This window comes from Euprymna scolopes, chromosome 45, assembly GCF_053919585.1.
Source record: "Euprymna scolopes isolate OS-2025 chromosome 45, ASM5391958v1, whole genome shotgun sequence".
In the NCBI taxonomy this organism is placed as follows: domain Eukaryota; kingdom Metazoa; phylum Mollusca; class Cephalopoda; order Sepiida; family Sepiolidae; genus Euprymna; species Euprymna scolopes.
In genome coordinates, this window is record NC_136526.1 from 38,802,732 (window position 1) to 38,874,820 (window position 72,089).

Genomic DNA, 72,089 nt, shown 5'->3' on the forward strand with positions numbered 1-72,089 from the left:
TTTCGCTTTTATATATATAGATTATCTTATGACGTTAAAATCAACCTCTGAATACCAAGCAATTGCCAATAAACCAAACATTGAGTCGGAAAATTTTCAACTCGAATAACAATTTCAAAATAAGTAAAAAAAAAAATAAGGATCATTTCGAAACAGCAAATGTTAAAAGAAAAATTAACTATAATTCGAAAACAAAGTATAATTTGAACTAATGTCCTAAAAAGGAAACGAAAAATATTGGTAAAACTATTTTACACGTAACGAATTTAAATACAGTTCAGTATTTTAAAAAATAATTTTATATAAAAGTTATCGTATTTTCTATTTATACTTTTATTAAAAACAACCTCTTAATACGAAGCAATTGCCAATAAGCCAAACATTGGGTCAGTAATGTCTGGGATTTTGCAACTCAAATAACAATTCTAGACCATAATTTATCTTGTGAAAGAGTGCTTGGTATCGTGGCGCATTCTAATTGGACAATCACGTTTAAATTAGTAAAGCCACACCTTCTGATCGATATGTTTTTTTTTATATTATTAATTTTATGAGGGAAAAATAATTCCACGCCCCTTTTTTAATGTTCTTATTTTTTGTACGTGAGCATGGCCAACTAGATGTGGAACAGTGAGAGAAATCTTGAACACGGAACATATTTGTTAAATTATATTTTTAAGTCTTTCACAAAAAACGAACTCATTGATTTTCTTTTCAAACTTATACACAGTTTTTAAACTATTTAAACCAGAAAAAAATTTAAAGAAGAAAAAACAATTTCATACGAGTAACCAACAGTAAAAATTAACTATCATTATTGTCTAAGTTATTATATAATTAAAAAAAAAACGATGACTATGAAAAAAAGTGAATCGGCCCGTGTTTTAGCGTTAGTTCTAATTTTTATCGGCTCAGTTTGTGATAAATCAAATGTAGAGGTGAGTAGATATTTTATTTCTTCTATATTTTTCTTAGTAATATTGTTAACTAGCAGGGAGATCAGGCGTTGCCCGGGATTGAATGAGGATCAACAAACTTCCCACACTTCCAATATTTTATTTTAATCGAAATTGGTGAAATCGTCCATTTTTCAATCAAATCGACTTATTGCCTGCTCTAGCTGGGGACACACCGCGGTGCACCTAGAGAAAGCTTCGCATGTCTTATATATTTCAGTCTACATTGCACTGTAGAGAACCTACCGTTACTTTTATAAAAATGTTTTACATATAATGACTTCAATTTTTCAAATGCAAAAGTCAAGTATCATATTTCAGTTGTGCTCACAACAGAAGCGTTCATTATGAACGCGTCTCTGTCATATCAAAGAACCTATTGTTGATTTCATATGCCCGGCCTTTCTGTTTGGGCGATATTAATGGTTTGAATTTAAGTTTAAATGGAAAAATATCTATGACTGTGCTTTAACTGCGCTTTAAACAGAAACATTCATTTCAAACGCATTCCTGTCATATCAAAGAACCTACTGTTGATTTTGTATGCCAGGCCTTTCGGCTTGTGCGGTCATAAACTTTACAAATGGGCATGTTATGTTAGGCTGTAGAAGGTGTTCTTTGGTCAAAATCGCTTCTTCTTTATTTTGATTATCGATTATCGATACGCAACTATTCTAAGAACTACGCCAGATCCATGAAGTACATGTGTGTAAAATTTCAAGGAAATAGACTCAGCCATTTTGGAGTCCATATGAAACAAACTCACAGACACACATAGACAAATTTTCTTCCAAATAATAATTGATAGATAGATCGATAATTTGTTGTTTTGTCTTTACTGTGTTGTTTTAATATTATTTCATGACATATCGATATTTTTCGGATCACATAACGCGGAAATAATGTACACTTTAATTATAAAAGTCTTCTGATATAAAGTAATACAAAATAAATGGCAAATTTGAAATCCTTAATCATAGTCGCGATAATTTTTACAATCTAAAAATATTTTATACAAATATTCGGTTCTGACTGTCTTGTCCACCAAGTTGCAATCATGAATATCCAATAGTCTTTGTCGTATGAATGTTTAATTGATATGGGATGAGGTAACAGTTTGGATTTTCAAAGAATTACTTTGTTTTACTGACCTTCACGCCAAACAAGCCACATCGCCATTTTTATATAATGGGAATACTCATTAGGACTATGCTTAAGAAAGATTAACGAGATGTCGGTTTACGTTACATTTGAACTTCTGCATATCAGTACAGCTAGGGAAGCAGCTAGCAGAAAAGGGAATTTCAAAGTCTATCTGTTCGAGACAAGAAACTACTTTCTGGCATTTAGAGACTTTTGTTGAACAAAATGCTTTTTAAGTGTTTAAAATACCATGAAAAAAAATCGGCTTGTGTATAGTTTCAGAAATAACCACCAAATTATTAAAAAAAAAAAAAGGTTCGGACATCATTCTTGCAATGCATCAAAATCGTTAAATAAAATGTTTTTGTCTTTTATGGAAAGGGACCCTGCACTCATCCCCGGTGGGCTTTCCTGAGGCCACAGTCCTAATTGGAGAAAGGTCAGCTGATGGTCTACTTGTGATGCATGTCTGAAGTTCCGCATAACCTCTTGTTTAGCTCCCCCTTACCGACACTCTTAAAAATAAATATGACGACAGTACAATCTAAAAATAAGCTTGAACCAGGATTAGGGACAAACAAATTCAACTTGCCTCCTCCCTTGAGGCTCTCATTCACAAATATCCGTGGGCTTAGAACTAACTTAGCTGATGTTGAAGCATTTCTCTTAACAAATACCCCGGATATCTTAGCACTAAGTGAGACTAACCTACACTCCTCCATTCCCTCTAACCACTTTAACATGCCTGGATATCTCCCACTCTGCCGTAAGGACTCTGACAGACATATGCACGGACTTGGAGTTTACATTCGTAATACCCTTCCCTTGACTAGAGAAACAAACCTAGAAACAGATGATCAAGCCTTTATGTGCTTTAGACTAAACATGCAACACAATATTAGCTACTATTATTTTCTCTACCGCTCTCCCTCGACTCAGGACTGCTCTATAATAAACAAAGTATCTGACAGCATAGACACGGCACTGACCCTCGACACTAGCGCACAAATACATGTGTTTGGTGACTTTAATGTCCACCACAAAAACTGGCTTGGATTCTCTACTCACACAGATGCAGCGGGCAGCACAACCCATAGCTTCGCTATATCTCACTCCCTATCACAAATTGTTACGTTTCCAATCCGTTTCCCTGACCAGGAAGAACAACACGCATCACTTCTAGATCTGTTTTTGACCACAGTTCCCGATGACTGCATAACGAAGGCCCACAGCCCACTCGGGAACGCTGATCATGCAGTGATAATGGTTGAAATCGCCCTAAACTCTAGACCCAAAACTGAAGAGCCAGTGCTCAAAACAACGAGATATTATAATAAGGCTGACTGGGAAGCCATCAGGGAACTAATTAGAGATGCTCCATGGAAACATATTTTCTCTCTCTCTGCTGAACAATGTGCAAACGAGACCACTGACTGGTTCAAAACTGCAATCGAAGCGCATGTTCCCATGCGGAAATTTTATAGTAAGCCCCACTCTCCCCAATGGTTTACGTCGACTTGTGCAACTGCCATTGCTCAAAAGCAGCATGCATACCGTAGGTTTAACCGACATAAGTCCAGTTCAAACAGACTGAAGTATATAGAAGCTAGAAATAACGTTAAGAAAGAAATAGCGACAGCTAAGAGAGAATTTACGGAAACCACTAAAAAGCGCATCGAAGCACAAAAACTAGGAACTCGAGACTTCTGGAAAATCTACAACAGTGTAGTAAATAATGGGCAATCAACAATTCCCCCACTAACCAACAATTACGAGGTTGTCTCCTCAGCAACCGACAAGGCTAACATGCTTGCCAGTCGGTTTGCCTCAAACTCCACACTGGACCCTTCCAACCATCCCCTACCTGACTTTCCTATGCGGACAGACGCCACACTAGACGATCTGAAAACCACCCCTGCTCAGGTGCATGCTATCATAAAAAACCTTGACACTTCAAAAGCATGTGGACCCGATCTTATCCCAGCTGTGCTATCAAAAAAGTGCTCAGCCGAAGTAGCTTCAGTTCTCTCCAAACTCTACAACAAATGCCTTAATGAAGCTTGCTTTCCGGGCTGTTGGAAAACTGCTTCTGTTGTACCAGTATTCAAGAATTCTGGCGAAAGGACAGACCCATCAAATTATCGCCCCATTAGCATCCTCCCACTTTTTGCCAAAATATTTGAGACCATAATTAACCATGCTCTAGTCCATCATCTTACAGATGCTAAACTACTGACTGACAAACAATATGGATTTAGACAAGCCCGTTCCACAGCAGACATCCTAACTGTGATCTCTGAACGTATATACCATTCACTGGACAACGCGGGGGAGGGCAGAGCGGAAGCTCTAGATATATCTAAGGCTTTTGACAGGGTATGGCATGAGGGTCTCCTCAGTAAAATCAGATCATACGGTATCACTGGTAGAATACTTAACATAATTAAATCCTTCTTAGATAAGAGAAAAATCCAGGTTGTCCTCGACGGTCGTACATCTAAACAATATGATATAAATGCGGGGGTGCCCCAGGGTTCTATCCTTGGACCTCTATTGTTCCTGATATTCATAAATGACCTCCCCGACAACATTGCCTCTGAGATGGGTATATATGCTGATGACACTACACTCTATGGCAGGCACGACAGGAAGACGAATGAACACATTTCTAAAGAAATGGCAGAAACACTAGAGGAAGACCTCCAATCTGTAGTGGAATGGGGACAAAAGTGGTTGGTCGCGTTCAATGCTGCCAAGACTAAACTAGTTTCATTCAATAAGTACAAGAAACCCTCTCTACCACCCATAGCAATGGCCAACGACTCTTTATCTGAGAGTCCATCTTTCAAACTCCTTGGCCTAACGTTCACAGGAAACATGAGTTGGAACAATTACATTGAAGGCATTGCCAGGGCCGCTGCAAGAAAGGTGGGCTCTCTCTACCGTGCTAGAAAACTACTAACACCCGAAAGTATCCTGTACCTCTATAAGGCCACCATTCGCCCATATATGGAGTATTGCTGCCACATCTGGGCTGGTGCATCTGCTACTAGTCTCTCGCTCCTTGACAAGGTTCAAAAGAGAGTCGCAAACCTGATAGGCCCTGAACTGGCATCTAAGCTTCAGCCTCTGTCCCATCGACGAAATGTTGCATCCCTCTGCCTGTTCTACAAGTATTTTAGTGGTGAATGCTCTGACGAACTGCAATCACTTGTGCCCCCACGACGTGTGCACCCTCGACAAACCCGACAGGCTGCTAAATCCCACCCCCACACTGTAGAGATCCCTAGATGTAAAAGATCTTTTTACTCCAATAGTTTCTTCCCCAGAACCGCTAGACTCTGGAATTCCATTCCAGGTCCCTGCTTCCCCAACAGTACTGATGTGCAGAAGTTCAAGTGTAACTTGAACCGACACCTTGCTGCCCAAATCCCTACATAGTACCCCAGTAGTTGTTGCCCCTGATAGTAGCCCCCTACACCAAAGTGGCAATTTGCCTTGTTTGGGGTGAAAATGTAAAAAAAAAAAAAAAAAAAAAAAAAAAAATTGATTTAATTTGAAATTTATCCATTTTCAAAGTGTAATTTTATAAGAAATTTTATAGAAAACTACTACCACGCGAAAGTATCCTGTATCTCTATAAGGCCACCATTCGCCCATGTATGGAATATTGCTGTCACATTTTCATTTGGGCTGGTGAATCTGCTACTAGTCTCTCGCTCCTAGACAAGGTTCAAAACAGAGTCGCCAATCTGATAGGCCCTGAACTGGCATCTATGCTTCAGCCTCTCTCCCATCGACGAAATGTTGCATCCCTCTGCCTGTTCTACAAGTATTTTAATGGTGAATGCTCTGGCGAACTGCAGACACTTGTGCCCCATGACGTAAACACCCTCGACAAACAAGACAGGCAGCTAAATCCCACTCCCACACAGTAGAGATCCCTAGATGTAAAAGATCTTTCTACTCTAGTAGTTTCTTCCCCAGGACCGCTAAACTCTGGAATTCCATTCCAGACCACTGCTTCCCCAATTGTACTGACATGCAGAAGTTCAAGTGTGACGTGAACCGACATCTTGCTGCCCAAATCCCAACATAGTACCCCAGTAGTTGTTTCCCCTGATAGTAACCCCCTACACCAAAGTGGCAATGTGCCTGGTTTGGGGTGAAAATGTAAAAAAAGTTCCAAATCTCAGTGACTATTGATCAGAATTTAACAAAAGAACGCTCCTTGGAAAGGTAATGATCTGCATTATGTAGAGGGCTATGTGACATTTGCCCTTAAGCTTGCACATTAAATAGATAATCTATCATCCAGATTCTATTTTTGGCACTTTTATTATAGCCACATAATGATTCAATCGTAGTAATTTGTTTTCATAGTTTTGCATATGAATTACAAAATATCTGATATTTCATCAAAACCTCTGGTCTTGATAGAGGGGGACTAAAACTTACTGATATGGTTTAAAATGATCTGAAATAACAGCAAGGGGAGACTTGATTCCAAATATTTCTCATATTACATCTTCCCTTTTTGGTTTTCATACGTAAATTAAATTTCACAGTGTATAAATGTTATTTGATACTGGAGATCTTAATAAGCGTTCCCTATTTCCAAGGAGAAATAGTGTAGTATATATATATATATATATATATATATATATATATATATATATATATATATATATATAACACGGATATACCACCAGACTGACTTTCCCAGGTGACTACTGTGCAAATATAAATATATTGCGTATATGAAATATATGAATATGTACACATGTATTTATAAGTTGTATTAATAAAAATTCTCACCTGCTTCAGCTTGTGTCTTTCCGTTACTTCTGCATTGTACCGCCTTCTACAATTCTATTTATATATATATATATATATCCTACACTATTTCTATATACATATCCACTATTATATATATATATATTAATATGTATATATATGTGCGTGTGTGTGTAGTTAAATTAGATATAAGAATGCTAATATCTGTGGTTTTCTGAAAAGAAACTACATAGAAATTTGCAAGCTTTTTAAAGATTATAATAATATTCTATTGTTAGTAAAAAAAACTATTTCAGCCCAATAAAATGTGCTCAAATTTGCCTGCATTTGTTTATATAATTTTCTGTATATTAGCTTCAGTCTTGCTCCTTCTGTTGTCTCCTCTTTGACCTTAAAGGGTGCCTATATATATATATATATATATATATATATATATATATATATATATATATATATATATATATATATATGGGATAGAATAGCTTTTTTCCAAATTACATCTGGAGTGATTGTATGTACATAATTATGTATGTGTGAAATAAAACAATCTTTATTAAATAACTTGTTTTCTTGAATATTTCGACTTTCGTTTGTTATCGGTGCCGAACGTTTTGTTTAAGATAACCAATACAGATATCTTATTGCTTAACAGGGATATCCTATGGAAGTAGAAAATGCAACTAACATGTCAAGTGCAGAAATACCTGAAAATACAATTTTGTAAGTACATTTTCTTTAGTAAATTGTTTATTATGTATGTATGTATGTATGTATGTATGTATGTATGTATGTATGTATGTATGTATGTATGTATGTATGTATTAGTTGTAAATAATGCGTGAAGTTCATCACCATTGTCTGCCTTCGGGACGTGAGTTTTTGTGTACAAACATTTTATTTAAAAAAAAGTCCAGCCGTTTGAAATGCTGTTTTGTTTATTTTCGATTTTTCGTCTGATTCTATGTATATTTTGTTGTAAATAATGTGTGAAGTTCGCCATCATTGTCTGCCTTCGGGACATGAGTTTTTGTGTACAAACATTTTATTAAAAAAAAAAAACAAGAGGAAGGGCGGGAGGAAACATCCCCTCCAGCTGTTTCAAACGCTGTTCTGTTCATTTGGATTTTTCGTCTGATTCTATGTATATTTAGTTGTAAATAATGCGTGAAGTTCGTCATCATTGTCTGCCTTCGGGACGTGAGTTTTTGTGTACAAACATTTTCTTTAAAAAAAAAAGTCCAGCCGTTTGAAACGCTGTTTTGTTTATTTTCGAGTTTTCGTCTGATTCTATGTATATTTTGTTGTAAATAATGTGTGAAGTTCGCCATCATTGTCTGCCTTCGGGACATGAGTTTTTGTGTACAAACATTTTATTAAAAAAAAAACAAGAGGAAGGGCGGGAGGAAACATTCCCTCCGGCTGTTTCAAACGCTGATCTGTTCATTTGGATTTTTAGTCTGATTCTATGTATATATTAATTTGTTTTGGATTTTTTGTCAAACTCATTGAATTGTACCCATCACCTCATCCTGATCATTGACGATATATCACTTTTGGAACGCTCCTTTATGCGTAGTTACATGTATGTGTATGTGTACGCCTGTGTGTATGCATGTATGTGTGCATGAATGCGTTTATTTCCATGTGTATGTGGGGTGGAGAGGGCTCCCGTAAGCTGTGGTGAGGAGAAACCCTCTAGGAGAAGCAAATCTTTTATTTAAAAAACCATAAAGCGGGGGACCAGTACCCGCATTAAGCTGGTCTGCAGTTTAACTTGTTGCTGGCTATCTTGCTCTTGCCTGTTGCTGAATCTCAACATTTTGAACCGAGAGAGAGATTTAGCTGTTGTACAAAGCTAAATCTCTGTAACATCATCTGTGTATGGATACTCCCTCAGGCATTTGTCTGTCAAAAATAGTCCTATAGCAATGGAAAAGTTGTGACGCGTGTAGGCTTGAAATGCTGGAAGCATGTAATAATTGATCTGCCATCATTATATGTATCCGTGTGTGTATGTACGTATATGTGTACGTATGTTTATATATGTACATGTGTATGTATATATATATATATATCTATGTGTATATATATGTATGTGTATATATATTTGTGTGTTTGTATGCATATATGTATATATGTGTGTGTATGTAAATGTATGTGTATATATGCATATGTGTATGGTTGTGTATAAATGATATATATGATATATATGTATATGTAGTTAAACGTATGTGTATGTATATGTGCATATATGTGTACGTATTTGTATGTGTATATGTATGCATATGTGTGTTTGTATTTGTATACGTGTGTATTTATGCGTATGCATTTGTGCATGTATGCATGTGGGCATGTATATGTATTATGTATTGTGTAAGTATGTATATATGTGTGTATGTTTATGGGTATATGTTTATGTGTGTATGCGTGTACGTATATATATGTATGCATAGCAATGACCGTCTTCAGTGTCATGTCTGTTTGAGTGTGTGAATTCGCCGGTAACTACTAAAAAGAAGGGAAAAGGGGAATAAAAGGAGAAAAAAGTCATGTTAGGGCTCATGGACTTTAAGTGTCTGAGGGAGTGGCACTCGCCTGACAAGATGTTGCAATCATCATGGATGTATGTATTATGTATGTAGGTAAGTAGGTAGGTAGTTGTTTGTCAGGTCATGTCATATGCTACTGATACCATGTAACCCAGTACTACCTGCCTCATGGTCGGGTCACCGGCGACTAAACTGGTTCCCCCACTAGACTTGTTTGGTGAGAAGGGCGGTTAGTCTCCCTGAAGGAATAAAAACATGACCTTCCAAAGGGCGAATGAACTCTTTTTCTGGGTCAACGGCCAACTAGCACCGTGTATATTTGTGTGTGTGTGTGTGTGTGTATGTGTATTGGGGTAGAGAGGGCTCCCGCAAGCCGTGGTGAAGGCAACCTCTCTAGGAGAAGTAAATCTCTGATTAAAAAAAACCATAAAGCGGAAGACCATTACCCGCATTAAGCTGGTCTGCAGTTTAATTTGTTGCTGGCTATCTTGCTCTTGCCTGTTGCTGGATCTCAACATTTTGAACCAAGAGAGAGACTTAGCTGTCGTACAAAGCTAAGACTCTGTAACGTCATCTTTGTATAGATACTCCCTCAGGTATTTGGACTCATGGATTTTAAATGTCTGAGGGAGTGGCACTTGTCTGACAAGACGTTGCAATCATCAGTTAGGTAGGTACAAAGAAAAGATTTAGACAAAAGAAAATATATAGTGATGTATATAAATTTATTTTTCAGTTCAATAATGAAAACGCATCAATAGAAATGCCCAAAATTTAAGGATTTTTATCAGAAGGAAGAAAGCAAGGTTAAAGATATAGGAAAATTTTGAGATCTATCTAAATATACAATAGCAAGAAAAATGTTAAAGTGTATTTGATGGTGAGATAATGGGAGTGTTCGGAGGGTTTCCCATATGATATGGTTTTGAAAATGTAAACATTATTTAATATTCTATCTTTGATTATGATAATAATAATAATAATAATAATAATAATAATAATAATAATAATAATAATAATAAAATTAACAACAACAATAATAATACAAACAACAAAAGAGCAAACCTAAGCTTGAAACGCGTTATAAAAATATTTTTAAATAAAAATATGATAAAAAGCTAAAAAAAAAAAAACACAATTGGTGATGCCTACACTCTTTTAAATATACATTTTTTCTCTCGTTGGGACTACACAACCATCACTTTATATATATATATATATATATATATATATATATATATACATACATATATATATACATATATATATATATATATATATATATATATATATATATATATATAAGCCTGAAGAGTCCTAGAGTGGATGAAATTCGGAATATTATAGCTTAATCGCCATATATATATTTTATAACTTACTAACTTGCTCTACCTACGTATTGAGCACTTTTGAAGTAAATACTTAAAGTTTACGCATGAATTTATACTTTCGTATATTAATGTTATGTGAGTAAATTAAGTAGTTATATATATATATATATATATATAACAAAAATTATTATTAAATTATCAAAAAAACGAGTAATAAGAAATGATATCTTTTACTTATTACAGAAAAAGTTATATAAAAGTTGTATGAATTTAATTGTTAAAGGAAAGGAGTAATGAAAATTTATTTAAGAAAACGAGTAAGAAATGACTTTAGTTGGCGTGTACAAATAAAAGAAAAAAGTAAAATTATTAAAGAAAACGAGTAAGAAAATAATGTTAAGTATTAAATAATTAATGAAAACGGGTAATAAAACTTGGAAGGCATTTAATTATTAAAAGAAAAGGAGTAAGAAAAATGGTAAGCATTAAATTATTAAAAAAAACAAGTAATCAAGAATTGGTAGGCATTAAATTATTTAAGAATACAAGTAATAAAAAAATGGCAGACTTTAAATTATTTAATAAATTGATTAAGTTATTAAAGAGAACGGGTAATAAAATTTGGCAGGCATTAAATTACAAATTGAAAACGAGCAATACAAAATTGGTAGGAATTTAATTATTAAAGAAAACAAGTAATAGAAAAATATAGGTAGGCTTTAACTTGTAGAAGAAAACGAGTAATAAAAATAATAGGCATTTAATTAATAAAGAATACGAGTACCAAAACAATTTGTATGAATTGAATTCTTACAGAAAACGAGTAATAAAAATGTTAGGCATTTCGTTATTTAAGAAAACGAGTAATGGAAAATTGGAAGGCATTATATTTTTTAAGAAAACGAGTAATAATAAATTGGTAAGGCATAAATTGTTCAGGAAAACGAATAATAAAAATGGTAAGCATTTAATTATTTAAGAAAACGAGTAGTAAAAAAAATTGGTCGGCTTTAAATTATTAAAGAAAACGTGTAATAAAAAATTGGTAGGCATTTAATTATTAAAGAAAAAAGAGTAATAAAACAACCTTTATGCATTTGATTATTAAAGTAAACAAGTAATAAAAAATGGTAGGCATTTAATTAATTATTAAGGGAATTAGAAAACAAGCCAATTTGTAAGCAATAAAAAATGGAAGGAATTTAATTATTTAAGGAAAAGAGTAATAAAAATTTGAAGGCTTTAATGAAGTAAATTAGTAATAAAAAATTGGTAGACATGTAATTATTAAAGAAAACGAGTAAGAAAAAAATTGGTAGGTATAAAATTATTTAAGAAAACGTGTAAGAAAAAATTGGTAGGTATAAAATTATTTAAGAAAACGTGTAAGAAAAAATTGGTAGGTATAACATTATTAAAGAAAACGTGTAAGAAAAAATTGGTAGGTATAAAATTATTTAAGAAAACGTGTAAGAAAAAATTGGTAGGTATAACATTATTAAAGGAAACGTGTAAGAACAAATTGGTAGGTATAACATTATTAAAGAAAACGTGTAAGAAAAAATTGGTAGGTATAACATTATTAATGAAAACGTGTAAGAAAAAATTGGTAGGTATAACATTATTAATGAAAACGTGTAAGAAAAAATTGGTAGGTATAACATTATTAAAGAAAACGTGTAAGAAAAAATGGGTAGGCTTTAAATTATTTTAAAGAACAAGTAATAAGTAATTGTTCGGTTTCCAATTATTAATGAAAATGAGGAATAAAGAAATTGGTAGGCATTAAATTATAAAAGAAAACGAGTAATAAAAAATAGTGGGCATTAAAGGAGAAATTCAAGAAAACGCGCTAAAAGAAAATTGGCATGCATTTAATAAATAAAGGAAACGAGGAATAAAAACATAGGTATTAAGTATTTAATTATTAAAGAAAGCGAGTAATAAAAATGGTAGACACTTAATTGCTAAATGAAAACGAGCAATAAAAATTATTGAAGAAAACGAGTAATAAAAAAAAATGGTAGATATAAAATTACTAAAGAAAACGACTAATAAAAATGGTAGGCATTAAATTATTAAATAAAACGATTTAAAAAAAATTTGTAAGCATTTAATTATTAAAGAAAACGAGTAATAAATTAATTGGTAGGCACTTAATTATTAAAGAAAACGAGTAATAAATTAATTGGTAGGCACTTAATTATTAAAGAAAACGAGTAATAATAATAGATAAGCATTTAATTATTATATAACTTTTTAAATTATTTCAGAAAATGTGTAACTATAAGTATTGTAAGGCATAAAATTATAGAAGGTATGGTTAGGCATAAATTATTTAAGAACACGAGTATCAATGAAAATTTAATTTAAAATAACGAGTAACAATAAAATGGCGTTATGTTATTTAAGAAAACAGGGTCCAAATTCAAATGGTAAAACATTAAATTCTTAATTTTTTTATTTAATTTTCACCCCCAACAAGGCACAGTGCCACTTTGAAGCAGGAGGCTACTATCAGGGATTTAATTTGCAGGGTCATTATGAAGGGAGATGGGTAGAAAGATGTTTGTTCACATTAAACTTGAACTTCTGCATATCAGTACAGTTGGGAAAGCAGAATCCCGGAAGGGAGTTCCAAAGACCTGCAGTTCTGGGGAACAAACTATTGGAGTAAAAGGCTTTCTTGCACCTAGGGATCTCTACTGTAAAGGGATGAGACTTAGTAGCTTGTCGGGTTTGTCGGGGGTAGTTACGTCGATGAGGTACAAGTGTTTGCAGTTCGTCAGAGCATTCACCATTCAAGTATTTGTAGAACAGGCAGAGGGATGCAACATCTCGTCGATGGGACAGAGGCTGAAGCCTAGATGATAGTTCAGGACCTAGCAGGTTGGCGACTCTCTTTTGGACCCTGTCCAGGAGCGAGAGACAAGCAGCAGATGCACCAGCCGAGATGTGACAACAGTACTCCATACATGGGCGAATGGTGGCCTTATAGAGGTACAGGATACGTTCAGGCGTAAGTAGTTTTCTAGCACGGTAGAGGGAGCTAACCTTCTTTCCAGCATCCTTGGCAATGCTCTCAATGTATATATTCCAGTCCATGTTCATATTCCCTGTAAACGTTAGGCCGAAGAGTTTAAAAGTAGTACTTTCAGACAATGTGTTCTTGGCCATTGCTATTGGTGGTAGAGAAGGTTTCTTGTAGTTATTGAAGGAAACAAGCTTAGTCTTAGCAGCATTGAATGTGACCATCCATTTTTCCCCCATTCCACTACAGATTGGAGGTCATCCTCTAGTGTTTCTGCCATTTCCTTGGATATGTGTTCATTTGTTTTCCCCTCATATCTATTATACAGAGTGGTGTCATCGGCAAATATACCCATCTCCGAAACAATGAAAACAAGTAACAATAAATATGTTAGGCATTAAATTATTAAAGAACACGAGTACTAATAAAATGGGTAGGCATAAAATTTGATAACATTGGATTAGAAAACGACTACGCTGTAGGTATCTGTTAGGTTTTATTAAGAAAAGTATTTGGGAAGAAAACTTAAAACAAAATGTAAGTTATTTTTAAGATTACCACACACAAATAAAGAGATGAATTTTTTTTTTACAGTGGTTGTAGGAAGACAAATGTTTTATGTACATATTTTACAGATGAAATTAAAGATCGAAGTTTAATCGAGCTGCTACATTTTTTTAAACTTCTTTTTCATTTTATCTTGTTCACAGCGGGCCCCTAGGTATCCAGGGACTTCTGCTACATGGAATAGTACATGATCTAATGCCGAATATGATGCATGAAACAACGGAAAAGAGTAAGTAAAAGAAAAGAAAAGACACTCGAGGATAGGGATTTATAAGTTTGTCGTTTGGACGAAAGAACAATACTCTGACATAGACTTGAAAACGTTAGGTAAATCTGTTAGCATTAGTTTATCAAAAGAACAGCTCAATAGAAATGTGATTACATTGGATGGTAAAACGACCATGTTGTAGTCAGAGAGGAAGCACCACCATGGCATACAGTTTCATTATGGGAAAACTTTTGGAAGAAACAAACTTTGTTCGTATAAGTTATTTTTAGATCTAGGCACACAAATAAAAGAAGCAGAGATTTGTTTTACATTGGCTGTAGAAAGATGAGCTTTTTGCTGTAGATACTTTACAGAGGGAATCCGGGATAGGAATTGTCGAACATCTTTCATTAAAATTTTTTTTCACTTTGCTTTAATCATAGAAGACACCTAGGTTGTAATGGACGTCTGCTGCACGGAATGATAAATCAAATCCTACCGAATAAAATGCATCACGCAGCTAAGTATAAAAATAGCTTCATTGGAATTGATTCGATGGTATGTTAGGTCCTGATTTGCTTTCATCAGCGTGAATGTCGGCACAGTGGGATATTAAATCTGAAAAACCAGAACTAGTTCCCATAGTGGCAAATCTGTTCAAGCGTTGTCTTAATAAGAATTACTTCTTAATAACATGATAACCTCAACAGTATATCCCATATTCCAAACATCAGGTGATCCGTTATTTCTCTCTCTCTCTCTCTCTCTCTCTCTCTCTCTCTCTCTCTATATATATATATATATATATATATATATATATATATATATATATATATATATATATCTCAGTACAGACCAAGCCATCTCCTGTTCGTCATGAGTAAGTAACTGGGATCTGTGTTAAATAAATAAGTTAACCACCTCAGCGAAAATAACCTCCCTGGAGGCATGCAATATGTATTTTTTTCTTACTTTTTAAATTATATTTTCCCCCCAAACAAAGGCACATTGCCACTTTGATGTAGATACTATTAAGGACATAAGATACAGGGGTACTATGTGGGACGTTGAGCAGCAAGATGTCGGTTCACGTTACACTTGAACTTCTGCATGTCAGTACAGTTGGGAAAGCAGGAACTCGGAAGGGAATTCCAAAGTCTAGCGGTTCTGGGGAAGAAACTATTGGAGTAGAAGGCTCTCTTACATCCAATTATATCTACTGTGAAGGAGTGGGACTTTGCTGCTTGTCGGGTTTGTTTAGAGTATTTACGTAGAGAGGGTACAAGTGCTTGCATTTGTCGGAGCATTCACCATTAAAGTACTTGTAGAACAGGTAGAGGGATGCTACATTTCGTCGATGGGACAGAGGCTGAAGCCTAGTTGACAGTTCAGGACCTATCAGGTTGGCGACACTCTTTTTAACATTGTCTAGTAGTGAGAGACTAGTAGCAGATGCACCAGCCCAAGTATGACAACAATACTCCATACATGGACGAATGGTGGCCTTATAGAGGTACAGGATACTTTCGGGCGTTAGTAGCTTTCTAGCACAGTAAAGAGAACCTACCATTTTCGCAGCGGTCCTGGTAATGCCCTCAATGTAATTGTTCCAACTCATATTTCCTGTGAACGTTAGGCCGAGGATTTTAAAAGATGTACTTTCAGATAAAGAGTCTTTGGCCATTGCAATTGGTGATAGAAGTTTCTTGTAGTTATTGAAGGAAACAAGTTTAGTCTTGGCAGCATTGAATATGACCATCCATTTTTGTCTCCATTCATTGGAGGTCATCCTCTAGTGTTTTTGCCATTTCTTTAGATATGTGTTCATTTGTTTTCCTGTCGTGTATGTTATAGAGCGTGGTGTCATCAGACAATTCCGCCAGGGAGGTCATTTATGAATCTTAGGAATAATAGAGGTTCAAGGATAGACCCCAGAGGCACTCCTGCATTTATATCATATTGTTTAGATGTTCGACCATCGAGGACAACCTATATTTTTCTCTTACTTAAGAAGGATTAAATTATGTTAAGTATTCTTCCAGTGATACCGTATGATCTGACTTTCCTGAGAAGACCTTCATACCATACCCTGTCAAAAGCCTAGCTACCGCTCTACTCTCCCCTGCTTTGTCATACGCTCAGAGAGTAAAGTAAGGATGTCTGCTGTGGAACGAACTTGTCTAAATACATATTGTTGGTCGGTCAGAGGCTTAGTATCTTTAAGGTGATGGACTAGAGATTTGTTAGCTCAAATATTTTGGCGAAAAGTGGAGGAGGCTAATGGGACGGGAATTTACTGGGTCAGTTTTCTCGCCCGAATTCTTGAAAACTGGTACCACAGAAGCAGTTTTCCAGCAGGCAGGAAATCAAGATTCATTAAGGGAGTTCTTGTAAAGTTTGGAGAGAACTGGAGCTACTTCGGCGGAGAACTTTTTTTAATAGCACAGCCGGGATGAAATCAGGTCCACATGCTTTTAAAGTGTCAGGATTTTTTGTGATAGCATGTACCGTAGAAGGGGTGATTTTTATATCGTCTAGTGTGGCGTCTGTCCGCAAAGGAAAGTCAGGGCAGGGGTGGTTAGCAGGGTCCAGTGTGGAGTTGGAGGCAAACCGACTGGCAAATATGTTAGTCTTCTCGGTTGCTGAGCAAACAACCCCATGATTGCTGGATAGTGGGGAAATTGTTGATTGCCCAATATTTACTACACTGTTGTAGATTTTCCAGAAGTCACGGGTTCCATTCTGCTAGATCTACAGGAAATGTGCTAACTGTTATATCTCATAGGATTAGCGAATCTCTCGACGGACGCTTATTTTCTAGGGCAATTGTTTTTGGCATATCAAAGACCTTTACTGTGTATAGTATTAAAGTCTACTCCACAAGATCTCTAGCTACGGCACAGCTGGAATTATCTTCTCAATTATTTATTAATTTCTCTATGATAGTTTCCTAAGGGCAGAAATCAGAAGCTCACTGTATTCGTCTTGGACTTTATCATTATTAATATTATTTATTATCCTAGGCCCAACTCTTTTCCTAGTCTACATGAATGGTCTCTCCAAATAACGTCATTAGATCATTAGTAGACATTTATGCTGACGACACTACCATCTATGGTAACACGCCAAAACCCGCAAATGACCCAAATCTCTCTGAATCTCTCTCTTATTATCTTGAGCAGGTGGTGCAGTGAAGAAAGGGGTGTCTGGTTAATTTAAATGCATTTAACACCAAACTTCTATCTTTTCATTATTAACGCTCTTAACCTCGTCTGGTATCAATTGAAACGAATATCTCTCGTTTTGGGGATGATCACTGTTTTTCCAAGTTATTCCTGATCTGAAATGGAACACGTACATCAAATCTGTATCCACGGTCGCTAAAAAATATTCTAAGATCATTCTTTTGCTCAAGTAGATATCTCATTACCAACGTCCTAGGATAGCGTACCGTTGCCAGATCTGGGCAGTAGCTGCAAGAATCACCGTATTCTGCCTGGATAAAGAGTTCAAAATAGACTTTGTAACCTAGTGTAGCGGAATTAGCAATAACTAAAAGGGGGAAAATAAAGAGCTTACCTGTTGTTGTGTTGCGGGCCGAAGGGAAGAGAGTGGAAGAGAGTTCCAAGATGGCGTCCATGTGTTTTTATTGGCGTCGACCCCATGCAATACTCCCAGAATCGCGTGTGCAGTCGCGCGATTATGCAAATATATAAGTCCCGGTCGCTATAAAGGCAGGAGGCTGGAAAGCAGTCAGGCAGTGTTCTGCAGATTGTGTGTAGGTGGTTCTGGCGGTTGGATTGTTCTTTGTAACGAACCACGAATCTGCGAAAAGCGAGTATTCTTATTCCTTTTTTCTGTCTCCTTGCCAAACTTTCATGAAACACACTCGTGTTTTTGAAACAAATAAGTTCCCCCACTCCTTATCTGTGCCTAAACCTAAACATAGATTCCATGAATAAATAGTTGTTTTAGAACTTCATACTTATGGAAGCTTTCTGTTTTCCTGCTTTCCAACAGATTACAATATGGTCGTATTCAAGTCCAATATAAACAAGTTAGTGATGAGTCGTACATTTAATCATACAATTTACCAAATTTCCACTACTAACGATTACTACGATGTTGCCCCATTGAATACCGTACTCACAATTACTTTTATCCTTGAGTGGCCTCCGAGCCTTGATAAGTGGTGACTTCTTTTTAAAAAAAGATAAAATTATCTTTTTTTCCGAGACTTTTATTATTAATAGAATAGATTCTTCTAAAATTAAACTTAAGCTATGTTATTTTGCTCTTTTTTTTATGAAATAATTCGATGAAAACGGTTGGCAAAATATTCAATTTCTTTTTATAAGATTTTATAGGGTTTTATAGGGTTTTATAGGGTTTTATAGGGTTTTATAGGGTTCCACGAGAATTTCTAAATACCCGGGTTTGACAAATCATTATTACCCTCCTTTTATTTAAATGAAACAAAAATAATGTATCAATTATAAACGTTTTTTGTTTGTTTGTTTGTTTGTTTGTTTTTTACCCAGGTTAAATATTTTCATAAAGAAACCTTCAATGAAATAATATATAATGTTACGTTTATTGAATATCATTCCAAAGAAGCGTGAAGAATTAACGTAACGAATATTAGCATTTCATTTTATTATTTATTGCCAACTTGTCTACAGAGCAAAACCACATGTGTCTTTCGCATTTTCTTGCGTGTCAGAGAGAGAAAGAGAGAGAGAGAGAGAGAGAGAGAGAGAAAGAGAGAGCTAACAGTTCTTGATTTTTGGATACGAAAATATCCTTTCGTATTTTTATGTGATAAAATAAATTGTTTTATTTCTGAGGTCATTACAGGAATGTAAAAATCTATATCTGTAATAATATAATGGATGGATCAGTGTTTAGGAACGGACGACACTGAGAATGGAAATGTCAGTGTTTAGGAACGGATAACACTGAGAACGGAGGGATCAGTGTTAAGGAATAAACGACCGGACGAGAGCCAGGTGCGAGCAAGGTGGCAGGTGGGCCTGTAGGAAACACCAAGGGCTGGAAGGCTGTAGGAGTGAGCTGGAGGTGTTGGAGTGAGCCAGGAACACTGGAGACTGGAAGTGAAGTTCGCTAGCAGTAATAGTAATGTAGAAATTAATAATGAGTTTAGTTTAGAAACAAATAGCAATACATCGAATGGATTTCTATTGTATTCTAATTTTTCTAAAATCCATCAGATAATAATTATGACATAATCACATTACCAAACCAGTTCCTGTTAGACCACCGAAGTTAAGAAACCTTAAACCCAGTAAATAATACAATGGGTGACCTTTTGGGATGTATATGCTCTCTGCTTATCTAGACATTGTTTCCAGTCGTCCTGGAACTCTCCTTGTTTCATGACTAAAGCAATGCCGACTTTGGAGAGGTGTGGTTAGATCACGCAACCATTGTCTCACAATTACACGCTCAGCTACGCTTACAGGGGGTATCCATTGTTTTTCGATGTTGAACGGGGGCGTCGGTCGCTGGCCTGGACTGATGATGTTGTTTTTGACGGAATTGAAAATGTCTCCATTTAAAAAAGTCTTTTTAGCCGGAATATCTATCCAAATAAGAAATAAATACAACTACATTTCTGCTTAGTAATATATATATATATATTTATATATATATATATATATATATATATATATATATATATAGAGAGAGAGAGAGAGAGAGAGAGAGAGAGAGAGAGAAAGAAAGAAAGAAAGAAAGAGAGAGAGAGAGAGAAATATTCGATGATCATCATTCAATCCCGGGCCACGTCAGGTCTCCCTGCTAGTCTCATATATCAAGAGTATTCTATTTTATACTGTAAAAATCACTAATCGCCAGAAGGTTATATAAAACACAGTTCCTTCAGTCTTGACGGACTATGGATGCTCACGATAAGGGTGCCTGCACGTGAAATTTTTGTGGCAAGAGTTGCGCACTCTTCAACCACACCTCCACTGAGTCGACATTGTTGAATATCAGTCGTAAGTGGAGGTTCAAAACGAATGGAAACAATGCTGAGGTAAGCGAAAAGCGAATACGGTGCCTAAAATTCCCAAATGGTCACCCATCTGGTACTAGCCAGAATTAACGTTGCTTAACTTCGATGATCTGACGGGAACCGGTGTGTCAACGTAATATACAGAGAAGGAAATGAAAAGGTAAGTCAGAATCAAATATCGATATTATTATTATTATTATTATTATTATTATTATTATTATTATTATTATTTACATATTACGAAGCTATCGATGACATATCGAAGAATAGACCGGATTCACTTGCATATAAGATCTTGCAGTTTACACACAGTTTACATAGAGTGGGTTATTTCCTATCTTTTTAATATTCACACGTAATATTCATTATCACGTTTTTTTCTCTGCTTACAGATGAGGAAGCAACTATTTTTTGCAATCATTCATTTAAAAGCATCGATGCGGCCATGGTAGGTAAGTGTTTGTGTTTTATATAACCTTCTGGCGATTAGAGATTTTTACAGTATAAAATAGAATACTGTTGATATATAAGACTAGCAGGGAGACCTGACGTGGCCAGGGATTGAATGATGATCATCGAATATTTCAGACTCCCCTACCTTTTTTATTGTCATCGAAAACGGTGAAATTGCCTGCTTTAGTTGGGGGCCTACCGCGCTGCACCGGGAGGAAGGTTCACATGCCTCCCCGCAGTTACTTAGTCCACAATACATTGCACTGTAGAGGACATATTCTTGATTCTATAAAAGAACTAACAGGCCGCCCGACATTGCCCGGTACTAAAATTCGCTTAAATATGATATTTTGATTAATACAGATTTCGTATTTATTATATAATATTGGGCCTATGTGGTTAAATACAATGACTCCACAACTCAAACTTCACTCTTCAATCCTGCAGTCCAATGCACTTCTGACAGCAATTGCTTCTGCCAAACAAAAAAGACACCCTCTCTCCCAAATACAGGCTTTTTATAGGACAAAACCGTCCAAAGTTATTTGCATACTCTTCCCATGATCTCTAGTCTATAAATAGACGCAGTGGCCATTCTCTTCTTCTTCTTTCACTGTCTGAAGCGGGCGTTGCCAGTGGTAAAAGGTTTGCACGATTTTTTTTTTTTATTATTACACGCCCCCATGATCATTAAAGATCATTCACATCTCATAATCCCGTGTCCAGATCGGCGCATTGCGTTCTCTTTGCGGTCTCTGCATCGGCACCGGTTCATCTTCATCACTCCCTGGCTCAGTACCACCATCCTCATCACCTAAATGGATCACACGCCTTAAATCTAAAACATGTCGTGGCATTCCATTGACACTTAAGTTGTTTGGGGATTGCACTCCTGTTATCACTCCTCTTCCCCACTGCGTTGTGCATCGGGCATTAGGCGGTTTCACCCAAACTTCTTCTCCTATTTGGATTCTGGCTGGTCCTTGATCATTAATTTCCGGTGACATGTCTCTAGGATGCCTCCATTCGTAATTAAAGATTGCTCTATGTGGTACTGTGTCATCTCTTTGCCCGACCTTAGGGGACATGTTGTACCAAAATGTGGCCTCTTCAGGCGATATTCTTCCTCTCTCAGCTATTGCTTTCACGGTCCGATGATGTCGCTCCACAATGCCATTTCCTCCAGGTCTGTAGGCTGCCCTGTAATAACTTTTAATCTTCCATTTTTTTAGCATCGTCTGAAAGATTTCTGAGCGAAAAACAGTGCCGTTGTCCATTATCACCTCCCTTACTAGACCTCGTTCAAGCATCACCTTTTCTAATTCAGTTGCAACTGCAGATGCGGCTTCCACTCGCAGTTCCTTCCATATCGCCAGTCTACTTGGCCCACAATCAATTATTGATAAGTACGCTCCCCCTCGGTAGTGTGCTATGTCAATAGCTAGTCTCGTCCAGTTCGTTAAAACTCCAATTTCCCCAGGATTATGTATATTTGGGGCAGGATCGATCGATTGACACCGAACACAGTTCTTTACTATCATCTGAATTTCTTCCCGTTTTACATTCGGATCCACTTGCCTCACCAAATATAATGTTCTCTCCACTCCCATGTGATGCATGTCATGCAAATCTTTAATTTCTCCAATTCCAAGACAGCATATCGGCGCCTCCTCTTTCTCAATTAACCACTGTTTTTTTATCCGTGTTAGCGCATCTGCCTTGTTTCTTTCAGAAGGCACAAACACTGCTTTTATCTGCAGTTTCAATTCAGACATCAACTCTCTAAGCATCCCTGATCTCCGCTTTATTATCACTTCTCCAGCACCCTTTGTTCGTATTCTGCCACTCTCCTCCACAGTAGAGTTCACCCAACTGAGTACAGTGGCTGAATCAGTTCTTATTTCAATATTTGTCAGTCTCCATTTGATAGCCAAATTGACACCCTTTAGAACAGCATCTAATTCAGCTATGTTAATGTGATTAAAGTCATCACTTTTCCTCAGCCAAGTTGCATCTTCCGCCACCACACCGCCAATCTCGACAACCACGCCAGTTGCAACATTGCTTGCATCCCACCACACGACTCCTGTGCTCACTTCAGGTATGTGCCAAGCGCCATTAACAGGGTCTTCTTTTTTCACCTCAGCTAGAACCTCCTGCATCACTTTCATGGTTCTGCAATCAACTTTTTCTTCCCAATCCACTCCATTTGCTCTTCTTTTCACATAACTGCATGCTAATCGCAGCCATCCAGCAATTGGATAGTGCCCCAATAATTTACCACAGATCGAAAATAGCTCCCGCCTACTAATTTCTCCTCCCATCTCTGGGATCTCATTGCCTCTCCTGAACATTAGTGCACCCATCTTATTTTTCATAAGCTTAAGGCCCAGTGCCGCTCCTCCGTCCAGGGATTCCGGAGATTTTGCTGCTAACCCAAACCCCTTCAAATGTTCCACAACTTCCTGTGTCGATATTTTCGTTACGTCTACTATTATATCATCAATGTATGAATCAGTGGCCTCTTTCGTCCTACTTCCTTTCTTTAATACTGTTTTTAAAATGGCTGCCATAATCTTTGGTGCGACATTAAGTCCGAATCCTAATCGTGTTAGGCAATAGGTTTTTCCTTTATAACAGACCAGCTGGTGCTGCCATAGTTCCTTTGTCACATGTAGTTGCAGGTAGGCAGACTTAAAGTCCACTATTGCGGTCCCTCCTACCAACTGTCTCCACTTTCTTATCTTTTCATCACATACATCTATTATGTCGCTCCCTGTATGACACGCCACAAAACGGTTCAACTCACGAAAGTCGAACACTGGCCTAACTTTCCCTTTTGTGGCCTGAAATACTGCCATCAATGGCAACACGCCTTTTCTTTCTCCTTTCCATGGTAACAGAATACCATCCGATATCCATCTTTCCACCTCTTTCTCGAATTCTAATTTCTTATCGCCTTCCAGAGAGTTTTTATAATATTGGACTTTGTTCTGCAATACTGGAGGCTCTCCCTTCCATGTCCATCTTACTGTCCATTTATCTCCATCGAAGTTTGCTTCAAAGTCTTTATCCTCGATTTTGCAAACATTCAGCTGATGGGCAGCCACGGCACATTGTATATCTCCAAACTTCACTTTGGCTTTCTTTATAGTTACACCTCCCAGCTCATTAATCACGTCCATTCCAATTATGACGTCGATCCCATCAACGATGTGATTCATCAAGATTGCCCTCACCTTTACGTGCATTCCACAGACTTTTATCTCCACTTGTCTGGCTCCTTTACATTCTATATTCCTCCCATCAACTGCTTTCACTGTACCGCTCCTTCCATATCCCTTCAAAAGTTTGAAATTGATTAAAGTAGTGGTGCACCCAGTATCGACAAGTGCAGTCATTACAGAATCATTCACCTCTACTTCTATTATAGGAAGAGGCCAGTATCGCGCCTTCATTTCATTGCTAGGGTAGCTTGCGGCGCAGAAGCTCCCCCTTGCCCGTTTCCCTGAATCTGAGGACAATATCTCGCAATGTGGCCAAATTTTCCACAATTGTAGCATGTTGCCCTGGCCCTAGGGATCTCTGTGCAATCTTTTTTTAGGTGTGGTCCTTGACATCTAAAGCACTGAAGGCTTGATTCTTTCTTTCCCTTATTAGTCTCATTAGTTTGCGCACTTGCGGCCAATGTCCGAGTTTCTACGACTCTTTTGCTGACTAAAAGCCGTGCAGTCGGTATCAGTTTGCTGACATCCATTCTCTCTATGTTCGGTAGCTGCTGTAATGCCACAGATACATCGTCTGGGAATCCAGTTATGAATGCCAGTTTGGCTGTATGTTCCAGCCCTCTTCCCAGATATCCCGCCAGTCCAGCCAATCTTTTGATTTTATTAGCATAAACATCCACCGATTCTCCTGTCCATTTGAATCGTTGCAGTTTTTCGTATGCCTCAAAAGGCCCCTCAGTGAAGGCGGTCACAAGTCTCATCTCTATCAGTTCTGCATCTTCTTGTTCTGCATTATTCATCTCAAGATAGAGAGCGAGTGCATCTCCCTGCAAAAAAAGTGGAATAAAACTGGCAAGGTCTGGCACATGTTGAAGCTTAGCCACCAGTTTTACTTTCTTTATCCATCCGACTACATCACCTTTTCCACTAAAAGGTGGTATCACATCTTTTCCCAATCTCAACATCCCAGATTCCATGATCTGTTCTTGGCCGAAATAGCTTGTGGTTAAATACAATGACTCCACAACTCAATCTTCACTCTTCAATCCTGCAGTCCAATGCACTTCTGACAGCAATTGCTTCTGCCAAACAAAAAAGACACCCTCTCTCCCAAATACAGGCTTTTTATAGGACAAAACCGTCCAAAGTTATTTGCATACTCTTCCCATGATCTCTAGTCTATAAATAGACGCATTGGCCATTCTCTTCTTTCTTCTTTCACTCTCTGAAGCGGGCGTTGCCAGTGGTAAAAGGTTTGCACGATTTTTTTTTACAGCCTAATATACAATAATGATTTTAAACATGTTTTTAAATGACTCGTGCTCCAGCACCGAGAATCAAAACTTAAATGTTTAGCTTACGATTTACTTTTTCTTTTGATATTAATGCCTTACTTCTGAAGATATGTTTGCTGCAAGGCAAAAAATTAAAACATATACCGATAACTATTACGTTACGCATGGATATTCGTAAACAAATTTAAATCCTATGCAGAGTACAAATTTTTAAAAAGTTTTATTTTTCTATTTCAGTTAAAGGAAAAGTAATTTTGTTCGTTGATAAAGGTGACGTTATTGACGGGCGATATGAAACGAAGTACCCTATCCCATTCCTTTTCTTTGAAGGTCCCGAATGGATAGAGGCCGCAGTATATTCTGAAAAAACTAATAGAGCCTATTTATTTAAAGGTAAGTCTATTTCTTAATATCATTTAATCTTACAGGTAGGGATATTGTACAACATGAAATACGATCGACATTCAAATTCCAGTAACTTTTCTCATTCTTTTTGAAGCACATTCATAAGATTTTAAGACATTTATAGAAGTTTTTTTTTCTGATCATGAATAAATCTTCCGGGTATTAATGGCGTGAACTATCAAATAATATTTGAATTAAACTTCTTACAATTTAATAGAAATATACATATTTTTACTACTGTTTCTCTCAAACGAAGAATATTATATATATGTATATATATATATATATGTATATATATGTATATATATATGTATACATATATATATACGTATATATATATATGTATGTATACATATATATATATGTTATACATATATGCACATACATACAGATACACACACATATAAACACACACATATGCACATACATACATACATACATACATACAAATACGCACATACATGCAGATACATACACACATATGCATACACATATATATATACACATACATATATACACACATATACACATACATATATATGATGATTACAACGTCTTGTCAGACGAGAGCCACTCCCTCAGTCACTGAAAGTCCATGTGCCCGAACATGACTTCTTAACCATGCCAGCAACTTGCACACCCTCAAACAGACATGACACTGAAAACGTTCACTGGTTTGGATGAAACTAACAACAGCGGAACCTGTATCATCGTAGGCTTTCATGTGATTAACAAAACCTGCCTTAGACAACAGAGCCCGGTCACACACCTTACAGATCCAGAGATCTCCATGGTTGAGCGGCAAGGTTTGGCATTTTCTACATGCTCGCTTAAGCTTCGCTCGGTCTATTTTGGCTGCTTCAAAGTGTTCTGCGCCCCTGTATATCAGTGTCCTCCACTGCTTGCGATCAAACGCTAGGGACTCCCAACTGTCAACAGGAATATGAAAGCTCATCAGACTCTCCTTGATGCCATCACAAAAACGTTTTTGGGCTTGTGCTGGGGTTTTTTTCCAAGAAAGAGCTCGCCATAGAACAACTGTTTTGTGGGTCGATAGTCTTCAAGCCGGATGAGATGACCCGCCCAACGCATCTGGTTCTTAATAACAATGGTAGCAATACTGGTTGTTTTGGCCTTATAAGACATATGTATCAAGGACAAAGCTATACCACGTTAAACCAAGAATATGTCTAAGGCAGTGCTGATGGAACCTCTTGAGCAATTCTATATGTGACTGATACAATGTCCAAGTTTCAGATCCGTAGAGTAGGGATGGTACTACACATGCTTGATATACTGAAATTTTAGTTGTCAGAGTTAGATCACCGTCAGATCAGACTCTATCTAGTAACCTTCCAAAAGCATCAGATGCCTTGCTGATTCTCTGTCTTATTTCCACATGAAGAGTGCCATCATTTGATAAGGTGCTCTCAAGGTAGATAAATTTTTTTACAACTTCAAGGCGCTTTCCACAGACAAAGATATCAGGTTCCACATACAGATCATCAGGAGCCGGAGTGTACATGACTTTAGTTTTCTTAATACTAACTGCCAGTCCGAAGCAGGTACAAGCATTTGTAAAGAGATCCATCACTAGTTGCATATCTATTGAGGAGTGTGTTAGCAGGTCAGCATCATCAGCATACAACAGTTCCCTAGCAAGTCCATCACTAACAAGTGTTTTGGCTTGGAATCTTCTGAGGTTGAAAACCTTTCCAGTCGTTCGGAATCTAATATAAACACCCATATCTCAATCGTGGAAACCATACCGTAGCACAGCAGTCAGATAGAGCGAAAACAATGTTGGTGCAGCTATATCACCCTACTTCACACCATTATCAATGGGGAATTCTTCCGAAAGCCGACCATTGAAGTTGACGCGACCTGTCATACTACGATGAAGTTGCTTGAACTTGTCTGTAAAAGCAGGTGTACAGCCAAATTTTTCCAGCCCTTTCCAGAGAGCCTAACGAGTGACTGTGTCAAACGCCTTGGTTAAGTCCACAAATACCTAGCAAAGAGGCATAAGCTGCTCAATACATTTTTCCAAAGGCTGTCTAGCAGAAAACACCATATTCACAGTTCCTCGTCCACCTCTAAAACCAGATTGGGATTCCGGAAGGATATCAGAACATACATACTTTTCCAATCGGTTTAGCAAGTGCCGTACAAATACCTTTCCAACTGCACTCAGCAGCGAGATACCTCGATAATTTCCACAATCAGATCTTGTCCCCCTTCCATTGTACAACATAATCAAGATAGCATCTACCCAATCTTGGGCAACCGGGTCACCCTGCCATACGGACAGTATCAAAGAGTGAACCACACAATGTACATTAACACCACCATGTATCAGCAGCTCAACAGAGATGCCATCCAACCCAGGGGCTTTGTTCGAGTTTATTTGTTTAATGCAGTCAACTGTTTCCACAAGAGTCGGTTCAACATCAAGTTCTGGACAAAAGGAACATTGAGGGATACTTTCTATTGCAGCAACATCAACATGAGGTTTTCAGCAAGGTTTTCCCGTCCTCGCTAAGAGTGATGTAGTTGAAGAGGATTTCGGTCCATAAGCAGAGTGTAGAATGTCTTGACATCTCTATGATCTTGGGCAGTCTGTATCTCCCTGGAGAGGTCAGACCACCATTTGTTTTTTATTTGGCGCACACAAGAGAAGTGGGCAGCGAAGCTAGCTTGTTGAGGGGCGAAGAGTTGGGAAGTTTCAAATAAGCTTTCTGCTTTCTATCAATTTGAAGGTTAATTTGATTGAAATTATAAGCAAACCAATCTCGATGTCTAGTTCAATCCAAGAGCTTCAACACCTTTTTGGTATATTGTATCTCTTATTGTCTCTCAATCTGAGAAATCAACCTGGTTGAAAGCAGATTTCAAGGAACTTCGTACGACTGGATCCTTCAATTTGGAAACATCAATACGTTTAGGCACTTTGACACCATTGAAACGACTTCTTGCGAACTGTAATTTTCAGTTTATCTCTGACCATTAAATGATCAGTACCACAGTTGGCAACACGCATTTTCTAACTTTGCAAAAATTTCCAAGATCACCACGTCTACACAGTATGTTAACAGAGGACTACGTGAAGAAATGAGCGAGACATGTATTCACATTGTATGTAAACTTCTGCATCTTAAAGGCAGCAGGATACAGGGAATAAATTCTGAAGTGTTGTATACCGTGAAAAGAAACTATTACAGTAGAAGGTTTTTAGCTGTCTAATAAACCTCTGCCCTAAAATGATAGGATATTTTCTGCTCGTCTACTTTTTAAAAGCGTGGCTTTATCAGATCACATTTTATGAAAATACGAGGTGCATTCGATAAGTTTCTTGATATTTATATAAGCATTAAATATTGTAGTAGACGTTTAAAAATTAAGTGTGCTATTGCTATGCATCCAATGCGATATTTTTTTTTAATTTCAGGTTCAAATAAACAGCTACGTAGCAATCAGACGAAAATAAAATCCAACAAGTCAGCGTTTAAAACGGCTGGAATTTTTTTTTAATAAAGTGTTTATTTATAATAACCCTAACCCTAACCCACGCTTTTGTTGTAGAGAATGATGATGACAAATTGACAAATTACACATTATTTTACAAATGAATATATATACATGCATACATACATGCATATATATATATATATATATATATATATATATATATATATATATATTTCTTTTGCCTCCTGTTCCCCTTACCTCACCCTTTTTTTTAACCAAGTAAGATCTTTGACTTACTTGTTGTTTCATCAAATACTTTTATATGCAAAATCCGATCCTGCATTTTGCTAATTCCTGCCCTCTGATGAGAAGGAGAGTATTTCTTCGAAACTCCGCGGATTAAGGACTATCCACTTATCTTGTGCTTCCTTTTTTAAAATTAAATATGTTTTTAACTCTTTTTCAAGATGTCTTTTAACATATTTTATTAATCATTTGTTCATATATATATATATATATATATATATATATATATATATATATATATATATATATATATATAAGATATCTTGTAGGCGGTTTAACATCAAATTAAAAAGAGATAAAAATCGTGCATTTAGTAATAATTTACTGAAAAAAAGGGATAATAATAATAATAATAATAATAATAATAATAATAATAATAATAACAACTAGCGAGACTTGTGGAAATTCCAGTATAATTTCAGGTTCAATTGAATAGCTACAGCAGACATTAGAATACACCCTACTATAAAACCCTGATTGTCATAATTGGTGAATTTCGAAAATGAAATCTGAATTTGAGGACACTTTAGATGAACGATATGCACTAAAATGGTACAAAAACGTATGGAATGCTTCAGACTTGTTTTGTACCAACTTGCATGAATTGAGCATAAGTTCCTGAGTGGCATTAGATATTCAAGGAAGGCGGGGAGTTTATAAGTTACGATGTTGGAGGATACCAGGAAGTCAGAATGCCAGAATCGATTGGACAAATAAAGAATTTCATAATGTCGTCAATGAGTTAATCAAAGCACATTTTAGTAAACTCCCCAGATAACCTAGCATCAAGTGAAACAAGTTACACACCTCAACTAATTTTAACAGCTTTCACGTGATAATATGCTTTCCTCTCTGTTTTAAGGCTCAGACATATATGCACGCGGACTTAGCTTTAAAAACAGAAGATCCAATGTATGCAAGCATAAACTATCTATATATGCTAGCAAAAATCAGAATCCTTATCCAATGTTTTGAAATAATTGTAACTCATTACAAATAAACTAAAGAAAATCTCAGAAAACATTCTTATTCATGTTTTTAATCTTCCATAATGTATGGTGGAAAGATTTCATTTTATCACAATTAATATTTAAGATTGTGCCTTATCACAGTTTGATAACAATTTGTATTTAATACTATATCTTATTACAGTTTGATTAATATGACAGTACGAGACCATCCCGAAGTGTAGATTTCGTTTGTGAATGGCAAATTTAATAATGAGTGACAATAAGTTTTCCCAGGTTGCCATCACAATTTTATTCGATAATTATCTTCTTCTTCTTCTCCTTCTTCTTCTTCTTTTTTTTCGTCTTCTTTTTCTTCTTCTTCTTCTTCTTCGTCATCTTCTTTTTCTTCTTCTTTATTCTTTTGAATTTCGCCTGACAGTGATTTAGTTGATAACAGCTAAACATAATAGTTTTCGCTAGAATTTAAATAAAACTGTTATTTTGGAAATTAAGGAACAATGATCTGTCCCATGTTTTTTTTTTATTCTTCCGCTTGATTCAAGGTAAGCTGGGAGTCTGTGAGTTCTGATGAGAGGTGTGGGAAGAGTAAGGAAATAAGGACACGAGGATTGATTGGCAAATTAAATAGTTTTTTTTTCTAATCATGAATAAATATTCCGGTGTGAACTATGAAACATGAATTCAACTTAAGAGGTGTCTTGTCAGAGTTTAATTAATATGACAGTAATAGAAGATCAAGAACTGCAGAGATGATTTCTGAATGTCAAACGAAATAGTGAGAGACGATAAGTCTTCAAAGATTGCCAGCACTATCTACTTTATTCGATACTTTTACAAACCATTGTTGGTTTTCTTTGGAAGTTAGGGAGCAATGATCCGTCCCACGTGTTTAGTATTTTTCTGTAAGATTCCAGCGAAGTTTAGGTCATTAGTCTCTTCATCAGCCTTTCCATCATCCCTGACTTTTCAAAAAAAATATGTGCGGTACAAGTTTAAGCTTCTTCTTCTTCTTCTTCTTCTTCTTCTTCTTCTTCTTCTTCTTCTTCTTCTGCTTCTCCTGCTTCTTCTTCTTCTTCTTCTTCTTCTTCTGCTTCTTCTTCTTCTTTGCTTTCTGCTTCTTCTTATTTGCATTCACTTTATTCTTATAAATTTCGGTCGACAGTGAGTTTTTGATGATATTAATAATAGTTTTCTCTAAATGTAAGAAAAACATGTCTTCCTTATGGTCTTTTTATAGAATTTATGTAAAAAATGTATTATTATTATTTGCAGATACTAGAATATGGGGCTATTCGTCCCCTTACATGGGTACGCTCCATTCATATACTTATATTGCAAATTCCAACAAGCATAGCTACAGCCCTGAATGTGCGATATGGTATCCAGACCGTGACATTATATATCTCTTGAAGGTTTGTAACATTTTGCATACGTTTATATACATATATAATATATAATTTACTAATATTTAATGTCATAGTAAGTGTTATGGTGGCAACCACTTATTTGCATATGCGAATAACATAACACTATAAATGGCAAGCCTAGGTTGGCCTTGGGGTGTCTTACTCAAATGCCACCGGAAGTGACGCCGAAGAGCGTACATGTCCTCCCACCAAGACTCTCTGACTCGATACCGTCATTTGTACATATTGTAAATATACCTTTTCTTTAATACACTTATTATTGCGTTATCTTGTTCTTTGCGTCTTCATTGTATTTCCTTAATAATTATTGTTCAACCTTGCAACCACAACACTTGGCGACGAGATATGAAGCGTCAAATATAACAGTTTGACGAAGAACTATTTAAAAAAAAAGTACAACGCAAAGGTTGACCATTTTTTTTAAGGAATGCAAAGTGTTGACGAGCAAACGGATTTTACGCTAAAGAGAAGTTTCAACTCAAGTGAAAAAAAACAAACTCTAACGTGGCAAAAGCGACAATTTACGCCGTTTTCTGGGAATCCGACTTGCAAACGAATGTAAAAGTGAATTTTTGTTTTGTCGCTACACGACAAATCTTACTAAAGGACCAACTTGCAAACGAAAAGCGAACTTTGTTCTGTCGCAAAAACGACAGGTCAGACCCGTATTACGAAAAGCAAGGAAGTAACCTACGAAAAAAGTTCACCAGTGGATTCTAATTACTGTTCTCCGTAAACAAAACAACAACTAAAGGACTTTTTAATTAATGTTTTGGTTGACGTCGGTACTAAAAGGAAATACCACAGCTAAAACTAAAATTCAAGGAAAGGATTTTTTTTCTTGAAGTTGTCACTGAATAACGGATAATACAGTAAAACGTTACGGAAAAAAAAGGTAATCTCAATTTAAGAGGTATTTTAATTACTAAAATACTAGAGAAAAAAAACTCAAAGAACTAAATGTACTGCATACATTTATTCAATTGTGACTCGATTTAAAAAAAACAAATTTTTATTTTGTGGAAAGAGTTACTTATTAGTAAGTGCCTAAAAACGGAAAGTCAATTCCATTTCGTGATTCCAGATAAACCTGTTTTATTTTTTTTTTTTGCAGCGTGACTCGCAAAAAGAATATATTATTGCAAGCAGCGATATTATTATTGAAAACAGGAGCTTACAGCAATTTGCTTTTTTGTTGTAACCCAAACCGGTGTATATTGTACATGGTACAATTTTTTTTTTTAACTACACACTAAAAAAAAAAAAAAAAAAAAACATGGAAGACTTATCAAAAATGTTCATGCAATTTTTACAAGCACAGGCTGAGCGGGATGAACGCAGAAAAGCTACACAAAACGAGCTTTTGCAAGCACAAATACAGGCACAGGCTGACCGCGAGGAAAAGAGAGAGGACAGATTATTGAAATGGCAGCAGGAACAAGAAGAAAAGTAGAAAATGGCACAATTAAAGCAGAAAAAACTGCAATTGGAACAGGAAGAAAGGCATAAGAAACTACAATTGGAATATGAAGAAAGACAAGATGAACGTTTTGCTAAAACACTGGAACTACTAAAGAGTAATCGAGAAAATGTCGATAGTGTTAATTTCTCCCATACAACTATTTTTAATAGCATGGACACATTTCGTTATGTGCCTGAGGAAGAGAAGAATTTTGAAGCATACTACACGAGGATGTTTTTCAACTGGACTGTAAAAATTGGCCAAATAGTCAGAAAGTGAGCCTCTTACTCAGAAAATTGGGTACATCAGAACACAGCAAATTCGTAGATTACATATTACCTAAAAAAAACTGCGGAATTAGAGTTCATGGAAGCTGTAAAATTACTAAAAGAATTATTTAATCCAAATATATCTCTTTTTCATAAAAGATGACTGTGCATGAATCTAAGAAAGATGGACAACCAAGATTATTTGACATACGCATCAGTTGTCAATAAAAATTGCGATAATTTTAAGCTTGCAGAACTAACGGTAGAAGATTTTAAATGTCTAATCTTCGCTCAAGGGTTAGTTTCCACGAAAAATGCAGAAATACGCAGACGAGTGTTGTCTAAGCTGGAATCTGAGCAAGATTTAACCCTCCAGAAACTAGCAGAGGACTGTGAAAGGGCCATTACACTAAAAAGGATTCAAAAAATATAGAAGAATCCGGATTGGCATATGTAAGAAAAGTTAGAAAACCATACGCACCAACCAAGAACTTTACAAAGAAAAGCAATGGAACGGGATATTCCAAAGATAATAACCATAAATATAGTACAGAATATAACAAGCCTCTTCCTAGATATAACTGTAAGAGATGTGCAGAAAAGCATTGGGAATCAGATTGTCCTTATAAGAAGAAAAAACGCTACATTTGTAAGAAGGTGGGACACAAAAGCGATTGCTGCAGATATAAAGATTACACCAGAAAGAGAGTACAGCAAACAAAATCAAATACAAAATTAGACAAAGATCGGCGAAAATACGTAAAAGTGGAAATATTTAAAACATCAATAAAGTTACAACTCGACTCCGGCTCCGATGTTTCCATAATAAACCTGAATACGTAGAAAAAGTTGGGAAAACCGGCCATGATGAAAACTAGTAAAGCAGCCCGGACGGTAACTGGTGGTGGTATAAAATTTGAAGGAGAAGTTGTCCTCCCGATAAAATTGAAAGGGATTTCGAAGAAATTAAAAATATTCGTACTAAAAAATAGTGAAAATCTGTTTGGAATAGATTTAATTGAGAAATTCGGACTATGGGATAAGCCAATCAATACATTCTGTAAAAAATTAGAATGTTCTTCTCCAACAACAGTAAATATAAAAGACGATTTAAAAGAATTATTTCCTGAGGCATTCACGACTAACTTAGGTCGCTGCAATAAATTCAAGGCCTCGTTTGAACTTAAAGAAAACGCCAGCCCAATTTTTAGAAAAAAGCGAAATGTTCCGTTCGCTGGGTTGGAAAAGATTGATAAAGAATTAAATAGATTGGAACAGACGGGAATTCTATCAAAAATAGAACACAGCGAGTGGGCAGCCCCCACCGTATACGTAAAGAAAAAGAATGACGAAGTTAGAGTGTGCGCAGACTTTTCGACCGGGGTCAACTCCCTATTAAAAAATCACCATTACCCCCTACCAAGCCCAGAGGAAATATTCACGAAGTTGAATGGGGGTAATATCTTCTCTAAGATAGACTTGAGCGACGCGTATTGGCAAATACCGGTCGAGGAGAATTGCTCAAAAATACTATGCATCAATACGCATAAGGGATTATACAAATACAACCGATTGCCTTTTGGCATCAAAATAGCGCCTGCAATCTTTCAGCAAGCGATGGACACCATGCTAAGTGGTATTGAGTGCGCATGTGCATACCTGGACGACATTGTTGTCAGGAGCAAATCCCTAGAAGAACATAAGGAACATTTGAAACAAGTATTTACTCGAATACAAGAATTCGGCTTTAAAGTAAAAGAAAGTAAATGTGACTTTTGTATGAGCGAGATTAAGTATCTTGGACACATAATAAACAAACATGGACGACGTCCAGACCCAGACAGATCTGCGGCAATAAAAAATATGCCAGCACCCGATAATGTAACAACCTTGCAGAGTTTCTTAGGACTCGCAAATTATTACCAATCTTTTATTGAAGGAATGCATAGCTTGCGAGCCCCCTTAAATAATCTGCTTAAAAAGGATACACCGTGGAACTGGACGCAAGAATGTCAAACCGCTTTTGACAAAATAAACAGCGCACTAACATCCAAATTATTCTTAATGCACTTTGACACAAACTTAAAAATAGTCGTCGTTAGTGACGCTAGCTCCTACGGCTTAGGAGCATGCATTCAACATATTATGCCGGATGGGTCTAGAAAACCAATAGCGCACGCTTCGAGAACGCTGATACCAGCCGAAAGGGCATATTCACAAATCGAAAAAGAAGCGTTGAGCATAATCTTTGCCGTGACTAAATTTCACCGATATTTATATGGTAGACAATTCATACTTGAAACCGACCATAAACCGTTAGTCACGATCTATGGATCAAAAAAAGGATTGCCGGTATACACCGCAAATAGATTGCTGCGCTGGGGTACAATACTACTTAATTACGATTTCCAGCTACAACATCTAGCATCAAAAAAGATTTGCCATGCGGATGGACTGTCAAGACTGATACCACAGAAACACAATCTGGAAGAATCAGTCATTGCAGCAATTCGGACAAATGTTGAAGTAAAAAATATGGTAGCAAACATCATTAAGGAACTACCCGTAACTTTGTCGGACATTAAAAGGGAAGCCGAGAAAGACGAATATATAAAGGACATAAAAGAGAAAATTATAACGGACACAAAGGTGCAGGAAGTTTTCTCCATATGTGACGATGTGTTACTGTACAGCGAGAGAGTGGTAATACCCAAAACATTGCAGAATAGGATGTTAAGAGATTTCCACACAGGACATCCGGGGATAAATCGAATGAAGTCGTTAATAAGAAGCTACGTGTACTGGCGTAACATGGACACTGACATAGCGACAACAATTGATAAATGTAAAGGATGCCAGTTAGCGGCAAAATCTCCACCTATAGTACACAAACCTTGGCCGAAAACCGACCAACCATGGTCGAGAATCCACATGGACTTCGCTGGTCCAGTAGGTGAAAACTATTATTTAATTGTAGTGGATAGTTTCACAAAATGGCCGGAGGTAATGCGTTGCAGGAATCCAACAACGAACAACTCAATAGGGTTCCTACACGAATTGTTTGCAAGATTCGGTGTACCAGACACACTGGTCACTGACAACGGAACGCAGTTCACATCCGCAGAGTTTAAGGAATTTTGCGACACGTTCCGAGTGAAGCATATCACGACTCCGCCGTATCATCCAAGTCGAACGGCCTCACGGAAAGGTTCGTGGACACGCTAAAACGAGCGTTAAAGAAATCCATTGGAACACCAACAGAAAAAGCTTTGCAACAATTCTTGCAAGTATATAGGATTACACCACATCCTAGTACACCATCAAACATATCACCAGCTGATCTAATGTTTGCCAGAAAGGTAAAATCAGCGTTTGACAAACTATTGCCAAGGCAGGCAATTATCCGAAACACTACACACACGAGAAGAAAGAAATATAACTCGGGAGATCGAGTATATTTTAAGTGCTACAGAAATAACACATCTTACTGGGAATGTGGAGTAGTGGATAAACGCATTGGTGATTGTACATACATGATTAAAGGTCCACAGAATATACATAAAAGGCACCTAAATCAGATAAAAAAAAACGTCATATCCAAGATGATGATGATACGACAACAGTCGAAGAGGAGGACACCATAGATATCATATACGAATCTTTTAATGTGGAACCGCCTCAAAATGCACCTGAACCCCGAAGATCAGGTAGGAAAAGAAAAGTGAATGAACCATTGATGGTAAACCCAAAAAGAAAAAGATATTGAAATCTGTGTGACTTCAAATCTTGGGAGGGGGGTGTTGTGGTGGCAACCACTTATTTGCATATGCGAATAACATAACACTATAAATAGCAAGCCTAGGTTGGCCTTGGGGTGTCTTACTCAAATGCCACCGGAAGTGACGCCGAAGAGCGTACATGTCCTCCCACCAAGACTCTCTGACTCGACACCGTCATTTGTACATATTGCAAATATACCTTTTCTTTAATACACTTATTATTGCGTTATCTTGTTGTTTGCGTCTTCATTGTATTTCCTTACTAATTATTGTTCAACCTTGCAACCACAACAGTAAGTTTACATAGAAATATTTTCTGACCAATAAAAGGAAAAAAATCATTTCTAACAAAACGAAACATTCAACTAAGAAATTACAAGCCCAAACAACTTCAATAACAATAACTCCACTGCTAATTTTTTTTTTATTAAAATAAATATTGACAAAGGACACAGAATTTAACATTCGTAGAAACCCTTGCGTTTCTCTTAAGAATCATAAAGTTGATTTTATTAACAACTCTTTCATTAGATACAGTTATACTAAAAACTAAATAAAAGTATGTATATTATAGTGGAATGGAAGCACTTCCACTAGCAGGAGAGACCCGTGGGCAAGATCAAGTAACCACTAAGCGCCCTGATGGTGCATAAAATCATGTAAGGCAGGCGGGTAATGAATAAACTGATTAGCAGCCTGATAATTTCATCTAAAGGTGATCAACTATTTGCTGTGTTAGGCAAATGATACTGATTAAGATAAGGTTTCCTCTTCTGTATGAGAAGTGCCCCTATAGCAAGTAATTTGGACCTGCTAGGTTATTATACAGCAAAGAATATCATGGTGAAAATGGTCCGGATGCAGAAGATGAGCTATAGTGATCGATGTTACAGACAGAGGGCTACATAAAGAATAAGAATACATACAGAAGAGTAAAAATATGAAATTCATATTAGTTTACTTATATCAAAGGTTTAATGTTCGCAAATAATAAAACAAAATTCAGTTACCTCAAATAAATGTCTTAAAAGAAGAGCAGAACCACGAAAAAGCACTATAAACCAAAAGAGATAATTATACAATATTTATATTACAATACTATTATTATATAATATAGATATTACAATAGATATAATGACATTATTGGAATTACAATAGTAATGATAAAATAATATTGATATTAAAATACAAATAAAAACATACTATTGATATTAGAAGAGAGATAATGACATAATACTGATATTGCAATGGAAATAATTACATAATATTGATATTACATAGAAATTATGACACATTATTTTTATTAGAATAGAAATAATGATATAATATTGATATCATAACAGAAATAATTACATAATATTGATATCACAATAGAAATAATGATATAATATTGATATTACAATAGAAATAATGATATAATATTGATATTACACTAGAAATAATGATGTAATAATAATATTACAACAGAAATAATGATGTAATAATAATATTACAACAGACAAAATACTATAATACTGATATCACAATAGTAAAATGATATTATTTTGAGATTACAATAGAAATAAGTATGTAATATAAATATTACAATAGAAATAATGATATGCTATTAATATTTCAATTGAAATAATGAATTAATATTAATATTTCAATAGAAATAATTACATAAGAATAATATTTCAATAGAAATAATTACATAATATTGATATTACAATAGGAATAATGATATAATATTAATATGTCAATAGAAATAATTACATATAGAAATAATGATATAACATTAGTAGTATTAGTATTACAATAGAAATAATGATATAACATTAGTATTACAATGGAAATAATGATATAGTATAATTATATTACAACAGGAAAAATAATACAATATAATGATACTACAATAGTAAAATTATATTATTTTGAGATTACAATAGAAATAAGTATGTAATATAGATATTACAATAGAAATAATTATAGAATATTAATAATACAATAGGAATAATGACATAATATAGATATTACAATAGATATAATAATATAACATTGATATTTTAATAGGAATGATGGCATAATATTAAAATAAGAATCACAATAATAATATAATATTGAAATTATAATAATGTACATAATATTTATATCACAATAGAAATAATGTTGACTATGGATATTACTATAGAAATAATTATATTATATTAATATTTCAATAGGAATAATGATATTAGCTTGATATAACAATAGAAATAATGATATAATATAAATATTTAAATAGAAATAATGATATAAGATTAATATAAGTATAGATATAATAATATAATATTGATATAACAATAGAAATAATGATATACTATAAATATTTCAATAAGAATCTTGATATCATATTAATATTACAAGAGAAATAATGATATAACATTAATATTTCAATAGAAATAATGATATAATATAAAAATTTATAAATAAATAATGATATAATATTAATATTTCAATAGAAATAATGATATCATATTGATATTTCAATATAAATAATGATATAATATTAATATTTTAATAGAAAAAATGATATCATATTGATATTTCAATACAAATAATGATATAATATTAATATTTTAATAGAAAGAATGATATAATATAAATATTTCAAAAGAAATAATGATATAATATTAATATTTCAATAGAAATAATGATATGATATTGATATGTCAATAGAAATAATGATATAATATTGAAATTTCAATAGAAATAATGATATAATATTTATATTTCAATAGAAATCATGATATCATATTGATATTTCAATAGAAATAATGATATCATATCGATATTTCTATAGAAATAATGATATAATATTAATATTTCAATAGAAATAATGATATCATATTGAAATATCAATAGACATAATTATATAATATAAATATTTCAATAGAAATTATGATATTATATTAATATTTCAATATAAATAATGATATAATATTGATATTTACCTAGAAATAATGATATAATATAAATATTTCAAAAGAAATAATGATATATTATTGATATTTCAATAGAAATAATGATATCATATTGATATTTGAATAAAAATAATGATATAATATTCATATTTCAATAGAAATAATGATATCATATTAATATTTCAATAGGATTAATGATATCATATTAATATTACAATAGAAATAATGATATTTTATGGATTTTTCAATAGAAATAATGATGTAATATTAATATTTCAATAGAAATAATCATATAATATTAATATTTAAATAGAAATAATGATGTAATATTAATATTTCAATAGAAATAATCATATAATATTAATATTTCAATAAGAATAATGATACAATATTAATATTTCAATATAAATAATTATATAATATTTATATTTCAATAGAAAGAATGAGATAATATTAATATTTCAAGAAACATAATGATATAATATAAATATTTTAAAAGAATTATTGATTTATTATTGATATTTCAATAGAAATAATGATATCATATTGATATTTCAATAGAAATAATGATATAATAATGATATTTCAATAGAAATTATGATATAATATTGATATTTTAATAGTAATAATGATATGATATTGATATTTCAATAGAAATAATTATATAATATTAATATTTCAATAGAAATAATGATATGATATTGATATTTTAATAGAAATAATGATATAATATTAATAGTTTAATAGAAATAATGATATAATATTGATTTTTTTTAATAAAAATAATGACATAATATTAATATTTCAATAGAAATAATGACATAATATTTATATTTCAATAGAAATAATGATATCATATTGATATTTCAATAGAAATAATGATATAATATTAATATTTCAATAGAAATAATGATTTAATATTAATATTTCAATAGAAATAATGATATAATATTAATATTTCAATAGAAATAATGATTTAATATTAATATTTCAATAGAAATAATGATATCATATTGATATTTCAATAGAAATAATTATTTAATATTAATATTTCAATAGAAATAATGATATAATATTAATATTTCAATAGAAATAATGATTTAATATTAATATTTCAATAGAAATAATGATATAATATTAATATTTCAATAGAAATAATGATATAGTATTAATATTTCAAAAGAAATAATGATATCATATTAATATTGCAATAGAAATAATGATATAATATTAATATTTCAATAGAAACAATTACATAATATTGATATTTCGGGTGGTTATCGGTGTGTTTAGTCAGGCGGGGGTGGGGTTTTTTATGAAAATCTTAGAATAAGCGAATAAAAAAAACAGAAAAACGAACGTTAAAAGACCCTGCTTAGAGGGGGGTACCCGGCGTTGCCTGAGTGTTTGTAGGTGTGTGTGGTTGTTAATGAAAACCTAAGAATAAGCGAAGTAAAAAAAGAGAGCATAAAAACGAAGGTTAAAACTTAAGCGGGGGGGTACCAGGGGTGGTAATCAAAACATTGGAAAAAAAACACGAAAAAAAACTAACGTAAGGAAAACGAACGATGTTGAATGTAAAAATCGAAAAAACAAAAAAGAAAACAGAAAAACGAATGTTAAAACTAAAAACCGAAAAAAAACACGTGAAAATGTCTTAAATAAGCCTGTTTCGATATTAAAATTTAAAAAATCTGTGGGTACCCGGGTATTTTGTGTGTGTGTGGTCGGTCGGGGTGTTAATGAAAACCTAAGAATAAGCGAAGTAAAAAAAAAACAGAAAAACGAACGTTATGTGAAAAATGGCTTAAATAACACTGGTTCAATATTTAAATTTAAAAAATCGAAAGAAAAAGACATCTCACACCACGATTCGAACCCAAAACGTTTAGATGATGAACCAACGCTCTAACCAACTGAGCTAACACGACGTACATGAAATTTAGTCAGTTCTTCAACTATTTAAACTAAATCACGTCATGACGTCCTCTGACGCATGCGTAGAACCTATCTCGTCGTGAGAGGACGGTTTTTGTTGACCCCCCCCCTGTAGAAAATTGTTGATTTCAGGGTGAAAAAAATTAACGTTTTTGGCCAATTTTACGATATTTTTCGGGCGAAGGATGGGCCTTCAATACGATACCGAGTTTGTGAATTTTTGTTCTGGTTGTCGAAAGCTTTTAGCGGACACATAAACACTTGATTTTTCGAAGATTAACTTCATTTTTCGAGGATTAACAGATTTTAATTGATTGATTAAAAAGTTCTTATATCGATATTTTTAGAAAAATTAATCGAGCTCTAAAATACAAATCTCATTTTTCTCAAAACGAATGAAAACATACAAACACACATTTTCACTTTTATATATATATATATATAGATGACGAAATGTTTTCTTCCTTAAGTTTAACTAAATAAGATAATTTATATTATACATAAATAGGTAGATAAAAAAAAACTTGATTGCGAATTTCTTTGTTTGTTAGCGGGTTTTTTTTTCTTTTGCAGAAAGGATATCTTTACGAATTCGATCCTTACTCCATGAATGTTGTGCCGAGTGAAAGTAAATTACGAAGTCCATTACACGACCTAACATGCGATGCTGCAATTTCGTTTAATAACAAACTATACTTTATCATCGAAAATGCGTACGTATTTTAAAGCTTAAAAATGCAAAGCATTTATACCCGTGTGCCTGTTGATCTGAAACATACATTCTGGGTTCGAATCTCATGATCGGCAGAAATTGTGACTCCTAACACTGATGATTGCATAAACATGAAACACTAATGCATGTTAGTATAAAGGCTAATTATCATTTAATTATTATTATATATATATGATGATTTGCAACGTCTTGTCAGATGAGTGCCAATCCCTCAGACACTTAAAGTCCATAAGCGCAAAAATGACCTTTTTTAGTCCTACTGGTGAATTCACACGCCAAGCAGGCATGATAATGAAGACGGTCATTGAGATCAATTATTACATGTGTCTAGAAGTTCAAGCCTCCACGCGTCACAACTTTTCCATCTCTACATGACCTTTTTTATAGACAAATGCCTGAGGAAGTATCTATACACAGATGATCTTACAGATTCTTAGCTTTGTATTGAATATATAAATATATATATATATATATATATTACTCTCTCTCTCTCTCTCTCTCTCTCTCTCTCTCTCTCTCTCTCTCTCTCTCTCTCTCTCCGAGGACGACACAGGGGAGGACATACAAAGCAGGCTGAGCAAGGCAAGCGGCGTGTTTAGGGGAATAAGCAACATCTGGAGATCTGCGCAATGCAACACCAACACCAACATCAACACCAACACCAACACCAAGCTCAAACTCTATCAGAGCTGCATTGTATCAACACTCCTATATGTATCGGCATGCTGGAGAACGACGGAAGCAGTTTTTTTTTATCAAGATTCGATCCTTTAGCACTACCTGCCTTCGACGAATACTGAGGATATTCTGGCCTGAGGATACCTGCAATGAAGACCTACTAATGAGATGGCCTAATCATCAAAAAATGGCGATGGAGGTGGATGTGGAATGGTCTCAGGAAAGACTAACAATCAATCATAAGAACAGCATTGCACTACACCCCAGATAGCTAAAGAAAGAGAGAAAGAGCAATTTGGAGAAGAACGATGGAAAGCGGGAGAAAAGTTATGCAGCATTCTTGGGGTTCACTGGCTTGGCTGACTCAGGATAAACGGAAGTGGAGGGTATTTGTGTTGCTATTAATTCACTGCTGTTGCGAAAAAAAAGTAACAAGTGCGACAGACAGAATGAAAGTAAGATAATTGGGGGGATTTTATTGAAAGCAGACGAGTGCCGTACATTGTCATTACATATGTGTATGTTACGTTTATGCGGGCCAAAAAAATAAGACTGAAATTAAACAAAGAACATGTGAATTTATTGGAAGCCTGGAAAAAACATGGATTACAATAGAAAAATGCGAGCATGAAAAGTAATATGGTTAAGCTTAAACATAGAAAAGTAAAGGACCAGTTGTTAAAACTGGAAAAGATAAGGACAAGATATTCTAGTAAAAAATATATGTGATAAATTTATGACTTAAAATATTGCAGCATTAATTTTTTTAATTCAATTTAACATTATATATATATATATATACATATATATATATATATAATTGTCTGTGTGTCTGTCTGTGTACATTTTCCTATCAAATCCTCTGTTAATTTTCAGTCAAAAAACTCGAGATTTGACATATGGGGTATTGAGATTTGGGAAAAAAAATTTAATCTGTTTTCGACCAGAAATTTGGCTGTCAAAGGATCAAAGTTAACCGATTAAACAGAGAGAGAGAGAGAGTAATATATATATATATGTATATATTTATATATACAATACAAAGCTAAGAATCTGTAAGATCATCTGTGTATAGATACTTCCTCAGGCATTTGTCTATAAAAAAAGGTCATGTAGAGATGGAAAAGTTGTGACGCGTGGAGGCTTATTTTATTGTAACCAGATTAAAAAGCTTAATACAACGAATATAGGAAATAGAGCTTATTATAAAGAAACAAAATTGAAGATTGTAAATTAAAATTTGCAAGAATTCGACATTAAACTAAAAAATAAAGTATCATTAAGAATACTCTTAATCCGTGGAGTTTCAAAGAAGACGTTATTTTCATCAGGGGAGATATTTTAGAAAAATAGTCATCATAACTGCATAACATAAAAGTTAGTGAAAAGAGTGTATGAAGTGCAAAAGAGAAATGAAAAAATGAAAGTAAAAAGGAAATGTTCCGAATATATATATATATATATATATATATATATATATATATATATATATATATATATATATATATATATATATGTCCAGGAACAAAATTGTCATGAGAGGCAATATTCAAATTAGAGGCAATATTCAAATTAGAAGTAATCCAGTTTTTTTAGTGGCAGTAATCACATAGATAGTAATCCAGTTTTAAGAATACAACTATTGCAGTAGAAAAAAAGTTTGAAGAAGAGTTTTTCAAATGTGTTTAATTATTTTCAATTAGAAATAAGATGCGTCCAGAGCCAGAAAACCATTTCAAAACCAAAGTCAAAATGAAGATCAGAACAAACAAGATAGAAAAAAGTATATGCTTTTGGTTTGCTAGTTCATCCCCTCACCCATTTTTTTTATTTAACGTCTTTCTGGGTCATTCTGACATAACTGTCCCTTTTATTTTATTTCCGTTAAAATTCTAAAAAAAAAAATAGAAACTCTCAGCGAACGTCTCCCTGTGCCCATTTCTTCATGAAAAAGATTTATTTGCAGAGTAGCGGAGTAAATCAACATAAAAGGGGACGAAGAAAGGCAGAAAATAAAAGTACGTCACATGCATGCAGGTACATAATGAACATTGGGGCCCATAGAAAAGAAGTGATAAAAGAGTCACCATACGAACACACGTATAAAATTATTGCTTGCTAAAAAGAATAAGATCAAGTGATGGTCAACATAATCATCTTTATGTTCAAATTAATCTGTAACGACTCATTAAAGCGCAGGTCAAGGAGCTTGTGAAGCTGTAATACTTTGTAAGTTTGGCGATCCGTCTGCCATAACTAAATTACAAAGTGATTAAATTTATAACTGCTATAAACCATTGTTAGGGTACAAACGTATAGAGACGCAGAAATTAGTTACTCGCTATTTCTTGAAAATTTATAGCAGTGTGGTAAATAGTATGCAATATAATATTCCCATTCAACAACCATGAGGTCGATTGCCCGGGTGTTTAGAGTTGTGTGTTGAGCAAAAAAAAAGTGGTAGTAGGCAGGCAAGCTCCAGCCCGTGATGCGAATGCGGAAAAGAAAGTGAAAGAAAATCTGACGACTTAACTGATGTCTCCATGAAGCGACTGGAAGTCAAAAGCGTTCAAGTTAAATGAAGCCTATCCAACGGTGATGATGATTTGTTAAAATATCGGCGAAAAAATCGACCCCTCCTTGTACAAAACGGCCGAGTTTAGGGTGAAGGAATTAATGTTTTTGGTTATTCTTTTTGTCGTCCGAGACGTCACGCTTCAAAATAATATTGATCTTGTCAGGATCTGTCGCCTCTGTCGATAGTTTTGCAATACATACATACATGCATACATGCATGATGATTGCAACGTCTTGTCAGACGAGTGCCACTCCCTCAGACATTTAAAACCCATGAGCCCAAATACCTGAGGGAGTATCTATACAAAGATGATGTTACAGTCTTAGCTTTGTACGACAGCTAAGTCTCTCTCTCGGTTCAAAATGTTGAGATCAAGCAACAAGCAAGAGCAAGATAGCCGGCAACAAACTAAACTCCAGACCAGCTTAATGCGGGTAATGGTCTTCCGCTTTATGGTTTTTTTAAATCAGAGATTTGCTTCTCCTAGAAAGGTTGCCTTCACCACGGCTTACGGGAGCCCTCTCCACCCCAATACACACACACACACACACACACACACACACACACACACACACAAATATACACGGTGCTAGTTGGCCGTTGACCCAGAAAAAGAGTTCATTCGCCCTTTGGAAGGTCTTGTTTTTAATCCTTCAGGGAGACTAGCCGCCCTCCTCACCAAACAAGTCTGGTGGGGGAACCAGTTTAGTCGCCGGTGACCCGACCATGAGGCAGGTAGTACTGGGTTACATGGTACCAGTAGCATATGACATGACCTGACATGCATACATACATACATTTAATCAGACATGTGAGACTTACATTATAGAAAAACTTATAATTTTCTCAATAATTTTAGACTTCTCCGTCAAGTTTTCATTGTATTCATTGTCATTCAGTTTCAGTTTTGTTTGCTTTCTTTCAGAGTCGTCGAAATGCCAAAATATCATGGGAGAGAAAAATATTACGACCAAAATGAATTTTTCAACAAAACGTGTAACATTTTACCTAATGATCGTCAATTTATATAAAATTTTCTATAATACCTTTAAAGTATGAATAAAAATTCTCGTTTTTATTTAACAAAAACAGATTCAGTTTCGTTGTAATTTTATTTATACTAGCTGAGGTACCTGGTGTTGACAGATTGTATTTGATATAATTGAATATTCCTTCCTCATACATAATTATTTTATCGATTAAGCGAAATCTTGCAGTATTGCAGAAGGGCCGGATTTTCATATCACATTATAAATGGAAAGAAAAATTTCGGGACCGAATCACACGTTCGGTTCCCAAGGACAGCAGTATTCTGTTTAATAAGTAAACCACGTATTGTAACGTTTTATCAGACCTTTCTTTTTTTTACATGTTAAGTGTAACTTATGGTAATATCATAATTAAATATTATTAGGTTGGTGTTAAAATATCGTTTTCTCACATATGTAACTTTAATATATATTTTCTGAATTAATTCATTGATATATATAGTCATCGTATATACCAGTTTGAAGCACGTGTTCGGTTTCTCGAATTGTATTATTTGTTACCGTGTTAGAGAATGGATAGAGAGAGAGAGAGATAGAGAGAGAATGTTAAGAAATAGAGAGAGGGAGAGAGAGAGAGAGGAAGAGGTGAGTTATAGTGTAGACACATTGGCCGGAAGTAAAAGATCAGCTGATTTGATTGCGTGTGAGTCATGTGATCTGGTTAGCTGAATCGTTGAGATTTGATTTGGACACAGAAGACAACGGGCGGCTTCCCGTTGTCTCCTCCTCTTCACGGGGGGGGCGAATGCTGACGTGTGTAGAAGAAGAACCCACACAGGCCGATTTCACTTCCACCTTCTGCAGGACATCTGGGAAAAGTGAAATAAACTATAGAACTTGTCTTGGAGTGATTGAATTTTAATTAAAAAACAGGTATCAAGTCTCCCTCCAGGACGAGAAAATTCCAGATGATCCAACATCGAAGAAGCAGAGGTAGGTTCTGAAAATACATGTCACTCACACACTATTCCCTTTATGATACAACATAAAAATATAATATAACACGTCATCTCTTCGAATCCATTATTAGAGATGACACAACAAACACACTCAACCCTTTATATTAGAGACAATATAACAAACACTCAATTTGGTGCCGTAAATGACCAGACAACCCAGCAAGGGTGGGTTTAAAAAAAAAAAAAGAACTTCGGTTACCACGGAAAATTTTTTAAAAAAACAAAAAAAAACACAACGTTTTAAAAGGGTCCAACATAATTTAAAAAATAAAAAAATAAATAATACCACGGAAAAAAAACATTACACGATCACAGAAATGCGAAAAAAAAAACGAAAAAAAAATTGAAAACACACGCACACAGAAAACTAAAGCTTACAAGAAAATATTTAAAAAAAAGGCCGATATGCCGTAATGAATGATAAAAGATATACGGTCAGTTAAAAAAACAACAACGTAGGGTCCTTTCATTGAACAGCGGTGAAACAAATATATATATAGACACAACGGAAAAAAGACACATTAAAATCATGTATAGTTATATTATTTGATAAATTAAGAGAAATAAGAAAAAAGCAGATATATCAATCGACAGACTGATAACAAATTGGTGTAAAAGAAATAGAACACATAAACTTTAGTTACAGAGGTGAAACAAAAGGGAAAAAGAAATGAGATGACTGTCACGATTACCAGAGAAAAACGTCAATCAAATATTTGTTATGAATGTATAAGTTAAACAATTATAAAGTTTAAATGTTGCATAATTGTAAAAGCGTTGCGTACTTTTAGGAAAAGACATTGTGTATTTTTTTGTTTGTTTGTTAAGAAACAATGGATACTTTCTGCTAATGTGGAATTGTTTTTCTTTTTTCTAATTGTACGGGGTTTTTTTTCGTGAGAATTTTTTTTTTTTTCTGGTGTGGAAAAATGTTATTGTATGTAAACTGTTTTATGAAATGTTAAAATGTATGTTTTTTAGATGGAAAAAAAAGAAAAAAAAACACAAGTGTTGTCTTAGGGTGATGGGATTCTGTGATTTCGAGTAGGATCAACATGGAAAAATCCATGGATGGAATCCCGATATATTTCGCTGAGCTATATGCCTTGAAAGGCAGTCGCGGTTACCGACCTGGAAAAAAAGTTTTTCCAATATAACAAAGCGAAATGTGTTTCTGTCCAGCGCCAGGGAGCAAATGGAGTTCCCCTGACGTGGCATAAGTGGCAGTAGAGAAAATGACAGAAAAGGCCATAATAGAAATCACTCGGATGAGTAAAAGGTGATAATTTTTTTTTCAGAAAACCCCAAGTGTTGGGTGACATGGACAAATTTAGTTTCCATCGATTGTTATTTTGTGTTGAATTTTGTTTTATGAAGGATTGTCTGAAAATTTTAAGTGAGTCGTTTTTTGTTTTGGAAACGACTATGTATTTTAATTGTAATTATCTATGTATTTTTTGTAAGCGACTGTGATTTTAAAAAATATTTTTTTATTTTTGAGATTCTGTGAGGTGGTCAAAGGTTATGTAAACTGACCTCAAAATGTGCTGACGTGAACAATTTTGGGTTTCCACGAATCTATGTTTTTGTTATTTGTAATTTTTATTGGTGAGATGAGACTTTGTGAATGATTCTAAGAATTTTTTTTTAATTTATATTTTCATGCGATTGATGCTTTCTCACAGCATAATTGTGCAGGTTTTTTCTTGTTCTTTGACATATATTTTTTCGCAGAAGGAGGAGGAGTGAATTTTGCCTTGTGGGATTTATTGAGATAATAATTAATTTATAAGTAAGAACATGCTGTTAATTAATTAATAATGATAATAATAATAATGATAAAGTGTTAAAAAGAGAAAGAAATAAGATTAAGCAGTGTACGAAAAAAAGACACACTACTGGGTTGAATAAGGTGTCAACTAGTTCTTAAGTTTGGAAGAGTCAAAGGTTCAGTCGATATTTATTCTAATTTTCGAAATGGTTGTAGAATTTTTTTTTTTTGTCGTTTTTTCGTGGGATTTTTCTCCGGATGCGTAATTCGGCGGGAGACATAGGAAAATGCTCTCGTAATATTATAAGAAAAATCTTTTATCTCGTATGAGTCATGTGCTTGTGGAAACGCGTTATAGCTGTGACGAGAGATATTGTGATCTCTGCATGATTCTAAGATGCGAGATGGAAGCCATAGGGTCACAGAGAGTTGTTGACCTTCGATAGCGCAAGGATTCGCGCCACATGGTATTATTTGTAGATGTAATTTTATTTATTTTATTTATGATTTATTGAATAATGGTATGACAGTTCCTTTGCCAGTGGGGTGAGCTTAGGATTCCCTTAGTAAAAGTGGGTAGTAAAAAAATGTATATTTTCGTCATACATTTTTATAAATAAGGGGGAAAGGAATGTTAAAGAATGAATAGAGAGAGAGATAATGTTAAGGAATAGAGAGAGAGGGAGAGAGAGAGAGGAAGAGGTGAGTTATAGTGTAGACACGTTGGCCGGAAGTAAAAGATCAGCTGATCTGATTGCGTGTGAAATATGTGATCAGGTTAGCTGAATCGTTGAGATTTGATTTAGACACAGAAGACAACTGACGGCTTCCTGTTGTCTCCTCCTCTTCACGGGGGGGGGGACGAACGCTGACGTGTGTAGAAGAAGAACCCACACAGGCCGATTTCACTTCCACCTTCTGCAGGACATCTGGGAAAAGTGAAATAAACTATAGAACTTGTCTTGGAGTGATTGAATTTTAATTAAAAAACAGGTATCAAGTCTCCCTCCAGGACGAGAAAATTCCAGATGATCCAACATCGAAGAAGCAGAGGTAGGTTCTGAAAATACATGTCACTCACACACTATTCCCTTTATGATACAACATAAAAATATAATATAACACGTCATCTCTTCTAATCCATTATTAGAGATGACACAACAAACACACTCAACCCTTTATATTAGAGACAATATAACAACCGTTCTCAATCTCGTCATTCATTTCTTATAAATTTTATATATTTTTTCTGAATTAATTCATTCAGATTTGTAGAATTTTACACACACACATACATATATATGTATATATATATATATATATATATATATATATACATAAAATACAATAAAAATTACCATTAAATTTACCAAAATGATCCAAGATGGTAACATTAAAGTATATTATAAATATTAAAGAATTAATATTTATAAAATTATCTCAGCCATATGTAAAAGCTCGATAAAACCAAATAGGAAATAGAGTTTATAATAATTTAATTTTTTCACCATATTCCCTCTGCTTCACTTTTTTTTTGTTTCAAGTAAGATCTTTGACTTACTTGTTGTTTCATCAAATACTTCTGCATGCAAAATCCGATCCCGCATTTTGCTAATTCCTACCCTCGAATGAGAAGGAAAGTATTTCTTCGAAACTCCGCGGATTAAGGACTATCCACTGATCTAGTATTTCCTTTTCAGATTAAATGTTTTTAACTCATTTCAAAGTGTTTTTAACATATTTGATTAACTGTATGCTCATATATATATATATATATATATATATATATATATATATATATATATATATGTGTGTAGATATTCAATTATTATAGTAAAAAATAATTATTTATATATATATATATATATATATATATATATATATATATATATATATACTAGCTGTACCCGGCCACGCGTTGCTGTGGCTCAGTTTGTTAAAATGGAACACATGTGAAAGTAGAGAAAAGTTTGATTCTTTTTTTCAAGAGAATGTACAAATTATAAATTTTTTTTAACAGATGTTAAGAAAATAAACAGAAAAATACTTCCATCATTAATTATGCAAAAAAAATAATAAAATGTTGATTTAGTGTTTCAATATGCTTATAAATTACGATAAAACTTGCTGAGTATGCACTGTTTTATGGTTGTTGTAAAAATGGAACGGAAATTTAAATTTCGATTCATTTTAATCTTTCTTAATTTTTTTATTGTGCCCCCCCAAACGAATATAATCAAAACAGTAACATTCAACAATTGTACTTTATGTATATAAAACATGAAATGGGTGTTTGTATTACTGTACACATAGATTCGAAAAAGTTGTCAAAAAACAAATATATAACAAATAAATGTTATCAAAGGCAAGGTAAGTTACTTTTCTGCCAAACTGGATATATTTTTCGTGTTTTTATTCAATGTAACATGTTTATTCAGCTCGAAAAACATACAGTGTTTACCGATGTATTCGAAAATTCAAGATGGCGTCTGATTCTCTCTTTAACACGGTAAGTTTGGGATAAGGTGTTATAAATAAAAAACTATACAAAATACTATTAAAAACCCGCCGAATAAATGTCAACCTATGTCACGGTAACATATATTGAGCGAGTTTTTAACAGTATTTTATCCGGTTTTTTATTTATAACATCTTTTCCCAAACTTACCATGTTAAAGAGAGAATCAGACGCCATCTTGAATGTTCCAATACATCGGTAAACACTGTATGGTTTTCGAGCTGAATAAACATGTTACATTGAATAAAAACACGAAAAATATATCCAGTTTGGTAGAAAAGTAACTTATCTTGCCTTTGATAACATTTATTTGTTATATATTTCTTTTTGGACAACTTTTTCGAATCTATATGTACAGTAATACAAACCCCACAAAATATTTATTAAAAAAAAAAAAAAATTTTTAAAGTTAATAACGAAAGGGAAATAATTCCATTTTTAAACGAAAAAGTCAGTTTACCTAACTTACTGTATAAATTCTATTTTTTTTAAGCAAGAAAAAGAAAAAAAAGGTAAATATCCAGACGCTACTACAGAACACCGACCACTCTAATTTGTTTTTTTTTTATAGGTAATTGAGGTCGCTGACAACGAATCTGATAGTCAAACTTGGGGCAAATTTACCGTTTGCATGGTATTTACCCCTGAACCCACGAACTTCTTTCCACCATTTTGCAGCTTCCGTTATGCTACGCACATGCACGCTGTAGCATAAACGACGGCTTCACCAAGCAAACTACGTTGGGGGGAGGGGATTTTTTTTCCAGGGCATAGAATTTTCTAATTTTCAAAAATACATTATAGCGCTTTTTGGGTGGAAAATTTAAAATTAGCTGAAAAAGAAATAAAATAAGAAAAGGAAAGCACACCAAGTTGAAGTAGGGGGGGTAATTTATCTGGGTTTTTTTTTACCTGGAACATCGAATTTTCAAATTTTCCGTAAGTAACGCACCGACATTTACCAATTAGAACACCATTTAACATTTTCCGAAGATTTTACTTTGTACATTGGGGGCGCGAGCGGGGGGGATGTGATGTTGGCGCGCGCCCCAACATCACATCCCCCCCAAACAAATTAGAGTGGTCGGTGGGGTTTGTATTACTGTACACATAGATTCGAAAAAGTTGTCCAAAAAGAAATATATAACAAATAAATGTTATCAAAGGCAAGATAAGTTACTTTTCTACCAAACTGGATATATTTTTCGTGTTTTTATTAAATGTAACATGTTTATACAGCTCGAAAACCATACAGTGTTTACCGATGTATTGGAACATTCAAGATGGCGTCTGATTCTCTCTTTAACACGGTAAGTTTGGGAAAAGATGTTATAAATAAAAAACCGGATAAAATACTGTTAAAAACTCGCTCAATACATGTTACCGTGACATAGGTTGACATATATTCGGCGGGTTTTTAATAGTATTTTGTATAGTTTTTTTATTTATAACACCTTTTTCTATACTTACGGTGTTAAAGAGGGTGTGAGACGCCATCTTGAATTTTCGAATACATCGGTAAACACTGTATGTTTTTCGAGCTGAATAAATATGTTACATTGAATAAAAACACGAAAAATATATCCAGTTTGACAGAAAAGTAACTTACCATGCCTTTGATAACATTTATTTGTTATATATTTGTTTTTTGACAACTTTTTCGAATCTATGTGTACAGTAATAAAACCCCCGCTTTTCTTTATTTTTTAATAATCTAATGCGGGTGTGTGGATGCCAAATACCTCCAGATTTTCTAGAATTTCCCGCTAGATTGTGAACGAAATCTCCAGATCTAGCAGGAAAACCGCTAAATTGTAACACTGGTCACGTGACAGGAAGCGGTAATAAATAATTGTCCCTAAATAAAAATAAAATGGCCTCTCGGTACAAAGAAATCCATCCGTCCAGTGGTTTTTTAGACAATTAATTCCGAACGAACCAACATTTACATTTTTATATATATAGATTAGTCCTCGCACGAAAGAGAAGGACACAAAATGTTTTAAATAACAATAATAGAATAACAATAACAAAGTCTTTCGCTGGCGAGGACTACTATTGACCGTAACCAGTTATACAGTCCTTTGAAATTTTGATCTCTATTTTTCTCGTTATGTACTGAATATTTGTTAATGAAACCTATATGAAATGTGTTCCTTCTTAAAGTTTAAAGATTTTCTATTCTGAAAGAGGTTTAAAAAAATTTAATCTAAATAAAATTATTCTAAAGTTTTTGTTAAAAAAATTCAGATTTTCTCATTATTTCGTATTTTCTATTCATATTCTATTATTTTATGATGTTAAAATATGACCTGACAATACGAAGCAATTGCAATAAACCAAACATTGAGTAGGTAATGCCTTGGACTCTGCAACTTAAAGGACAATTCTCGATGATAAATCATCCGATATCGTGGCGCATTCTAATTGGATAATCACGTTGAAGTTATTAAAGCCACACCTCCTGATCGATATGTCTTTTATATTATTAATTTTATGAGTAAAAATAATTCCACGCCCATTTTTATAATGCTCTCATATTTTATACATAAACAGGTCGACTAAATGTGTAGCAGCGAAAGAAATATTGAACACGGAACATAAGACTGTGAATTTAATATTTTAACATTATATTTTAAGAGTATCAGTCTTTGACCAAAAAAAACGAACTCATTGATTTTCTTTTCAAACGGATACTCAGTTTTAAACTATTTAAACTAGAAATAATTGTAAAGAAAAGAAGACCAACGGTAAAAATCGCATTAACTAACCTTATTATATAATTGCTAAAACTTAAAAAAATCGCATTAACTAACCTTATTATATAATTGCTAAAACTTAAAAAAAGATCACTATGAAAAAAAATGAACCGGTCTTTGTTTTGGCGTTCGCTCTAATTTTTATTGGCTCCGTTTGTTATCAATTAAATGTGAAGGTGAGTAGATATTTTTTTCTTACTAATATTATTAACTAGCAAGGAGACCCGGCGTTGTCTGGGATTGAATGAGGATCAACAAATGTTCCACACTTACAATATTTCATTTTAATTGAAATCGGTAAAATCGCACATTTTTCAATCAAATCAATTGATTGCCTGCTCTAGCTGGGGACACACCGTGGTGCACCTAGAGAAAACTTCACATACCTTTCGCACTGACTAAGTTCACAATATATTGTAGTCTATATTGCACTGTAGAGAACCTACCATTAGTTTTATAAAAATGTTTTATGTATAACGACTTGAATTAAAGTTTAAAATGCAAAAGTCAAGTATCATATATCAATTGTCCCTCTCATATAATAATAAACAGACAGACAGAAAGATAGATAGAAATAGATAGATAGATAGATAGATAGATAGATAGATGGATGGATAATCATAAATCATTGTATTCTTTACTGCTTTTTTATTATTTTATGATGTCATATCGACATTTTTCAATTTATTTAACTCTGAATCCAATAATTATTCTGAAATAATATACAGTTTAATTAACCAACCTTATTGTATAATTAAGCTATTATAGATTTGTTAAAACTTCCAATACCAATGTCATCGATATCTGTGTAATCGTGCATTTTTTCAATCAAATCGATTGATTACCTGCTCTAGCAAGGGACCCATCTCTGTGCATCGAAAAGAGTCTACTGTTTTTTATAAAATTACTTTTAAATTACTTTTATATACAACGACTTGAATTCAAGTTTTAAATGCAAAAGTCAAGTATCATGTTTCAGTTGTGCTCGAAGCAGAAACATCCATTTCGAACGCGCCTCTATCATATCAAAGAACCTGCTTTTTTTTCTGCTTCTGCGATTGAAATGTCTCACAGACACCAACACCAACAGACAGACAATGTTCCTTTATTATAATAATAGACGGACAGACAGACAGACGGATAGAGATAGATAGATAGATAGATAAATAGATAGATAGATAGATAAAGAGAGAGGGACCAATATATAGATAGATAACGCTCTGATCCCCATCTGGCATCAATTGAAATGGATGGCTCTCGTCTAGGAGAAGCCCCATGTTTTGACAAACTTCTGGGTTTGTCCTTTACTCCTGATCTGAAATGGAACACATACATCAAGTCTGTTGCCAAGGTCGCTGGAAAGATGGTGGGATCCTTCTACCGCTCCGAAGATATCTCACTACTGATGCAATTCTCTATCTATATAAAAGACAAGTACGTCCAAGGATGGAATACTGCTGCCATATCTGGGCAGGAGCTGCTAAAAACAGCCTATCCTGCGTTGACAGAGTACAAAATAGACTTCGTGGCTTAGTGGGGGATGCCCTTTTCTCTACCCTGCAACCTCTCTCCCACAGAAGAGACGTTGCGAGCCTATCCTTGTTTTATCGTTATTTCCATGGCAGGTGCTCGTCTGAACTCCAATCTCTGGTCCCCCCCCTCGCCAATATTTCACGAAAAACACCCGTCTAGCTGAATCCACTGTCAAAAATTTTCCCTATTCTTCATCTGTGCCTAAATCAAAACGTGGATTCCATGAACAAAACTTCTTTCTTAGAAGTGCACGCCTGTGGAACTCTGTTCCGTCTTCCTGCTTCCCACTTTACTACAACCTGGATGTGTTCAAGTCCAACGTAAACAAATTCCTAATGAACCGCCCCCTTAAGTAAACACTTCATCAAATCTCCACACTAACGTACTGTACTTGCAATAACCCTTATACTTGAGTGGCTTCCGGGCCTGGATAAGTGGTGACCACCGTGGAAAAAAAGAGACCAATATTGTATTGTTCTTTTATTATTTGATGACATATCGACATTTTTCGATTTTATTTAATGCCGAATCCAATAATTACTCTGAAATAATGTACACTTTACTCTTAAAAGCTTTCTGATATAAAGTAATCCATAATATAAATCTCACCTATCTGTTTAAATGTATGTATGTATATATGTGTATGTATGTATGTATGTATGTATGTTTGCGTAAAACTTTAGACAGAGGCGGCGGATGTTCACGAGATTGGTACCGTTTTGAAGTCGACCCTTCGGACGACAAATATAAAAAAAATTGGCCAAAAGCATTCATTCCTTCATCCTTAACTGAGCACTTTTCTACAATCAGTGGTCGCTTTTTTTGCCGGTCATTTCGAAAGTCATTCCCTCTTGTCGATTGACTAGCCTTAATTTAAACCTGCGCCACTTCCAGGTTGACGATGGACGCAACGGCAAAGACGTCACATTTTTTCTCACGTTCTTTTCCTCCTTTGCGGTACGGGTTCGCGCCTGCCTGCCTACAATCACTTTTCTTTGCTCAACACACATCCAAACACACGGGCACTCAGGCTAGCACTCAAGATGTTGGTTTACGTACAAATAAAATAGAACCACAACCCAACCACCCCTATATCTCCCCCTGAATCTTAAATACATAAACTACTTACATTATTTAAAACTATGATAGAAACCCTATACTCCTTTTTACACTACATTTTATATAGTACTCTCCTCCTATATCTTAGAATTTTATATAGTTCCCTCTCACAACATCAATGATTTTATTTATTTTGTTCCTGATCATTCCCTCGCTAGACATCACATCCCCATTATGTTACCTAGCATCTTCTCTACTCTTCTGATGAGAAGCATTAGGCTTTGAAATACCTTGGTATACAGAGTCCCCTTTATACCAATATTATTATGTATTGGGTACAATATTATAATAAATAGAAAATTGGCTTTATAATAATAAATATGAAATCTACATGAATTAAAATATATTTACGCATATTTTATGGCCACACTGCTTGCTAGTATATATATATATATATATATATATATATATATCCTCTACATAAACACTATACATCTAACATACAAATCAAATAGAACCACAACCCAACCACCCCTATATCTCCCCCTGAATCTTAAATACATAGACTACTTACATTATTTAAAACTATGATAGAAACCTTATACTCCTCTTTACACTACACTTTATATAGTACGCTCCTCCTTTACCTTAGAATTCAATATAGTTCCCCTTCACAGCATCAATAATTTTATTTATTTATTTTGTTCCTGATGAATCCCTTGCTAGACGTCACATCCCCATTATGTTACCCAGCATCTGCTCTACTCTTCTGATGAGAAGCATTAGGCTTTGAAATACCTTGGTATAAAGAGTCCCCTTTACACCAATATTAAATAAATGATTCATTCTTTATTTTCCAATACATAGTCATTGTGAATGCATTTTGTAAACTATGGTCTCCTATATAAGCTCCATTGAAATTTGTTGAGCTTTATATTATCCCGATCAGTCTCCTCTTACAGAATTGAATTTACCCTCGTCTTCTATCTATTCTTTATATATATATATATATATATATATATATATATATATATATATATATATATGTATATATATATATATATATATATATATATATATATATATGGTGGATTCTCTCATCGAAGACGATGAATGAGGGTTCAGTATGCAATCTTCAGCAGTTCCCAAGCTCTGTGACACCACATGCGTAGTTGCAATCCTGTAGACCTCCGGCACACTCCTCCGCTGATGGTGAACTTTCATAGGCTCGTAGGTCAAAGATGCCTTCTCGAATGAACAGATAACCCTGCTTTGCTGCGTGCTCTGAAACCACAATGGCATACATATTCATTTTTAGGTAGATGTTTCTTGTGTTTTGCCTTCATATTTGCACGAAGGGCGTCCCTATGACAAAGGCGGTTATGTTCAAATTCTTTGGTCCCCACGAAACACATCTTTCTCCATTTTCTGCGATCCCCTGCTGCACTCTCCCAGGAACTCAGAGAAATTCCACAACGTTTCAGGTTGTCTTTTAGTTTATCTTTGTAACGAAGCAGGGGACGCCCTATTGGACTGCAAGAATTTATATATATATATATATATATATATATATATATATATATATATATATATATATATATATATATATATATATTGAAGAACACCGAACGTAGTGTCATAATTAATTGTTGGGGGTTTAGTGGGTTTTTTCTATAGTTTAAACATAAACCATTAAAAAGAAACTTTCATCATTTCTATTCATTTGCACCAACCATCTCTAACCCTAACCCTAACCATCTCTGTGTAAGCAAAGAGAGTATACCCACAATTTAGAATTCATGGGTATTCGCTGAGATTGTTTCTTTTTTTCCTATTCCCTATACAATTTCTTTTCTTTTTTTTACCCTCGCTGTTAATTTATGTTTTTTTGGCCACGTTTTTAAACGTTGTTTTCTCCCCCGTTACCAACGTTAATCTTGAAAAGGGTTGGCTAAAAGACGTCTCGATAGGTTTTTTTTCCGTCCCACCCCTTATTTTCCACTTTTGTCTAATTTATGCTTTGGAGAAATATATTTTAGAAGTGTATTTTGATATTCTTTTATGTTTAAACTAGAGAGAAAAAAACAAAAAAACTAAACCCTCAGCAATTAATTATGACACTAGGTTTGGTGTTTTTCAAAAGTGTTTAAAAATTATGTACCGATAAAAATCTTTAGAGAGAGAGAGAGAGAGAGAGAGAGAGAGGGATAGAGGGGGATTACTTTTTACCAAATTACAACTGGAGTGGTTTGATGTACATATATTTCTTCCATCTTTTATCTTTATTAAATAATTTGTTTATCTTGAATATTTAAACTTTTTTATCGGTGTAAAACGTTTCGGTTAAGATAACCAAAAATGTTTCTCATTGCCTAACAGGGAAATCCTATGGATATAAAACCTGGGACTAATATGTCAAGTGCAGAAAAAACTGAGAATACAATTTTGTAAGTACATTATACATTTTTTTATTATATACTAGCAGGTCAGCCCGGCTTTGCGCAGGCCTTATGTACTGTTTATAACTTTATGTGTATATATATATATATATATATATATATATATATATATATATATATATATATATATTACTTGTGCAAATGGAAATTCTTTTAATTTTCTTGAAGTTTTACATTTGGATTTTACCGTCACTGGATTATTTATCTTCCACCAGACTATCCATTCATGTGTAATCACCTTTTTCTTCACCATATTCCATCTGCTTCACTTTTTTGTTTTCAAGTAAGATCTTTGACTTACTTGTTGTTTCATCAAATACTTTTGCATGCAAAATCCGATCCCGAATTTTGCTAATTCCTACCTTCTGATGAGAAGGAAAGCATTTCTTCGAAACTCAGCGGATTAAGGACTATCCACTTATCTAGTGTTTTCTTTTCAGATTAAATATGTTTTTAACTCATTTCAAAGTGTTTTTAACATGTTTTATTAACTGTTTGCTCGTGTATATATATATATATATATATATATATATATATATATATATATATATATATATAACTACTTAATTTACTCACATAAAATTAATATACGAAAGTATAAATTTCTGCGTAAACTTTAAGTATTTATTTCAAAAGTGCTCAATACGTAGGTAGAGCTAGTTAGTAAATTATAAAATATATATCGCGATTAAGCTACACTGAATATTCCGCGTTTCATCCACTCTAGGACTCTTCAGGCTTATGCGCCTGAAACGCGGAATATTCAGTGTAGCTTAATCGCCCTATATATTTTATAATTATATATATATATATTTAAGCACGTCTGCTTAACTACAGAGTTATTCTTTTTTTCCGATTTTCTATTTTTTTGCTATCCAACATCCCATAGCAAAAAAACATACAGTCGTCCGACATTAGAAATATCTTAACTAATAATACTAAAATAAACCTTAACAAATTACTAGAAGCCATACTTATAAAAAAAAAAACTACGCCCCCTTTTCAACAGGATCGTTTTTTTACACCGGGACAAATACAATAACAATATTTAATAACTAACAAGAAAGCAAATAAACTATAGAAAAAGTAAATCGAACTACAAATAAAAATAATTAACAATCTTGCACCCACGTTTATAACCAATAAAAAAAATTATAAATACACCAAGACTCAAAGGAAAAAAAATGCCAACAACAATCTTTCCTGATATAATTATAGACTATTACTGCCAACAATATTTTGTAAGACTTATAATCACAGGTTTCCATACCAGTTGATTGTTAGATAATTTTATTTTGAAGAGTGTGTACAGGGTGACCCGAAAAAACAGGCCCCAACTCTTATTAGGCACCGTTTCTTAGTGTTTTGTCCGAATGAAATGAAACTTTGGTCATAACTAGTTTATTATATTCAAAACATCACATCAAAATACTAGGGTCTTTGGCCTTTTTTTTTTTCTCCATTCTACAGCATATGTTCTAGAAGGCCTCCATTTAGCTTTTGTTTTTTGGGGGGGTCACCCCTCTCTCTTTCTCTCTCTTTCTCTCTCTCTCTCTCTCTCTCTCTCTCTATATATATATATATATATATATATATATATATATTAATTTTATTTATACAAACATTAATGGCTACATATGTACATACATGTTTCTGTAATCACCCACGTTGGGGGATTACGTCTTCAAGCCAAGAATTACCTTCAAAAGTGACATTTCCACCAAATACATTTTTCTATTTCGTTTATCAAGTAAAAATACAACCTGGGTGGGAGTCAAAAAAAACAAAAACGGTAAAAAGGATGAGTGAGGTCTTTGAAGATAATAAACATCTTTTTTCTTTCCCCTTCCCCCATCCAACCTAACTTTTGGCTTTTTATGGCATAGGGTACTTGAGAGTTTAGTTTTCTTGTCTTAGAGTCTGTAAGTTAATAACCTTAGCTATGGTCAACCAAGTACTGACCGGTGCCTTTTAATCTACCTCCACCCACACATACATGCAACACACATATAACACACACATACACAGACACCACCAACACACACATACACACATTAATACATATATTCAAAAGCGAAACCATGCTGAACGCTCTTTGTTTTATTTACTGAAACTAGACAATAATTCTGAAACTACGTAGAAATAAAGTAAAATTTACATTAAGATAAATAAAACAAAACAAAAACAAAAAATAAAAAAATAAAAAAATAAAAAATAAATAAATAAGAATAAAAATAAAATTAAATTAAAACAAATAAACCAACAAAATATGAATAAATATAAAACCCGAAAGTTATCTAAACCCCACATGTACCTATATGCGTGTATCAATACACTTATAAATGTCTACATTTATCTACAACCGCGCATATATACACACACACATTACAGACATACAGAGACAAATAATAGTATTTTTCTTTACTTATGTAGCGTGGTAACTTCTTCGTATATGCAATATTATGCTACCCGACTTCAGACGTGTGTATACATATATACACACACACATATATATACATATATATATACACACACACATACATATACATATATATATACATATACACACACACAGCCTATCCTGCCTTGATAGAGTACAAAATAGACTTCGTGGCTTAGTGGGGGGTGCCCTTTTCTCTACGCTGCAACCTCTCTCCCACAGAAGAGACGTTGCGAGCCTATCCTTGTTTTATCGTTATTTCCATGGCAGGTGCTCGTCTGAACTCCAATCTCTGGTTCCCCTCGCCAATCTTTCACGAAAAACACCCGTCTAGCCGAATCCACTGTGAAAAATTTCCCCCACTCTTTATCTGTGCCTAAATCAAAACGTGGATTACATGAACAAAGCTTCTTTCTTAGAACTGCACGCCTGTGGAACTCTGTTCCGTCTGCCTGCTTCCCACCTGACTACAATTTGGATGCGTTCAAGTCCAACGTAAACAAATTCCTAATGAACCGCCCCCTTAAGTAAACACTTCATCAAATCTTCACACTAACGTAATGTACTTGCAATAACCCTTATCCCTGAGTGGCTTCCGAGCCTCCTGTATAAGTGGTGACCACTGTGTAATATATATATATATATATATATATATATATATATATATATATATATATATATATATGAGGTTAAAAGGCACGACATTCATAGTTTTGGTGACTGTGATGTTTTTGTGTGTGAGCAATTTCGACATGCTTATCTTCTTAAAGTAATTAACCAAGATGTCGAGTAAAAATAAATTTGTTTCAATTATTTATTTGCCAGAAACAAAGATGATATCATGAGAAAGAATTTTAAGCGTTTTGCCATTTTCCAGAAAAAAAAAACCAAAGACTCTCATGGATTCTATCGTAATAAAGGCCGGTGATGGAAGCGGTAGGTTTTATTAATTTTGCCCTCCTCTTAGTTTATTTCTTTCTCTCTCTCTCTCTCTCTCTCTCTCTCTCTCTCTCTCTCTCTCTCTCTCTCTCTCTCTCTCTCTCCTTCTTAGTTTATATGTAAATAGACATATTCAAGCAATAACTTTTCCATTTGCCAAGCGGTCTTTTTTTTATTTTGGCTGGCATGTTATATATTATGGCGCCCAGTAGTTATCGGTCGGTTATAGTCTTCTCAAGCGATTTCGGCAGAAACAAAGATGAGACAGAATTTTAAGCGTTTTGTCGTAATTTTAAGCGTGCTGCCATTTTCCAGAAACAACGCAGGACTATGATGAATTCTGTCATAATACTGGCCGGTGATGGAAGCGTTAGGTTTTATTAATTTTGCCCACCTCTTAGTTTCTTTCTCTCTCTCTCTCTCTCTCTCTCTCTCTCTCTCCCTTCCCCTTCTCTCTCTGTCTTAGTGTATATGTAAATATACATATTCAAGCCCATCTGACTGAACACGACAGAGTTATTTTTCCAATTTTGTTAGATAACTTTTAAATTCGTCGCGCAATCTTTTATATTTCGGCTGGCATATTATATATTATGGCGCCCAGTAGTGGTCGTTCGGTTATAGTCTTCTCAAGCGATTTCAATCGGTACATCCGATCGTCGCCAGGAGCTATTGTTGCAATAATTTTTTTTATTGAAAAAAACTAGAACTAACTAAAAATACACTAAGCCTCAATAAAGAAAATGACAACAACAACAATCGCTCCCGACGGACGGGTGTACCGATTGAAATCGCTTGAGAAGAATATAGCTGAAAACAATAACGGACGCCATAATATATAACATGCCAGCCGAAATAAAAAAAAGACCGCTTGGCGAATCGAAAAGTTATCCAATAAAATCGGAAAAAAGAACTCAGTCGTGTCCGATTAGACGTACTTGAATAATGACTTGCTGCCAAAATATGCATATATAAATATATATAGATGTTGTTTTGTTTTGGTTTTAGCGATATGTTTTGAATGAATTCAATTATTTACGAAAGTGCATTTTTACCTAAATGCGAATTGGGAATAATTTTCCCTTTTAACCAACTTGGTATCCCCGTATGGGGAGCGGTATATATATATATATATATATATATATATATATATATATATATATATATATATATATATATATATATATATATATATATATATATATACTAGCAATCGGTGCCCGGCGTTGCCCAGGTGTTTTGAGGTTAATGCTGAGAAAAAAAAAAGGTCAATTTTTTAAAACTTTGACCCCTATTATGACCTCTTAACATTTATTGTTTAGGGATCAAGTAAAGTTAATAAGTTAGATCCATGTCCAAGGAATCTATATCTAAAATATCACGTGTTTACTGTTTAGACCCAAAATTGTAGGAGGAGTTTGGTAGAGTTCTCAAAGGTCAAATCGTTGAATATTGACCACTTAATCGCCAAATTTCTGTCGAAAACCTATCACATCGATTTTCCCAAATCTCAGTACCCTGTATATCAAATTTCGAATCTCTAGGCTTAAAATTGACAGAGTTTTAGCGTAGGGAAATGCACACAGACACACAGACACACACAGACACTTATATATATATATATATATATATATATATATATATATATATATATATATATATATATAAACATGTGTGTGGCATCCGTCAGTCGAAACGACTATGGATCAGCAGCGCCGTATTAAGATGTTGTTATAAACATAAACATCATATATATAAGGATAATAGTACGCCATATATATAACAAAATACCATTATTTACTCAAGTGAAAGGAAAACCCGGGGGAACTTTACCCAAAAATAAATCTATATTTTTTGTGTGTAATGATAGTCTTATAAGCGAGTAATTAATAATTCAGCCATCTTGATTCTTAACCAAACAGAAAGTTCAAGTAGGGGGAGTTCCCTTTTTTTTTGATAGCGAGGCCAAATTTCGCGAATTTGGCCTTTTTTTTTAAAGCAGTTTGGCCTTCAAAATTTCTGTTTGCCCTTTTTCTTCACCGATGAAATCTGGAGACGCAACGGGAATTTTCGGCAAAAAAATGTTGTTACTATGCACATCTATGTAATGAAATACAATTTGTGTCAAAATTTCAGGAAAAACTAATGGATGGTTATCTCGCAATAGTCCGGACAATTCGCTAAATTATCTTGTCAAAACCTTAAATCTCGAATTTTTGTGCATTTTTTTTTGGGGGGGGGGCTAATTTGGCATAATAGTGTCCATTTAATAGTATTATCTTGAAAAAATAAAAAAATAAGGAAAATTACCAAAAAAAAAACAAACAAGAACAACAAAAGTGTGCCGTATTTTTAAAAGTTTTATTGCGTTGTTTTTATTTGTTTTTTTTATTTCATCGGTGAAGAAAATGGCCAAACAGAAATTTTGAAGGCCAAACTGCTTTAAAAAAAAAAAAGGCCAAATTCGTGAAATTTGGCCTCGCTATAAAAAACAAGGGAAATCCCCCTACTTGAACTTTCTGTTTAATTTCGCTTGTAGCGTTGATTTTTTTTCTTTTTTCGCTATAAAAAAATAACTACTTAGTGAAATTACGTTATTTTTTCTGTAGGAAAACTTTATCCCATGACGAGTACGTACAATATATTTTTTTTTAAATATTTCCATTTTTTGATGTCAATGAAAAACTGCACAAGTACCCAAACCCGAAATGTAAAGACCACGAGTGAACGCGCGTTTTTTTTTTTTAGTTTAGTTTCATAATGGCGGCCGTAATGTCGGAGGGTCGATTGTTAGATTGTAAGTTAGTTTCGTATTTTTGTAATTTGTAAATCGCAAGTTAGGAAAAAATTAAACCCTTCCAAGATGGACAATAAATAAAGCCATAATATTTTATGGTAAAGTTAAGAGCCTACGAACCATAGTTTTTTAGGAGATGTGATTATTGGATTAACCAATCAGAAATCGTCTGTGGCACACACATCTCTGTTTTTATAGATATATATATATATATATATTATTATTTTTTAAAATGTAATTATCCATTGACACGTGTTTCGTCGTCTACGACTCATCAGAGTGGCTGTATCTAGCGAGATTTGAAATCGGGACCCAACGGTAATGAGCTTAAACCCTTATCCCTGGACCATCTCGCCGACTGTCTGGATATATCGCGATTTACTTAGATGTTGTTTTGTTTTTGGTTTTAGCGATATGTTTTGAATGAATTCAATCATTTACGAAAGGGCATTTTTACCTAATATATATATATATATATATATATATATATATATATATATATATATATATACATACATACACACACACGCACACACACACACACACACACACACATATATATATATATATATATATTTATATATATATATATACAAGCAGTTTAGCGCGGCTTTGCTCAAGCCCTATGTAGTGTTTACAACATTATGTGCATATGTATATATACAATAAATAGTTTGACTCATGTCCAGGTAACGTACATCTAAAATTTCAAGTGTTTAGACCTATAATTGGTGAAGGAGTTTGGTAGAGTCTACAAACTCTTTCAACTTTGATCTCTTGGAAACCTAATTTTCGCCCAAAAAACTGATTAAAAAGCTTGCTGTATGTCCAAATACCTCTTTAAAAGTTTACACCCAAAATTGGCTAAATAGTTTGCTAGAGACCACAAACGTAAAATATTTGGAACTTAAACCCCTTGGAAAAAAAATTTTCAGAAAAAAATAATTAAAAATCTTCCTCTATCTCTGATTATCCTTTATGTAAAATTTCAAATGTTTAGATCAAAAATTGGCTTTGAGTGATTTGGCAGAGACCGCATAGGTAATTTTTTAAAAAAGTTTGACCCTAGTTTTTGCCCATAACATTTATTGTTTTGGGCCCAAATCAAATTAAGATGTTTGACTCATGGGTAAGTAACTTACATCTAAAATTTTAAGTGTTTAGATCCAAAATTGGCGGAGGAGTTTAGTAGAGCTTTCAAAGGTCCAATCGTTGAACTTTAACTCCCTGGCAGCCAAATGTCCGGCCGTAAATGAATTAAGAAGATTTTCCTAAATTTCAATACCCCTTATGTCAAATCTTGAGTCTATAGACTGAAAATTGATAGAGTGGTTTGGTAGGGAAATGTACACACACAAACACACACAGACAATTTCACTTTTATATATATATATATATATATATATATATATATATATATATATATATATATATACTAGCAGTTCCACCCGGTATGGCTCGGGCCCTATGTACTCTTCACATCTTTGTTTGTATATGTATATATAAAAAGTGTGAATATGTACGGTAATGCCTTTCTTTATAATAGGATTCCTAAAGTACCATAAAGAAAAGTTGGTAGAGACCGCAGATGTCAATTTTTTTTAACTTGGGGCCCAATTTTGACAACTTAAGATTAATCGTTTTGGGCTCAAAGTTAATTACCATGATTGATTCATGTCCAAGTAACCTACATCTAAAATTTCAGGTGTTTAGACCCCAAACTGGCAGAGCAGTTTGGTAGAGTCTGCAAAGGGCAACTCTGTAAACTTTTACCCTTTGCCATCCAAATTTATGCACAAAAACTGATTAAAAAGCTTGCTGCATGTCTAAATACCTCTTTAAATGTTTACACCCAAAATTGGCTGAATAGTTTGCTAGAAACCGCAAACGTAAAATCTTTTAGCCTTTAACCCCTTTGAAGCCAAATTGTAAGCAAAAAAATGATTAAAAAGCTTGACCGATATCTAAATACCCTTTATATAAAATTGCAAATGTTTAGACTAAAATTGGCTGAGTAATTTGGTAGAGACGGCAAAGGTCAATTTTTTAAAAACTTATACCCCAATTATGACCCCTAATAGCGATATAAACATATAATGAATTACTAATAATAGAGGACAGAATAGCAATAAAATATATTGCTAATAATATCATATCAGAATAGCAATCAAATATATTGCAATAGTATCATAGCAGAATAGCAATAAAATATGTTGCTAATAATATCATAGCAGAATGGAAATAAAATATATTGCTTATAATATCATAGCAGAATAGCAATAAAATATGTTGCTAATAGTATCATAGCAAAATAGCAATAAAATATGTTGCTAATAGTATCATAGCAAAATAGCAATAAAATATGTTGCTAATAGTATCATAGCAAAATAGCAATACAATATGTTGCTAATAATATCATAGCAGAATAGCAATACAATATGTTGCTAATAATATCATAGCAGAATAGCAATAAAATATATTGCTAATAATATCATATCAGAATAGCAATCAAATATATTGCTAATATTATCATAGCAGAATAGCAATAAAATATATTGCTAATAATATCATAGCAGAATAGCAATAAAATATGTTACTAATAATATCATAGCAACATAAACATAAAATAAATTACTAATGATATAAAAACAGAATACAATAAAATATATTGTTTATAATATCATAGCAGAATAGCAATAAAATACATTGCTAATAATATCATAGCAACATAAACATAAAATAAATTACTAAAAAAGCAGAATAGCAATAAAATGAATGACATCGTAGCAGAATAGCAATAAAATACATTGCTAATAATATCATAGCATCATTTCTTAGAACTGCACGCCTGTAGAATTGTCTTCCGTGTTCCTGCTTTCCAGCTGACTATAATATGGTTGTTTTCAAGTCCAACGTAAACAAGTTCTTGATGCGCCATTCCACTTGTTAACAAATTTACCGAATTTTCATTACTAACGATTACTTTATTGTCCAATTGACTATTGTACACTCTTAACCCTTATTTTCGAGGTGTATCTGAGCCTTGATAAGTGGGTATTCCTATGTAAAAAAAATGGCATTTAAGTGAATAGCTTATGACATCGTAGCATAATAGCTATAAAATATATTGCTAATAACATCATAACAGCATAGCAATAAAATACATTGCTAATAATATCATAGCAACATAAACATAAAATGAATTGCTAATGATATAAAAAGAGAATATCAATAAAATATATTGTTTATAATATCATAGCAGAATAGCAAAATATTAATTTCTAATAATATTGTAGCAACGAATAATAGCTTTGTTTAGATTTTAGTCGCGATTTTTAAACGGATTGTAGTCATAGTTTTTTTTTTACAATTTTATTCGTTCAATTGCTCTCATTGCTCTTTAAGCTTGTATCGGAAATGCCTTCGTTCAAAAACATCAAGCAAAAACTATATTGAAATGAAATAAATGCTTACTTGTAAAGAATGTGCTAGATGGATCTAAAATAGAAAATAGGTTAGTCAAAATAAAATATCAGTTTCAATTTTTCAAAATTCAAAGCTTTCAATATCATATAAAGAAATAGATCATATGCACTTGCAAATAAAATTAAGGAAATGTAAGCACGAGAATTGCGTTTTCATAGAGTTTTTTTTTTTTTCAGATTTCGTACGTGATATTCCTTTAATTTTTTAGGGTTTTATTTTCTTCTTTATTCTCTGCCTACAGGTCAGACTAGAATTGGGTTTTGCAACCACTCGTACTACATTATCGATGCGGCCATGAGAAGTAAGTATTATTTTACGGTTTATATTTGTCAACATTTTCAGAAGATAAAATCCAACGTATCTTATTTTGTGTATTACATATCTACCCCATCAGTCGAAATTTTTACAGGTTTAATAAATTGTTCAATTATTCGACAATACGGATATTTTTTTCCAAATTCCTTTATCCATGAATTTTCACTGAATGGCTCATTTCATTAGAGGAAATATAGTTAGAAAAATAATATTTATTTATGCCTCTTGATGCGAGTTTCGTTTTCTGCAGATTAGCTACTTCCATGTTGAGCCGTATGCGCTTCCGGTCAGTGACAGTTGTTTTCTAGAGACATCAACCTGTTACAGATAATCAGAATGCACATTAGACCAACGTTGTAGCTTGCTTTTCGCAAGATTATTGATATTATATTTCTTTGTTGGCTATGGCTAGACGTTTCAGTCTGCTTGTTTCGTTTTCCTTAGATCAAAGCATCAATTAAAGTAGTTAGACTGTTGTGGGTACAGCACAATCACATTGGCACACCGGTTCTTGCCAGATCATCGAAGTTAAGCAACGTTGAGCATGGCCAGTACCAAATGGGTAACCATTTGGGAAGACTATGCGCTGGGAAGGTTGGACGTGGGACTAGTACCCTCACCCCGAAAAAAAAAAAGAAAGTCTCGCTATAAAAGCATCTACAAAGTTGTGGAACCTATGCCCCTCTAGGGGTCAAGGCTATGGATTGTGGCCGTAGTATTGGATAACATTGTTAAAAGTTAATTAGTTATTATCGATCTATCTGTCGATCTATTTATTTATCTATCTATTCAATGAAATTCTTAAAATAGTTTATATTATGTGTTATTTATTGTTTACAGAATAAAGTGTAGCAATGGCTGTTAGCTGAAAATGTTGACATAAATTAGGTAGGTTAAATAAACAAAATAACCTCATGCGGGCAAACGTGGAAAGGTCACACGTTAGGGATACGTGAGCTTTTTGAATGATGACGTAACGAAACTGAGGTCAGGAGGTTGGGAAGTTTTAGGCAGTCGAAGAGAGTTGTAGTTTGGTCACGCAAGTAGACGGACGCACTTGAAGCCAGGAAGCGAGGCTGTGAAGAATAAGCATGTAGACGAAATGTAGACTTTTGTGAAGACCATTGCAGCTGTGAAGACATTACAGCTGAAATAAATTTATATTTTAAAAGTATAAAGTGTTCTGTGATTTCTCAAAAAACGGAAAAAATTGATTATGATGTTGGTCATTTCATGTTTCATCACGGAGCTCAGCAGTGAAGATAGAACTCTTGAAGAAAGAAAGGTATGAAACATATATTATTCTTCTTATAAAAAAAATGATACCTTACATAAATATGAATTGTAATATATATATATCCGTGTGATAACTCTCGGATACAACATGACTTAGTTTATACGTCGATATCATATCCTCTGGCTAAACAATAATACGTACAATTTATACGTTTATAT

At 34.0% G+C, this 72,089-nt stretch overlaps 2 protein-coding genes across 3 annotated transcripts in view; both read left to right on the forward strand.

Annotated features, from left to right (window-relative positions):
• The first annotated feature begins 352 nt into the window (after positions 1–352).
• Positions 353–47,643, forward strand: LOC145269465 (uncharacterized). Of its 2 annotated transcripts, XM_080125165.1 has the most exons (8): positions 353–938; positions 7,549–7,616; positions 14,518–14,603; positions 21,012–21,071; positions 25,832–25,987; positions 32,017–32,156; positions 43,135–43,274; positions 47,476–47,643. In XM_080125165.1, exons 1-8 carry the CDS (start codon positions 852–854, stop codon positions 47,579–47,581), a joined length of 843 nt encoding a protein of 280 aa, XP_079981291.1. In that variant the 5' UTR covers positions 353–851; the 3' UTR covers positions 47,582–47,643. The 2 variants fall into 2 exon arrangements, with proteins under 2 accessions (XP_079981291.1, XP_079981292.1); XM_080125166.1 differs by lacking the exon at positions 43,135–43,274.
• Positions 47,644–55,424: 7,781 nt separating this feature from the next.
• The window catches only part of LOC145269471 (uncharacterized), a 38,436-nt gene continuing 21,771 nt past the window's right edge, over positions 55,425–72,089 (forward strand). Inside the window, exons 1-3 of the mRNA XM_080125179.1 lie at positions 55,425–55,782; positions 60,578–60,645; positions 70,561–70,620. Coding sequence (XP_079981305.1) covers positions 70,614–70,620 — 7 coding nt within the window. The 5' untranslated portion in view covers positions 55,425–55,782; positions 60,578–60,645; positions 70,561–70,613. The remainder of the gene's footprint in view (positions 55,783–60,577; positions 60,646–70,560; positions 70,621–72,089) is intronic.

Coding starts and splice junctions, on each gene's coding strand:
- LOC145269465 (XM_080125165.1), top strand. CDS start 852: ATGACTATGAAAAAAAGTGAATCGGCCCGTGTTTTAGCGTTAGTTCTA. Junction 939..7,548: donor GTGATAAATCAAATGTAGAG/GTGAGTAGATAT, acceptor ATTGCTTAACAG/GGATATCCTATGGAAGTAGA. Junction 14,604..21,011: donor GCATGAAACAACGGAAAAGA/GTAAGTAAAAGA, acceptor CTCTGCTTACAG/ATGAGGAAGCAACTATTTTT.